Source organism: Dasypus novemcinctus, chromosome 30 (assembly GCF_030445035.2).
Source record: "Dasypus novemcinctus isolate mDasNov1 chromosome 30, mDasNov1.1.hap2, whole genome shotgun sequence".
NCBI lineage: Eukaryota > Metazoa > Chordata > Mammalia > Cingulata > Dasypodidae > Dasypus > Dasypus novemcinctus.
In genome coordinates, this window is record NC_080702.1 from 28,129,500 (window position 1) to 28,201,588 (window position 72,089).

The 72,089-nt window shown below is 44.1% G+C and overlaps 1 protein-coding gene across 1 annotated transcript; it reads right to left on the reverse strand.

The window, feature by feature from the left end:
• Positions 1 to 26,425: 26,425 nt before the first annotated feature.
• LOC101442197 (lysosomal alpha-mannosidase-like) lies at positions 26,426 to 50,133 on the reverse strand. The gene is made up of 25 exons (XM_058290309.1): positions 49,969 to 50,133; positions 49,475 to 49,577; positions 49,119 to 49,292; positions 48,581 to 48,774; positions 47,965 to 48,097; positions 47,717 to 47,862; positions 47,072 to 47,188; positions 42,408 to 42,490; positions 42,210 to 42,330; positions 42,054 to 42,132; positions 41,841 to 41,950; positions 39,998 to 40,105; positions 39,253 to 39,369; positions 38,704 to 38,889; positions 37,611 to 37,708; positions 37,432 to 37,528; positions 31,598 to 31,716; positions 31,406 to 31,507; positions 31,155 to 31,242; positions 30,901 to 30,981; positions 30,143 to 30,376; positions 28,765 to 28,920; positions 28,573 to 28,675; positions 28,057 to 28,294; positions 26,426 to 27,913 (listed from the first exon to the last, which is right to left on the reverse strand). Exons 1-25 carry the CDS (start codon positions 50,131 to 50,133, stop codon positions 27,829 to 27,831), a joined length of 3,237 nt encoding a protein of 1,078 aa, XP_058146292.1. The 3' UTR covers positions 26,426 to 27,828.
• Between the last annotated feature and the right edge of the window lie 21,956 nt (positions 50,134 to 72,089).

Genomic DNA, 72,089 nt, shown 5'->3' on the forward strand with positions numbered 1-72,089 from the left:
GTGACCCCCCGGCCAGGAGCCCAGTACCCCCCCAGCTGTTGTTTTTGTTTCCACTATGAGTATATATAGACATTACCATATACCCTGGGCATATGCCCTGTATAACTCCCTGTCAACCATATATATCCTGTCAATAACATCCCATATCAGTATTCCTCCGCTGCCATTGTTGAACCAATTTCTTTTCTTTTTAAACTTTTTTTATATTAGGTGTTGCAAGGAGTGCTTCACATTCGGTTTGTTTTCTTAACCTCCATTTCACCTTTTCTGTGTGTATTGATTTTGGCCACCAACACTATCCCCTTTCCTCAATATCTTTCTATCCTCCATCATGTATTCTTTCTCTTACATTCTACCTCTCTTTCTTTGGCCCCCAGCTTTTCAGACTTTTTATTTCTATTACTTTTGTTCTGTTTTCTGTCTTATATTCACTCTTTATATTATTGTCCTTTCTTTTCTCTTTCCCTCTCTGCTGAACACACTGACCTTTTAAGTCACACTATATTCCTCCCCATATTCAGTTTACTGTCTCATTATAGGTACTCTACTTTTCTTACTGTTATAACTCTACACAGCTTACATGAGTCTAATATCCATTCTCCTAGGTCTCACATGATTCCTCTGTTAACATTTACTATCAATACTACTATTATGGGAAGCGGACTTGTCCCAATGGATAGGGCATCTGCCTACCACATGGGCAGTCCAAGGTTCAAACCCCGGGCCTCCTTGACCTGTGTGGAACTGGCCCATGTGCAGTTCTGATGTATGCAGGAGTGCCATGTCATGCAGGGGTGTTCCCTGCATAGGGGAGCCCCACACTCAAGGAGTGCACCCTGTCAGGAGAGCCACCCAGCACAAAAGAAAGTGCAGCCTAGCCAAGAATGGCATCACACACATGGAGAGCTGACACAACAAGATGATGCAAAAAACAGAAACACAGATTCCTGGTCCTGCTGATAAGGATAGAAGTTGTCACAAACGAACACACAGTGAATGGACACAGAAAATAGACAACTCGGGGAAGGGGAGGGGGAGAGAAATAAATAAAAATAAATCTTAAAAAAATATTACTATTATACTTTTTCTTTTCTTACTCCTTTTGCTTTCTCTGGCCCTGATATTTTCCTTCAAGTCAACTTAGCCAACAACAAGGAAATAGAATAAGAAGAACAAAGTAACAAAGAAGACTTAACACACATGTGAAAACAACTAATTAAAGTCCAAGACTAGACAAAGAAGCTAAGGAACTGAGTAAATCTGTCAAGATAAAATGATGACCAGACAGCAACAAAAAACTACAAACCAAACCAATAATCAGGAAAACATGGCCCAATCCAAAGAACAAACTAAAAACCAGGAAGAAGAGTAGAACATTGAACAAGTAATTAAAGCTCTTAAAACATATATTAGGGACCAATCTGATGAAGTGAAGAAAGAGATTAAGAATATGAAGAAAACACTTGGAGAGAATACAGAAAAAATTGATATCATATACAAAAAGATAACGGATATAATGGTTAAGAAATCAAAACTACACCAGCAAATAACAGCAGATTCAAAGAGGCTAGGAAAGAATGAGTGATGTGGAAGACAGTACATCTGAACTAAAACAGATGGTAGAACTGATTGATAAAAAGATAGAAAAAATCAAGCAATGACTTAGGGACCTGAATGACACTACAAAACACACAAATATACCCATTATAGGCATCCCAGAAGGAGAAGAGAAGGGAAAGGGGACAGAAGGGGTGTTGGAGGAAATAATGGCTGAAAATCTCCCAAACCTCTTGAGGGAGATCCATGTACAGGTCCAAGAAGCACCCCACCCCCAAACAGCATAATTCCCAACAGACCTATCCCAAGACATATACTTGTCAAATTATCCAATGCTCAAGACAAAAAGAAAATTCTAAAAGCAGCAAGAGAAAAGAGAAACATCACATACAAGGGAGGCTCCGTAAGATTAAATGCTGATTTCTCATCTGAAACCATGGAGGCAAGAAGGCAGTGGTACGACATAATCAAGATACTAAAAGAAAAAAATTTCCAACCAAAAATACTCTATCCAGCTAAGCTGGACTTCAAAAATGATGGTGAGTTAAAAATATTCACAGATAAATAGAAACTAAGAGAGTATGCCAACAAGAATCCTGCCCTACAAGAAATACTAAAGGGATTTCTGCAGGAAGAAAGAAAAGAATAGGAGAGACAGAGTTGGAGGAGAGCATAAAAGCAACTAAAAAGACAAAAAGAAAAAAAAATCAAACAAAATATGACAAACACAAATCCAAAGAAAATATGGCTAATATAAGTAATTCCTTGAAAGTAATAGCACTGAATATCAATGAATTAAACTCACCTGTCAAGACACTCAGACTGGAATATTGGATAAGGAAATACGACCCATCTATGTGCTGTCTACAAGAAACATATCTTAGACCCAGGGATTCAAGGTGGTTGAAAGTGAATGGCTGGAAAACAATCTTACAAGCAAACAATAACCACAAAAGGGCAGGAGTAACTATATTAATATCAGACAAAATAGATTTTAAATGCAAAACAATTGTGAGAGAGAAAGATGGACCCAAGATATTAGTGAAAGGGATAATCTTTCAAGAATAAAGAACACTGGCGGCAGACTTGGCCCTGTGGCTACGGCATCTGTCTACCACATGGGAGATCTGCAGTTCAAACCCCGGGCCTCCCTGACCCATGTGGAGCTGGCCCATGTGCAGTGCTGATGTGTGCAAGGAGTGCCATGCCACGCAGGGGTGTCCCCTGCTTAGGGGAGCCCCACATGCAAGGAGTGCACCCCATAAGGAGAGCTGCCCAGCACGAAAGAAAGTGCAGCCTGCCCGGGAATGGTGCCACACACATGGAGAGCTGACACAAGATGATGCAACAAAAAGAAACACAGATTCCCGTGCTGCTGACAACAACAGAAGTGGACAAAGAAGACGCAGCAAATAGACACAAAGAACAGACAACCAGGGTGGGGGGGAAGGGGAGAGAAATAAATAAACAAATAAATCTTTAAAAAGAAAAAAGAACAACCATAAACATTTATGCTTCTAACAAGGGTGCCTCCAAATACAGTGGAAAAACTAAGTGAAGGAATAGATGCCTCTACAATTATAGTGGGGGACTTTAATACACCACTATCCACTTTGGACAGAACATCTCAAAGGAGAATCAATAAAGAAACAAAGACTTTGAATAATATACTAGAGGAACTGGACTGAATAGACATATTCAGAATATTACACCCTAATACAGCAGGATATACATCTTCTCAAGTGCACATGGATCATTCCCCAAGATAGACCACATGCTAGGCCACAGAAAAAGTCTCAATGAATTCAGAAAGATCAAAATCATACAAAATAATTTCTCTGACAACAGTGGAATGAAGCTGAAAATCTCCAAGGGCCAGAGACCCAGATTTGGCAACAAAATATGGAAGTTAAACAACACACCCTTAGAAAAACAGTGGGTCAAGGAGGAAATCTGAAAAGAAATCAATAACTACCTTGAAGCTAATGAAAATGATAACACAACATATCAAAACTTATGGGATGCAGCAAAAGCAGTACTGAAAGGGAAATTTATAGCCATAAATTTTTAAAAAAGGGGCTAAAATTGAAGAACTAACTACTCACTGGGAGGAATTAGTAAAAAAAAACCAAACTAACTAAAGCCAAAGGAAGAAGAAAGAGAGAAATAACAAAGATCACAGCAGAACTAAATGAAATAGAAAATAAGAAAGCACTTGAAAAAATAAACAAAACCAAGAGCTGGTTCTTTGAGAAGATCAATCAAATGGACAAACTCTTAGCTAGACTAACAAAGAAAAAAAGAGAGAAGATGCAAATACACAAAATAAGAAATGAGAAAGGAGATATCACCACTGATCCCACCAAAATAAAGAATAGCATAAGAGGATACTTTGAAAAACTATATTCCAACAAAAAGGACAATTTAGAGAAAATGGACAAATTCCTAAGAACACATAAGAAGCCTACATTGATGAAAGAAGAAATTGATGATCTCAACAAACCAATCACAAGTAAAGAGATAGAATGAGTCATTAAAAACCTCCAAACTATAAAGAGCCCTGTGCCAGATGGTTTCACAGGTGACTTCCACCAAACATTCCAGAAAGAACTAATACCAATCTTGCTTAAATTCTTCCAAAAAATCAAAACAGAAGGAACTTTGCATAGCTCATTCTATGATGCCAACATTACCCTAATACCAAAACCAAAGACACCACAAGAAAGGAAAATTACAGACCAATCTCTCTAATGAACCTAGACACAAAAATTCTCAACAAAATACTTGCTAACTGTATTCAAGAACACATTAAGTCAATTATACACCATGACCACGGAGATTCATTCCTGGTATGCAAGGATGGTTCAACATAAGAAAATCAATTAACGTAATACACCATATAAACAGATTGAAGGAAATAAATCACATGATCATATCTATAGATGCAGAAAAAGCATTTGACAAATACAGCACTCTTTCTTGATAAAAACACTGCAAAAGATAGGAATAGAAGGAAACTTTCTGAACATGACAAAGGGTATATATGAAAAACCCACAGCTATGTCTTTTACAATGGCAAAATCCTAAAATCTTTCCCTCTAAGTTCAGGAACAAGACAAGGATGCCCACTATCAACCCTTCTATATAATATTGTGTTAGAAGTACTTGCTCGAGCACTGAGGCAATAACCAGATGTAAAAGGCATCCAGATTGGAAAGGGAGAAGTCAAAATTTCACTATTTGCAGATGATATGATCCTATACATAGAAAACCATGAGAAGTCTACAACAAAGCTTCTAAAACTTATGAGTTCAGTAAAGTCACAGGTTATAAGATCAATGCGCAAAAATCAGTAGTATTTCTGTACACCAATAATGAGCAAATCGGAGGAGGAAATCAAGAAACAAACACCATTTACAACAGTAAATAAAAATATCAAATAGCTAGGAATAAATTTAACTGAAGATGTAAGAGACTTTAACGAACTAGAAAAACTAACTATAAAATTAATTTGGAAAGGAAAGAGGCCCCAAATAGCCAAAGACATATTGAAAAAGAAAAATGAAATAGGAGGAATCACAAAGCCTGACTTCAAAACATACTACAAGTTTGGATATTTTCATAATGCTTACATTTGGGACCGATGGCTGGGGGAGTGCTGAGTTCCTGGTTGGGGAGCTCTGTCACATTCTCCAGTGGAACAGTAGCAATCCTCTGAGTGCAATGGCTAAGACCAATAAGGAAGGGTGGTCCAACAATGAGCCCTCAATGCTAATGACTATGCTTGTGGGTCTGTGGGCCTGAAATAAGAACTAGGCCTAGAGCTGCAGGATGCCTAAGAGTTACCTCTTGAGAGCCTCCATGTTGCTCAAGTGTGGCCAGTCTTGAAGCCAAACTCAGCATGTAAATTCCCCCCAGCATGGGACGTGACTCCTGGGGATGAGCCTCCCCGGCACCGAGGGATTACTATCAAGTACCAGCTGATGATGTGGCCGGAGAATGACCTTGAATAAAAGGGTCAACTCAGACCAGCAGAATATCTCAGCCTACATATAATATCAGGAGTTAAAAATGCTTTTTGACCCTGAATAAAAGGGGGAAATGGAAAGGACAAATGAGTTTATATGGCTATGAGTCTCCAAAAAAGAGCAGGGAGTTCATCAGAGGGGTCACCCTTATACACACCTCAGCAGAGTCCCAGAGACAGCTAAAGTAGATACAATCGCAGGTACTGGTTCTTCTGAGGACTACAGAGACCCACAGATTCTATGGTCATGGCAGATGGACTTCAGTGACATGTCAATTGTCCCTACTTTGGAGTTTGTGGTCCTGCGTGTGATGGAGTTGGACTCAGGCGTGATCTTTGTTCACAAGCCTCTCCTACCACTTTTACCAGACCTGTGGTTGGCGCTGGGGTTTAATGTATACTTGGGAGACCTGAATCTCTGGACTATCCTTGTGATAGCCAGGCCCTGAGCCTCAACAGACTTGCAACTCCTACCCTCTGGTTAATTGGACTTACCCCAGTCAGCTAACAGGGAGGTGAAGAAGGTCAACCACCACACCAGGGAGCCAAGAGTGCCTACAACTGCAAACAGGAGAATTGCATCCATCGTCCAAGTAGAGTCGAGGCACCCTCTTGATAGAGGGGTAGAGTTGACATAGCCATCCTAGGGTCCACAGAATGTAGGAATAGAGTATGGATTAGAGTGGACTTACTGGTATTCTATTCTGGAACTAATGTGATTAGTAGTGGAAGTAAATGTAACACTGAAATGGGGAAAGTGGACAAGGTAGCTGCTGAGCGAGGGTGGGAATGGGAAGAAGAGATGAAATATGGGGGCATTTTAAGGATTTGGAGGTGTCCTGGTTGGTACTGCAGGGACAGTTACTGGACATTGTATGTCCTCCCATGTCCCACTGGGTGGACTGGGGGAGAGTGTAAACTGTAATATGGACCATTGACCATGTGGTGCAGCAGTGCTGAGAGATGTATTCACCAAGTGCAATGAATGTCCCATGATGATGGAGGAGGTTGTGGTCATGGGAGGAGTGAGGTGAGGGGAGTGGGGGTATATGGGACCTCATATTTTTTAATGTAACATTAAAAATAAATTAATTAAAAAATAAAGTGATACTATTAAAAAAACATACTACAAAACTTCAGTAGTGAAAACGGCATGGTATTAACACAACGATAGACGCACTGACCAATGGAACCGAATTGAGAGTTCTGATATAGATCCTCATATATACAGTCATATGATATTCAACAAGGTCACCAAACCCACTTAACTCGGAGAGAATGGCCTCTTCAACAAATGGTGCCTGGAGAACTAGATACCCATATGTAAAAGAATGAAAGAGGATTAACAGCTCATACAATCAACTCAAGTTGGATCAAAGACCTAAATATAAGAGCCAAGACCATAAAGACCTTGGAAAGCAATGTAAGGGAAGCATCTACAGGAACTTGTAATAGAAAATGGCCTCATGAACTTCACACCAAAAGCACAAGCAGCAAAAGAACAAATAGATAAATGGGACTTCCTCAAAGGTAAAGCCTTTGCACCTCAGAGGAGTTTGTCAAGAAAGTGAAAAGACAACCTACTCAATGGGAGAAAGTATTGGTAACCATATATCTGATAGGAGATTAATATCCTGCATATATAAAGAACTATATCTTGAAAATAAAAAGACAAACAACCCTTTTTAAAAATGGGCAAGAGATTTAAACAGACTCTTCTGCAAAGAAGAATACAAATGGCTAAAAAGTACATGAAAAAATGCTCAAAAACACTAGCTGTTAGAGAAATGCAAATCAAAACTACAATGAGACATCATCGTACACCCATGAGACTGGCAGCTATCAAAAAAAAACAGAAGACTACTAATGCTAGAGAGGATGTGGAGGAATGGGAACACTCATCCAATGTTGGTGGGAATGCAGAAGGATTTGGCCATTCTGGAGGACAGTATGGTGGTTTCTCAAAAAACTAGCTATGGATCTGCCATTAAACACAGAAATTCCACTGCTGGGTATATGCCCAGTAGAAATGAAAACAAGGACACAAACTGATATATGCACACTAATGTTCATAGCAGCACTATTCATTACTGCCAAAAGTTGGAATCATCCCAAATGCCCATCAACAGATGAATGGATATATAAAATGTGGTACATACATACAATGGAATCCTACTCAGCTATAAGACTGAATACAGTACAAAGACATGTGATAGCATGGATGAATCTCGAGGACCTTATGTTGAGTGAAGCAACCCAGGCTTTGAAGGACAAATACTACATGATCTCCCTGATATGAAATAAGTAAACCAAGCTGTCTCAGAGAGCTAGAGACTGGATGATAGGCTTAAAGGAAGTTGGGGAGTAGAGGAAAGTTGTAAGCTGACACCTACATGGGTGAAATCTATGATAAGCTGGAGGTAAGTGTTTGTACAGGGAAGGGATAAAATGGAACCATAGGGATACCTTTGGGTGGGGCTTTGTAGGCTTGAGGGGACTAGGGATGGGAGGATGGGTCAGATGGCCCAAGAAATTGGCGTGAGGGTGGGGGAACATTTGAACATGGGAGATTGTCAGGAATGTGGTTGAAACCCTGATGTTAAGAAAACTCTTTAGAAAATATAATATGGAAAGTTACTGGTTTAAGATGCTTAAGGGGGAGCGTCTGACACAGGGCAGGCTTCTAGGGAGTGTGAGTGCTCATTTTGTCATAGTGGGTTATATCATTGGGTGGAGACCCATAAAATGAGAGTGAAGGTATACCTACATCCTGGGGAGGACTCATGTTCTCAAACAGAGGGAATTGTATCTCTTGAAAGAATTGGTGGCTCCCAATGGGTTAGGGCAGTCAAGTATGTCAAACTCTCAACATTGTTGCAAGTATCTCTGAATATAGTCCTTCAAGTATTGGAAATTGATTGTCACTGTGGGCCCTGAGGGGAGGGGGAGAGAGGTATTGAATAGATGGAATCAGTATAAATGTGGGGCAATGGAAGTATTCCACAAGATCATACAATGATGGATATAGGACATGTTAAATTACACCAAAAATGTATAAAAGTCTATAGGCTAAAATGTAAACCATAATGTAAAACTTAAGATAACTAAAAATTTAGAAAATTGTATACTCTAAAATATAAACCATAATGTAAACCCAAAAGGAGCCATGTTTGAAAGCTATGTTTAATATCTGTACATCAGCTGCAGCAAATATAACAAGAACATGTAAAAAGATCATTGCTTGGGAAGGGACAAAGTGTTTTATGTTGGATATGTGGGAATACCGTATATTGTATATGTGAATTACTGTGTTCTAAAACTTTTGTGAAGACAAACAATAATTAGAAAGAAAAAAAAAGAGAAAGGATGTAGACACTGAGGAAGAAATGAAAAAAATTGCCTTGCCACTGCACGTACAGGGCAACACCTATTGCAGTGATGAAAGGCAAAACGTCAAAAACAAAGCTTTTTCATTTTTTCATTTTTTGATACCCCACTTTATTTTTATTTTGTTCAATTTTTCTAAATTAGTATGTATTCTATATCTAACCTTTAAACCCATCACTATATTCCATTTTACTATTAATGGAACTTGGCAATATACTAGGCTTCATTTTTTAAGAATTTTTGGACCACTGAGAGGTTCAACCATGGCAGGTGAGGAACACTGGTGTGGGGTGTTATTGATGGGAGGCACATGGTTGGGAGGGAGTTCTCCAGGGCATGTATACAGGGTACATAAATATATTTGGATATTTTCACAGTGGTTACAGTTAAAAACAACTGAGGGAGTGCTGAGTTTCTAGCCAGGGAAGTTCTGTCACATTCCCTAATGGAACAGCAACAACCCCCCAAGTGCAATGGCAAATACCAATAAAGAAGGATGGTCCAACAATGAGCAGTTGATACTGAAGACTATGCGTATGAGCCTGTATGCCTGAAATATGAACTAGGTCTAGAGCTGCAGGGTGCTTAAGAGTTCCCTCCTGAATCTCCCTTCATAAGACTTTCATGCTAATGTGCTGGAGGTGCAGTTAATGTTGGGGTTTAAGATATATTTAGGGGATTTGAATCTCTGGACTGACAATGTGATAGCCAGATCCTGAGCCTCAACAGACTCCAGCACCTACAATCTGATTTATTGGACTTACCACACTCAGCTAAGATGGAGGTGAAGAAGGACAACCACCACACCATGGAGCCTAGAGTGATTACAACTGAAAATGGGAGGATTGCATCCAGCATCTAGGTGGAATCTGAGCCTCCTCTTGACATAAAGGTGCAATGGACACAGCCAATCCAGTGTCCACATAGAAGAGGTGGCATTGGATTGGGAAAAGTGGACATAATGGACAAAGGGTATGGGGAAAGGCAGGAAGAGATGAGAGGTGGAGGCGTCTTCGGGACATGGAGCTGCCCTGGATGGTGCTTCAGAGGTAATCACCGGACATTGTAAATCCTCACAGGGCCTACATGATGGAATAGAGGAGAGTATGGGCCATGATGTGAACCAATGTATATGAGGTGCAGAGGTGCCCAAAGATGTACTTACCAAATCCAATGGATGTGTCATGATGATGGGAACGAGTGTTGTTGGGGGGGGGGGGGAGAGGGGGGGTGGGGGGGTGGGGTTGAATGGGACCTCACATATATATTTTTAATGTAATATTATTACAAAGTCAATAAAAAATAAAAAATAAAAAAAGAAAAAAAAAAAAAAAAAAAAAAAAAAAAAAAAAAAAAAGAGTTCCCTCCTGAGAGCCTCTATGTTGCTCAAATGTGGCCACTCTCTAAGCCAAACTCAGCATGTAAATGCATTACCTTTCCCCAAGTGTGGGACATGATTCCTGGGGATGAGCCTCCCTGTCACTGAGGGATTACTACCAAGCACCAGCTGATGATGTAACTAGAAAAAGACCTTGAATAAAAGGGCCAGCTCAGACCAGCAGAATATCTCAGCATACATGTAATATCAGGTGTTAAAAGTTGCTTTTTGACCTTGAGTAAAAGGGGGAAATGGAAAGGACAAATGAGTTTATATGGCTGAGTCTCCAAAAAAGAGTCAGGAGGTCATCAGAGGGGTTGCGCTTATGCACACCTCAGCAGGGTCCCAGAAACAGCCAAAGAAGATACAACCCCAGGTACTGGTTCTCCTGAGGACTACAGAGACTCATAGATTTATGGTCATGGCAGATGGCTCTGGAGTTCAGGGCTATGTCACTTGGCCCTACTTTGGAGTTTGTGTTCCTGAGTATGATGGAGTTGGACTCAGATGTGACCTTTCTACACATGCCTCTTCTGTCACTTTTACTGGACATGTGATTGGCACTGGGGTTGTTGTATACACAGGAGACCTGAATCTCTGGGCTGTCCATATGACAGCTGGGCCCTGAGCCTCAGCAGACTAGCAACTCCTACCCTCTAGTTTATTGGACTTACCCCAGCCAGCTAACAGGGAGTTGAAGAAGGTCAACCACCACACCAGGGAGTCAAGAGTGCCTACAACTGCAAGCAGGAGAATTGCATCCATCATCCATGAGGAATCTAAGCCCCCTGTCAATATAGAGGTGGAGTGGACATAGCCATCCCAGGGTCCACAGGATGGAGGAATAGAGTATGGATTAGAGTGGACCTGCTGATATTCTACTATGGAACTATTGTGATTAGTAATGGAAGAAATTGTAGCATTGATGTGGAGAAAGTGGCCATGGTGCTGCTGAGGGTAGGAAGAGGGAAGAAGAGATATGATGTGGGGGCATTTTCAGGACTTGGAGTTGTCCTGGGTGGTACTGCAGGGACAGATGCTGGACATTGTATATCCTGTTGTGACCCTCTGGGTCAACTGGGGAGAGTGTAAACTACAATGTAAACCATTATCCATGTGGTGCAGCAGCACTCCAAAATGTATTGACCAAAAGCAATGAATGTCCGATGATGATGAAAGAGGGGTGAGGAGGGTGGGGGGTGTATGGGGGTCTCTTATATTTTTTGAATGTAACATTTAAAAAAATAGAGAAAAAAACCTCATATTATTTATAGATTTCTCCTCTCTGTTCTGTTTCCCTAGACAACCCTGACTAATACAATTAACAAACTCATTCTATGAAGCCAATATCACCTTAATACCAATGCCAGATAAACCTACTATGAAAAAATAAAATTACAGACTTCTCTAATGAATGTAGATGAAATATTCTCAAACAAAATGCTTGTTAACTGAATGCAAATTACATTAAAAGAATTACTCACCATGGTTAAGTGAATTTTATCTTGTGTGCAGGGGTGGTTCGACACAAGAAAATCAATTAGTGTAATACACCCTATTAATAAATTGAAGAAGAAAAATCACATTATAGTTATGAATGACACAGAAGTGCATTTGACAAAATATACCATCCTTTCTTGATAAAAACACTCTGAAATGAATAGAAAGATTGGAATAGAAAGACACTTTCTTAATGTAGTAAAGTGCATATATGAAACACCCACAGTTAACATTGTACTGAATGGGAAAGACTGGAAGTTTTCCAGCTGAGACAGGGAAAAAGATAAGAATGCCCATTGTCACCACTGTTACTCAATATTGTGCTAGAAGTTCTAGCTAGAGGAATCAGGCATGGAAAAGAAATAAAAGACATCCAAATTAGAAAGAAAGAAGAAAAACTTTTGCTATTCACTGATGATATTCTCCTACTTTTAGAAAATCCAAAAAAAAAAATCCACAACAAAGCTACTAGAACAAATAGACGAATTCAGCAAAGTGGTGGGATACAAGACTAATATGCAAAACTCAGTAGTATTTTTATATACTACTAATGAGCAGTCTGAATTGGAATTACCTCAGGAAGCTAAATATAGAACTGCCATATGATCTGGCAATCCTGCTACTCTGAATATATTCAGAAGAACTGAAAGCATGGACACAAACAGACACTGCACACCAATGTTCACAGAGGCATAATTCACAATTGCTGAAAGATGGAAACAACCCAAGTATACATCCACCAATGAATGGATAAACACAATGTTGTATTTACACATGATGGAATATTATTCAGCTGTAAGAAGAAATGAAGTGCATGTGACAACATTGATGGACCTTGAGGACATTACTTTGAAATAAGTCAGGCACAAAAGGACAACTATTTTATGTTTCCATTGATATGAACTAAATATGATGGATAAACTCATGGAGTCAGCTACAGAGTATAGCTTACTAGGAGATAGATTGTGGGCTGAGAAGGGGGAGCTGATGTTGAGCACACATAGAATGTAATGTGTGGAAATGGATAGACTTAATGGTAACATTTTAGTGCATATAATTAACAATGCTGATTTATAAATGTGAATTTGCCTGAAAGGGGTAAACTAGGGAGGTTAATGTCAATTGAGAGTGAGCTAGAAGATAATCTAGGGATGAACAACCTAGTGATTTCAGTGGCAGATGATGATTATGGTTAACAGTACAAATACAAGAATTTCCACTATTACAAAGTGTTAAGAATATGGAGATGCATGAGAAAAATACAACTAATGTGATGTGTAGAGTATAGTTAACAGTAATATTGTAATACTTTTACAACAGTGAAAGAAGGTACTGTATCAATACTAAGGGTTAATAATGGAGGTAGGCGGGGATATGAATTTATCCATTTGGAGAAATGAAAACATTCTGAAATGAACTGAGCTGGAGACAGCACAACTCTGTGATGAAACTGAGAGCCACTGAGTGTACACTTCAGATGGAGTATAGGAGGCAAAGAATTGTATAATACAGTGAACCCTGTGGTGAATAATAGACTGTGGTTAACAGTACAAATATGAGCACATTCTCCATGAATGACAAGTATGCAAAACTAATACATGGTGCTAATAATAGGTTTGTGGGAAAAACACACCTAATATAAGTTATAGACTATAGATAATAGTAATATTGTGATGATGTTCTTTCATTGTAACAAATATGTCACAACAATGTAGGGTATTGGTGGTGGGATGATGTTGAGAATCCTGTATGCTTAGCATGATTGTTCTTTATAAATTTGGAAAAAAAGCATCACATTCAGTGTTAAATATTTTCTGGGAAATTTTCTTTCCTTTGTCTTTTTTTTTTCTTCAGGTACTGGGGCTGGGGCTTGTATGTGGGCAGCTGGCACTCAACCACTGAGCCACATTGGCTCTCCTGTGTTTTTTTTGTTTTGTTTTGTTGGCTTGTTGTGTTTTGTTGTTGTTGTTAGGAGGCACCAGGAACTGAACCTGGGACCTCAATTGACTCAACCATTTGACTCACATTCACTCCCCTACTTTTGAATTTTTTACTAAGATTAAGTAATTTATGATTTGATATAATTTCTTAGCAATCATTGTACATATTCAGAAATTTTAACCAAGGGAAGCAGACATGGCTCAACTGATAGAGCATCCTTCTACCATATGGAGGGTCCAGGGTCCACTCCCCAGGACCTCCTGACCCATGCGGTAAGGTGGCCTATGCACAGTGCTACTGTGCACAAGGAGTGCTGTGCCACACAGGGGCACCCCCATGTAGGGGTGCACCACATGCAAGGAGTGTGCCCCTCAAGGAGAGCCACCCCATGTGAAAAAATTACAGCCCACCCAAGAGTGGCACTGCACACACACAGAACTGATGCAGCAAGATGAGGCAACAAAAAAGAGATGCAGTTTCCCAGTGCTGCCAGATAATGCAAGTGGATGCAGAAGAACACACAGCGAATGGACACAGAGAGCAGACAACTGTGGGGAAGGGGAGAGAAATAAATAAAATAAATCTTAAAAGAAAAAGAAATTCTGATCAAATGAAGCTATCCAGCCTATTAATTGTTTTCATACACAATAAGTGGAGGTAAGTAGTTGGACAGTGGTCTTCTGATGCTGGAGTTTTAATGCTGGAGCCCTGGAAGGTAACTACACAGAGAAGCAGTTATGTGAAAAAAGAGAGATGGCTCCATTAGACATGGCAGAGAATCCAGGAAGAGAGACAAGCCATTTGCCTGATAGTTTACAGCTGGCCTTGTGGAGAGAGCAGAGCAGCTGAGCCTGGAGAGAAAAGAGGTCCAGGAGAGAGACAAGATTTATCGCATCCTACAGCTGATATTGGAAGAAGCTGGGACTATGGAGCCTTCAAAGCAAGAGGAAACGTGAACCCTTGCAGATGTTGGCAGCCATCTTGCTCTAACACATGGCAACAGACTTTGGTGAGGGAAGCTTACAGTTACACTTCATGGCATGGTAACTGTAAACTTCTACACCAAATAAATACCCTTTATAAAGGCCAACAGATTTCTGGTACTTTACATCGGCACCCCTTTGGCTGACTAATACAGAGAGCTCTGCTCCAGGGATTGGAATAAGCATCCTTAATCCATCACAGTATATTTAGAATTTGAATTTTGTTTCTAGCACTTTTTGGAAAAATCAATAGATCCTACATCATGGGTCTATTTATGGATTAAATTCCATGCATCTATTTGTCTCTTTCACCAAATCTATATTTTATTAATTACTGTAATCATGTGAAGTGAATCATATTGTGTAAGTCCTCCAAAAAAATTTTTTTAGAGTTTGCTTTGTCTACTTAAATTCCCTTTATTCCCTTATGCATTTTTGAATCCTATTGTCCATTGCAGCAGACAACCTCTTAGGAAGTTCATTGGGATTGCGTTCAATCTTTAGATAAATTTGGGGCATCTTTATATCATAATATTGAATACATGCATATATGTGTGTGTATATGTCCTTCGTTTCTCTTTGCAATGTTTGTAGTTTACATTGTACACGTTTTTCACATTGTTGGTTAAATGTATAACCAGCTACTTCATGGCTTTTTTGATGCTATTGTATATTGGACCATTTTAAATCTTATTTTCCAATTTTTTGTTCCTTATGTATAAAAATACAATTGGCTTCTGAATATTGACTTTGAGTCCACTTATATTGCTAAATTCATTTACTCTCATGTATTTTTCAGATTTTTTAGAAGTTTTCTACTTGAACAATCACATCTTCTGGAGGGAAATTTAATTTTTTTTCCTTTCTAATGTTTATGCTTTTTATTTCTTTTTCTTACCTTATTGTATTGTGTAGGTTCTTTAGTCCAATGTTGAAGAGAAGTGATTTTCCCAATCTTTAGGGGAAAGTACTTAGTATTTTACAATTTGGTATCTGTATGCTTTTTGTGAAAGTCTTTTATCAAATTGCTGAAGTTCCCTGTAGTGTTAGTTTCCTGATAGTATTTATGATGAACTTTAGTTTTTCTAATGCTTTTTCTGCATCTGTTAAGGTGGTGATAAGATTCTCTCCTGGAATTTGTTAATGCACTGAATCATGTCTATTTTTGAATGTTGATCCAATCTCACATTTTCAAGAATAACCCTACTCGGTCATTGTTAGAATGTAACATCTTGCCTCCTGAGTTCCTATGTGCTCAGACACCAGATGGCTCCATCTTTTCACACCCACACTGAGTGACAGAACATTCTCTTCCCCAACAATAAGACAGTCTTTACCCTAGAACAGCAAGCGTGGTACTTTCCCACCCCATATCTTCATGCACCTCTCCAACCCCACCCAACTCCACCAGGTCAAAAGATACTCCCCAGCTCAGCCAGATGGGCTGAAGTCTCTTTCCAGACCCCGCCATGCTGGCAACCAAAGAAAATCCTGCCTGAATCTTGGTCTGTCTCCAAGCCTTTTTAACCTGAGATCTAACAGTCATGATATATTATCCATTTTATATATTACTGGATTAAATTTCCAAATGTTAAAAAACATTGCTGTGTAATGAGGCATTATTTTTTGAAGATTATTTATTTCTCCCCACCCCCTCATTGTTTGCACTTGCTGTGTGCTGTCACTTTAGGAGGCGCCGGAAACTGAACCAGGGGACCTCCCATGTGATAGACAGGAGCTCAGTCACCTGAGCCACATCTGGTTCCCATAAAGAGGCATTATTGGTCAGTACTTTTCTTTCCATGCAGTGCCTTCACCTGGTTTCAGCAACAGCATATGGGGCCTCAGAAAATGGGTTTGCAATTGTTCCTTCTTGATCTGAAGAATATTTCTAGCTTAATTTATCAAAGAGTTTAGTGAACTCATCTGGACTTAGAGCTTTTTTGTGGAAGAACATTTATTATAAATTTAATATTTAAAGGAAATAGAGCACATCTTTAATTTTTAATTTATTTTCATTATTTCATTTCCTTTCTTGAACTAGTTTCAGGTAAAGTATATATTTTAAAGAATTTGCCCTTTTCATCAAAATTTTATAATTTATTAGTATAAAGTTGTTCATATTTCTTTCTTTTAAAATTCCAGTTGTTTATGTAATATCTCCTCCATCATTTCTAATATTAAAATCTTTTTTCTCCTTTTCTTTATAAATTGTGCTGTTTGTCAATTTTAATAACGTTTTCATGGCATCAATCATTTTCTTTACAATTTTCCCCACATTTTCCCTCTTCTACCTCTTTGATTTCTGCTTTTTATTATTTCCTTTTTTATTTTGGATTTAATTTCCTCTCCTTTACTATATTCTTATGTTGAAATTTAAATTGTTGATCCTAAAGTTTCCTTTACTATACAAACATTTTAAGTTATAAATTTCCCTCTCAGCACCACTTTAGATGCACTCTACCAATTCTGGTGTGTTTCGTTTTTTATTACTTGTTCTAAGTTATCTTCTGATTTCTCATTTGACCCCTGAGTTACCTAGAAAAATGTTTCATAAACTTCACAGCTTTTGTCTTTTGCAAATGACTGTGCAATTGTTTCAGCCTCATTTGTTGAAAGAGTGTCCTTTTTCTCATTAAATAGTTTTGTCAGGTTTGAAAATATTAATTATGATACATGTTGTGTATCTATTTCTGGTTTAGTCTGTTTCTTTGATCTTTTCTCTATATTTGTATCAGTGACAGACTTTTATTATAGCTTTATAATAAGTTTGAAATCAGTAAATTATATTCTTAAATCTTGTTTTCCAACCTTGCTAAACTCAATAGTTGTGGTAGCTTTTTTTTTTTATTACACAGGATTTCTTTTTACATAAACAATCGTGGCATCTGTGAATAATGACAGACTTACTCGTTTCTCTCTAAGGTGTGTTTTTTCTTGATTTATTAAATTGGCTAAACTTGCAGTAATATGTTGAATAGAAGTGGTGAGAGCAAATATTCCTGTTTTGTTTCTACACATAGGTGGAAAGCTTCTAATCTTTCAATATTAAATATGAAGTTAGATGTAGGTTTTTCATAAACATCTATTGTCAAGATGAAGATTTCTCTTCTATTCCTAATTTTCAGAGTTTTTTTTTTTTTAAAGCTGAAGAATGGAAGTTGGATTTTTGGTAAATGCTTTTTCTGCTTCTTTTGAGAGTTTCATATGTTTTTTAAAATTTTTTTTTATTTTAAAGAAGCTTTAGATTACATAAATACTACATTAAAAAAATAAGGGATTCCCATATGCCCCACTCTCTCCTCCTCCCACACTTTTCCATATAAACAACATCCTTCATTAGTGTGGTACATTAGTTACAATTGATGAATGCATAATGAAGCATTGTTGCTAACTATGGTCAGTAGTTAACATTATAGCTTACACTCTGTCCTGCACAATTTTGCAAGTTATGACAAAATATACAATGACCTGTATCCATCACTGTCATGTCATGCAGAACAAATCCATGTCCCAAAAATGCCTGCATATTACACCTATTCTTCACTCTCCCATCCCTCAGAACTTCTGGTGGCCACTGCCTTTACATCAATGATAAGAGTTCTTCCATTGCTAGAATAATAATGTCTACTTTGTAGACATTATGTTGAATAACATCTACTTTAGTCTATTGTTCATTCCTTAATCTTGAGGATTCTGTGATGGTGATGCCACTCTGCTTTAATTGAAGGGGACTTAGATCCCATGGGGCAGGTGGTTTGAACTATCTTGCTTGCAGTTGCAGACACTTTTTGTTTGTTGGGCACCACTTGTCCGAAACTGGCGGTGGCAAGTTCAGGGACTTGTGGGAAGAAGTGGGGGTAGGGGCAGGGGATGAGAAAGAATGGAGACAAGACAGGATTCTGATCAAGTCTTGTTTATTAGGGGTAGGGTAGGGGTATTTATAACTAGGAAGGAAGAAGGTAGTACATACTGACGACAGCGCATGTGTTGGTAAATGATTAAGTAACTAGATTTTCGGTTTTCACGCCACACGCATGCGCAGATGGTTGTTTGGCAATGTCCGCGGAAAAACTTTCGGGTGCTTTAGGGAGTGCCCAATCGGAGCCCGGGGGAGTGGCGTAAAGAGAAATAGAAACTTAACTTACTTCAGTGAGGACGGGGGAATAGAAACCTAACTGGGTTAGTATCTAAAATGGCGTTTGGTAACAAGATGGCCGATACAATACTAGTGCCAGAGGCAGCTTCCCACAGTTGGGATGGACGTTGTCCATCATTATCTCTTTGTTAGCTGTCCTGGGTGAGAGAACCTATAAATGAGTTTAACTGTTTTTTATTATTTCAAAATTTAAAAAAATTGTATTTTATTGATTAGTTTTAAAATTATTTCACTTTCTTATTATTTTCATTTGGTTATTTTGTTGGCTCCATTTTTGGATCACAGAAGGGTCAGAGCAGTGGTAGGGGAGGATCACTGATGCACGGTTCCCTTTTCCCCTCCTTACCCCCTGGCCCCTGGAAACCTTTAATCTACTATTTGTCTCTATAAAATTTGCTTCTTCCAGGTATTTCATATAAATGAGATTATACAGTATTTGTCTTCTTGTGTCTGTCTTATTTCATCCAACATGTCTTTGAGGTTCATTCATGTTGCAGCATGCATGAAAATGTAATTCCTTTTTATGGTTGAATAATATTATATGTATATCCCATGTTTTGTTTACCCATTCATTCGTTGATACACACTTGGGTTGCTTCCACTTTTGACTATTGCAGATAAAGCTGTTATAAACACGGTGTACAAATATCTGTTCAAGTCTCTTCTTCCAGTTCTTCTGGATATATATGAAGTAAGATTGCAGTGTGGCACTTTGAGAGTATTTATGAATCTCCAAAAGGGAAAGTTTATGTTTGTAAACAAATTTATTCCTCTGGGTGATTTATCCTTTTTTTAAAATTTATTTTTTGTTTATTTTTATAAGACATACATTACACAAAATGTTACATTGAAAAATATAGGAGATTCCCATATGCCTACACCCCCCACTTTTCCCACATCAACAATGTCTTTCTTTAGTGTGGCACATTCAATACATTTGATGAATATATTTTGAGCACTGTTACACAGCATTAATTATAGTTTACATTGTAGTTTACACTCTCACCCAGTCCATTCGGTGGGTTATGGCAGGATACACAGTGTCCTGCATCTGTCACTGCAATATCATTCAGGACAACTCTAAGTCCTGAAAATGCCCCCATACCACACCTTCTTTTCCCTCTTCCTGCCTTCAGCAACTCCTGTGGTCACTGTCTCCACATCAATGATATACTTTCTTCTGATGTGGGCTATGGGTGGAAGGCTCTTTGTCTCTTCAGAAATAACTAAGCTGTTTGACTTGTGTCTCTTCAGAAATAACTAAGTTGTTTGACTTGTGGGTGTGAAACGGTAAGAGGCTGCAGTCCTGCTCTTAGGGACCAGCAGGCTCCAGTCCCAGGAAATGTTTAACAAAGCAAGGGCTATAAACTTTAAGTATTTAGGGGAAATGCAAAAACCAAGGCTTATCTAAAATGTCTGGAGTCCTTGCTAAAAGCTTACCTAAGATGTGGAAGAGATATATGCTAATTGAAGCCTATTGAGAACTGAAACAAAGGGACCATTTGGCCTTTCCTCTCTGTATAAAAGACGTTTGAAAATCTTGTTCGGGGCTCGGGATTCAAACAGAAAGCTCCCGAGTCCGGCCGGCCGTCAATAAACCATTTTTCCTTCTCAAAATCATTCCTGAGTCCTGGCCTCTCTATACTAAAATAATTGAACTTCTCTTAAATTCCACAACACTTCCATTGCTAGAGTCAACAATTCTATAGTAGAATATCACTAATTCCACTCTAGTCCATACTTTATTCCCCAATTCTGAGGACCCTGGGATGGTGATGTTCACTCTACCTTTCAATTGAGAGGGGACTTTGATCCCACATGGCTGATGGATGGGACTCTCCTGTGCACAGCTGTAGACTCTCTCAGTTAGTCGGTGTGGTGGTTGTCTATCCTCACCTCCCTGTCAGCTGACCTGGGTAAGACCAACGAACTGGAGAGTAGGTGCTACAATTCCACTAAAGCTCAGGGCCCAGCTGGCACATGGACAGCCCAGAGATTCAGGATTCCTGGACATACACCAACCCCAGTGCCAATCACAGGTTCAATAAAAGGGAATGAAGAGCATTTGTAGAGAAGTCACATCTGAGTCCAACTACGTCACACTCAGGAGCACAAATTCCCAAGTAGGGCCCACTGGCAAGGCACCAAACTCTGGAGCCATCTGCCATGACCATAGGACCTGGGTGTCTCCATAGCCCTCAGGAGCACCACTACCTTGGGTAGTATCTACTTTGGCTGTCTATGAGATCCTGCTGAGGTGTGTGTAAGAGCAACCCCTCTGATGACCTCTGACTTATTTTGAAGTCTCTAAGCCATATAAACTCATTTGACTTTAACATTTCATCCTTTTATTCAAGGTCTTTTTCCAGTTGCATCACCAGTCAGTGCCTAGCAGTAATCCCTTGGTGCCAGGGAGGCTCATCCCTGGGAGCCAAGGTCCACACTGGGGGGAAGGCAATGCACCTGTTTAAGGTGAATTTGGCTCAGAGAGTGGCCACATTTCAGCAACATGGAGGCTCCCAGGAGGCAACCCTCAGGCACCCTGCAACACCAGGCCAAGTTGAAATTTCAAGCACAACAGGCTCATAAGCATCATCATCAGTATCAAGGGCCCATCATTGGACCATCCCTCCTCACTGCTCATTGCCCCCGCACCTGGGAGACTGCTGCTTTACTGGGGAATACAGCAGAGCTCCCCAGGATGGGGATCCAGCACTCCCTCAGTTGTCATGTGAATCTCTACCCACTATGTCCATACCAATGAACATTCAAACATAATTATATACCCTACATGCATGCTCAGGAGAACTTCCTCCCATCCATCCCCTATCAATGAAACCCCACACCAATACTCCTTCCCTCCACAGTTGAACCCCTCTGTGATCCAAAATTCTTCAAAAATGAAGCCTAATATATTGTCAAATTCAATTAATAGGAAAATGTAATAGTAATGATAGACTTAAACATTAGAAATACATAATTTAGAAAACTAAAAAGTAAAAAAAATCGGGGTGTTAAAAAATGAAAAATATAAATTTTTTCTAAAAGATTTATTTTATTTATTTATTCTCATCCCCTTGCTGCTTGCTTGCTACCTGCTCTGTGTCCATTCACTGTGCATTCTTCTGTGCCTGCTTGTTTCCATTTGTTGTGTAATCTTGCTGCACCAGTTCTTCTTGGGCACGGACCATCAACTCTCTGTGGGCACGGGCCAGCTTGCCTCCACAAGGAAGCCCTAGAAAGCGAACCCAGGACCTCCCATATGGTAGAAAGGAACCCAATCAGATGAGCCACATCTGGTTCCCAAAATTTTTTACTTTTATCTTCCATCATTCTACTAGGTATTCTCCTGCACGTGCAATGGCAATTTCTTCCATTTCTTCCTCAGATTCTTACCTTTTATTTTTTCGCCATGTCTTCAAAGAAGTTTTAGGTCACAGTAAAGTCATAGAGAATATAGGGGACTCCCATATATCCAACACCCTCCCCCCTTCCCTCCTTACTGCTAATGTTCTTTTCCATGTGGCTGTTACATTTGTTATTACTGATATAGAAATATTGAAACATAGCTATTAACCATGGTCAGCCATTTACATTATGGTTTATATTTTATCCTGTACATTTTAATAAATTTTGGTGAAATTTAACATGGCCCTTATACATCAGTGCATGCCCATGCAGAACACTTCCATTGCCCCCCCCCATTACCCCCCTTCCATCTATTCTATTCCTCTCTCCCTCTATCCTCAGGGTCCACAGTGACACCGAAGGACAAGATACATAGATAATTACAACGCTGAGGGCTTGACACTCTAGTCTGTTCTCCCCCATTAGGATCCACTCATGCTCTTGAGATACATACTTCTCTATGTTTGAGAACATCAGGCCTCCGCAGGATGGGGGTACAACTTCCCTCTCATTGTATGGGTCTCCACCCAATGATATAACACAATATGACAAGATGAGCACTCACACACTTCCTAGAAGCCTGCCCCTGTGCCAGATGCCCCTCCAATAGCACCTTAAACAAGTAACCCTTCCTTATTATATTTCCTTAAGTGTTTTCTCAACATTATAGTTTCAACCACATACCTGACAATCCCCCATGTTTATCTGATACCCCCAACCCTCCCCGCCAATTCCTTGGGTCATCTGACCCATCCTCCCAACCCTAGCCCCCCTGAAGCCTGCAAAGTCCCACTCAATAGTATCCCTATGCACCCATCTTACACCTTCATTTTTCAACTAGTTACCTCCACTTTATCACAGATTTCACCCGTGTAGGCATCAGCTTACAACCTTCCTCTACCCTCAACTTCCTGTAAGCCTATCATCCAGTCTCTAACTCTCTGAGACAGCTTGGTTTGCTTATTTCATATCAGAGTGGTCATGTAGTATTTGCCCTTCAGTGCCTGGCTTGCTACACTCAACATAAGGTCCTCAAGATTCATCTCTGTTATCCCATGTGTTAGTACTGTATTCCTTCTTACAGCTGAGTATATTCCATTGTATTATATACCTCATTTTGTTTGTCCATTCATCTGTTGATGGGTATTTGGGTTGATTCCAACTTTTGGCAATAGTGAATAATGCCACTATGAACATTAGTGTGCATATATAGGATTGTGTCCTTGTTTTGAGTTCTGAGTATATACGCAGGAATGAAATCACTGGGTCATATGGCAAATCTATAGCTAGTTTTTTGAGGAACCACCAAACTGTCCTTCACAATGGCTGCATACTTCTACATTCCCACCAGCAGTAGATGAGGTTTCCCATTCCTCCACATACTCTTCAACACTTGTAGTCCTTTGTTTTTTAATAACCACCAGTCTAATGGATGTAAGACAGTATCTCATTGTAGTTTTGATTTGCATTTCCCTAGTGGCTAGTGATGATGGGCATCTTTTCACGTGCTTTTAGTCATTTGTATTTTTTCTTTGGAGAAGGGTCTATTCATATCTCTTGCCCATTTTTAAAATGGGTTCTTTGTCTATTTTCAAGATATAGGATTTTTAAATATATGCTGGTTAATAAGCTCCTATCAGATATGTGGTTACCAAATACTTTTCCCATTGGGTAGGCTATCTTTTCATTTTCTTAACAAACCCCTTTGAGAGGCAAAGGGCTTTAATTTTGAGGAGGTCCCATTTATCAATTTTATTCTTCACACTTGTGCTTTGAGTTTGCAGTTCATGAAGCCATTTCCTATTACAAGGTCTTGTAGATGCTTCCCTACATTGTCTTCCAAGGTCTTGATGGTCTTGGCTCTTATATTTAGATCTTTGATCCATCTTGATTTTTGTATAAGGTGTGAGATGGTGTTCCTCTCTCATTGTTTTGTATATGGATATCCAGTTCTCCAAGCACCATTTGTTGAAGAGGCCATTCTCTCCCAGTTGAATGGGTTTGGTGGCCTTGTCAAATGTCAGATGACTGTACATGCAAGGATCTAATGTGATTTCTCCAATTTCATTTTTCTTTTTTAGTATGTCTTTGGCTATTTGGGGCCTCTTTCCCTTCCAAATAAATTTCATAGTTTTTCCAGTTCAGTTAAAAAATGCTATGTTGATTTTTATTCAATTGCATTAAATCTGTAGATTAGTTTGGGTAGGCTAGATATCTTAATGATATTTAGTCTTCCTATCCTTGAACAGGGAATATACTTCCATTTATTTAAGTCTTCTTTGATTTTCTTGAACAGTGTTGTGTAGTTTTCTGTGTATAAGTCTTTTAGATCTTTAATTAAATGTATTCCTAGCTATTTGATTTTTTTAGTTAATATTGTAAATGGTATTTTTTTCTTTATTTCCTCCTCAGATTGGTCATTATTGTACAGAAATGCTAGTGATTTTTGCACATTGATCTTATAACCTGACGTTATTGAATACATTTATAAGTTCTAGAAGCTTTGTTGTAGGTTTCTCAGGCTTTCTATGTATAGGATCATATCATCTGCAAATAGTGAAATTTTGAGTTCTTCCTTTCAAATTTGGATGATTTTATATCTTTTTCTTGCCTCAGTGTTCAAGCAAGTACTTCTAACACAATGGTAAATAGGAGCATGATAGTGGGCATCCTTGTGTTGTTTCCTATCTTAGAGGGAAAACTTTTAGGATTTTACCATTGTATATGATGTTAGCAGTGGGTTTTTCATATATACCCTTTATCATGTTCAGAAAGTTTCCTTCTATTCCTATCTTTTGCAGTGTTTTTTTTTTTCAGGAAAGGGTGCTATATTTTGTCAAATGCATCTATAGATGTGATCATGTGATTTTTTTCTATCTGTTTATGTGGTGAATTATATTGGTTGATTTTCTTATGTTGAACTATCCTTGCATTCCAGGGATGAAACCCACTTGGTGATGGTGTATAATTCATTTGATGTGTTGTTGAATACAATTAACAAATATTTTAAAATTGTGTTTATTTTTTATTATCTTCTTTAAAGATACATAGATCACATAAAATGCTACACTAAAAATACAAGACATTTTCACATACCCCCACTCCTCATCCCACCCCCCAATCTTACCACATCAACAACTATGGCACTTTCACTGCATTTGACAAATACATTTTGGAGCACTGCTACACCACATGGATTGTAGTTTACATTGTAGTTTACACTCTCTCCCAGTCCATTCAGTGGGTTATGGCAGGATATAGAATGTCCTGCTTCTGTCCCTGCAATATCATTCAGGAGTACTCTAAGTCCCAAAAAATGCTCACATATTGTACCTCCTTTTCCCTCAGGGGAACTGAACATGGGAACTCCCATATGGCAGGCAGAAGCCCAATCCCTTTAGCCACATCCAATTCCTTCTGTTTCATTTTTAAGACAATTTTTCCAGATATTCAATTCTTGGTTGTCAAGTTTTTGCTTTCTGCACTTAAATATCTCATTCCACTGCCTTCTTGCCTACATGGATTCCAATGAGAAATTGGCACTTAATCTTATTGAGGCCCTGTTGCACATGACACATTTCTTCTTTCTTGAAGCTTGCAGAATTCTTTGTCTTTGGCATTCAACAGTTTGATTATAATATGCCATGGTATGGGTCTCTTTGGCTATTTTGCTTGGCATTGATTGTCATGGATGTATATATTCGTGTCTTGCATTATATTTGGGAAGTTTTCACCATTATTTCTTTGACTATTTTCTCCACTTCTTTCTTTTTCTTCTTCTGGGATTCCTATAATACATATATTGGTATACTTGATGGTGTCTCATAGTTTCCTCAGTCTCTGTTCACTTTTCTTCATTCTTTCATCTTTCTGCTTATTAGACCAGAAGACTTCAATTATTTTCATGTTCACTGATCCTTTGTTCTACAGCTCCAATCTGCTTTGGTATCTCTTTAAGAATTTTAAATGTGTTACTGTGGTCTTTAGCTCTGTTTCCGTATCATAATTTACAACTATTTGTGTTCATTTATAATTTTTTAAATTTATTTATTTATTCCCCCTCCCCCCCCCCATTTTTTGCACTCAATGTTTACTGTGTCCATTCACTGTGTGTTCTTCTGCTTCTGCTTTTCTTTTCTACAGGCGGCACTGGGAACTGATTCTGGAACCTTCTGGAGTGGGAGAGAGGCATTGCATCAACTCAGCTCCCTGGTTGGCTGTGTCTCTTATTGTCTGTCCTCTGTGTCTCTTTTTGTTGCATCATCTTCTTATGCTAGCTCTCCATGTGGGCCAGCACTCCTGCACAGGCCAGCACTCTTGCATGTGCCAGTAACCCATGTGGGCCAACTCTCTGCTCAGGCCCTGGGAAACAAACCCTGGACCTCCTATATGGAAGATGGGAGCCCAAGCACTTGAGCCACATCTGCTTCCCTACAGTTTTCCTGATATTCCTTAGTTCTTTGCCCATGTTTGACTTTAGCTCTTTGAACATATTTAGGACCATTAAAAAAAAAAGTATTTGTGTGGTATGTCCCAGGTCTTACTTGTCTTCACTGGTGGTTTCTATTGCTTTAATTTTCTCTTTCCTAGGACACCACTTCCTGTTTTTAGGTATGTTTTGTAATTTTTTGTTGAAACCTAAACATTTTGATATTTTAGCATGTTATTGCTGGAATTTAGACTCTGAGCTGTCTGTTCCTTAAGTTTGCACAAAAGTAGTGTTAGGACAGTACTTTCCTTGAATGCCAGGGGTTAACAAAAGAAAAGAAAGAAAAAAGTAATACCATTCTCAGACTTTGCAGATTGACTTGTGTCAGTGCTCTCCTTCAGGGTTTATGCATACCAAGAGTTTATAGAATAGCTCCAGGTCAAAGTACATGAGCTGGTCCTTTGTGTGCATGCCTCATGTCAGGGCATGTGTATGTGGTCTAAGAAATTCCTCATTTACGTGGACAGGAATGTTCCTTTCCCCCTGGAAAACAGTGTTCTCATGGTCCAGGCACTGCATAGTGCATCCTACAGCCAGCAATCCTTTGCCCCAGGCAGCAGGATTTGAGTTCTGCAGGAGAGCTCTGTGAGCTACATTGTACTCAAGAGACAAGTTCAGGGATGGGCTACCAGCAGACAGATTTGTGCAGGACACATACACCTCCAACATGTGCTCCAGAGTTATGCTGCTCCCTCCTGAATCCCGACCAGGGATCTGCCCTGGGAGTCCTCACAGGCTCAGTGATGAGTGGCTGAGGGGCGAGGATGGGGTGAGCCAGGACACCACAAGAGTCTACTGCTTTTAAGTAAACTTTTTTTTGACTCAGGGCTCGTCCTCCTACTCTGTCCTTTTCTTCTGCAGTTTTGAGAAAAAAATGTTTCTGTCCTTTCTTGCTGGTTGTTCAAAGTTCCTGTTGGTATGGAACCTTGCAGCATCTCGCTTTGCCATCTCGATTGGGGAATGCCGCCACTTTGAGCAGCATTTGAGTCCTCACCCCTATTATCTGGGTGTGCTCCTCTCAGATGACGTGGGGTCAGCCCTGTGAGCCACTCTGGGCAGATTCTCAAGGCAGCTTGGGCAGGGCCTGGGTGGATGGAGGAGAGAGAAGTAGATAAGGGAACAGGGTAGGATGCTGGTGAGCAGGTGCAGAGTCTGCAGAGGTGCCGATGTCATTTCTGAGTTAGAAAATCCAGCCCAAAGAGAAACCACACGCTTAGTCACTCCTACCTGAGACGGGTGGGTGGCATTTTAATGGCTCTGGTTTGCAACAGAAGGAGGAGGAAGAGAAGGAGGAGCCAGTGTTTCTCCCTGTCCATGGCGGTTGGTGCTCCAGCCCTTAAAGTGGTTTTCTGAAAAGCCCGGGCATTCTTCCATCGGACAGAGGCCAGGAAAGTGCGGATCTCCATGGGTTGCAGTGTGATGGCTGCAGGATGCAGTGAGGGGGCCGGGGTGTGGACGGCAGAGCCTGGGGTTGCAAGGGGAGATGAGGAGTGAAGGCAGCACCCACCTTCCTCTGCCTCATCCCACGGGAATGCCTCCCTCAAGCCTGCACATCATCTCCTGCTCAAAGTCCCCCGGGGAGCCATTCCACCTCGGAACCTCAGCCCTGTTGCTGGGGCCTGGACAGGAAACCATCAAGCCTTCCCCACCCGGAACACCGCACTCAGACCATACGCCCCTGCCCTGGGTATCTCCATCGCCTCCCTCCTCCAAGCTTCTGCCGTCCCCGGGGCAGGCTCCCACCCGTGTTCGTGTTCCACTGGAGCCTGGACGCGGCCCTCCGGGGCTGGTTGGCAGCCAGCGTGGTCTCCCGCAGGTGAGTGATGGTGAAGGTGGAGAACAGGTACTGCGGCCGTGGGTGGGCCAGGTGAGAATGGGCAGAGCAGAGCCGGGTTTCCCCGCTCCCCCTCTCTGTCCCCTTCCACCTCTGCTCACCCGCAAGTCCAAGGTCACGGGCGAGCTCAGGTTGCGGCCCGAGTCCTCCCCAAGGGCGAACTGGTGCTCGAGGCGCAGCAGCAGGGTCCGCGAGTCCCAGCGGGCCAGCGTGAGCAGGTGCACGGAGGGCGGCAGCTCCCTGCGCAGCGCATAGAACTGCAGGGACCGGAGGGGCGGGGCTGAGCCTGGGGCCGGCGGGCGTGCCACACGTGGGAGGGCGTGGCTTGACCCAGAGGGCGGGGCTGAGCCTGGGGCCGGCGGGCGTGCCACACGTGGGAGGGCGTGGCTTGATCCAGAGGGCGGGGCTGAGCCTGGGCCAGTGGGCGTGCCACACGTGGGAGGGCGTGGCTTGACCCAGAGGGCGGGGCTGAGCCTGGGGCCGGCGGGCGTGCCACACGTGGGAGGGTGGGGCTTGACCCAGAGGGCGGGGCTGAGCCTGGGCCTGGCGGGCGTGCCACACGTGGGAGGGCGGGGCTTGACCCAGAGGGCGGGGCTGAGCCTGGGGCCAGTGGGCGTGCCACACGTGGGAGGGTGGGGCTTGACCCAGAGGGCGGGGCTGAGCCTGGGGCCGGTGGGCGTGCCACACGTGGGAGGGCGGGGCTTGACCCAGAGGGCGGGGTTGAGCCTGGGCCGGTGGGCGTGCCACACGTGGGAGGGCGGGGCTTGACCCAGAGGGCGGGGCTGAGCCAGGAGGGGCAGGGCTAAGGTGGAAGGGCGGGCCTGAGACAGGGATGAGCTCAGGTGGGAAGGGCGAGGCTGAGCCTGGGGCCGGGTGGGCGTGCCGCACGTGGGAGGGCGTGGCTTGACCAGAAGGGGCGGGGCTGAGCTATCCCCCCATAGGCGGGGCTCAGATAGGGTCCTCTCTGAGTGGGCGGGGCTCGGACTGAAGGCCGGGGCTTAAAGTCAGCATTGAGGGGCAGGGGCTGAGCCAAGCGCAGGAGGCGGGCCTAAGGGGCGGGGCTTACCTAGGGAAGGGGCGGGGCTCGGATGGGGAGAGCCTTGGCCGAGCGGGCGGGGCTCAAGTGTGGGCGGGGCATGGACACGAGGGCAGGGCTTAAAGGTTGTGTTGAGGGGCGGGGCTAAGCCGAATGCAGGGGGCGGGGCTGAGCAAGAGGGTTCTGAGCACTGGTCCACCTTCCCAAGAAACGTGAAGGTGCCAGCCTGGGAGCCGGTCAGCCCGCGTAGGAGGACGGGACAGAGGTGGAGCTTGACGGACAAGGAAGGGCAAGGTCCCCGTCCACCTATTTCTCGCCCTGTCCTTACCTGGGCTGGAGGTGGGGCCCCTCCCCAGCCCCCCTCCCTGTCCTCAAGCCCCTTCCCCACCTCCAACCTCCCCGCCCCCACTCTGCACCGAATCCATCACCGTTTGGCCTCGGACGTCGCTGCGGGGCTGGCTGGAAGGGGCTCCGCGGTCCGCGGCCAGCACCACCTGCGGCGCCAGCACCTCCCGCTCCGCCTGCAGCCGGTGCCCGGCGGCCGCGGCCTCGGCCTTGTCCAGCAGCACCAGGTGGCGGCCGCGCACCCACAGCCCCGGCCCCTGCCAGTCCGCGCCCGATTCCAGCAACGGCTCAAATACACCTCGCTCATCGTCTGTGATGCCCCTCCGGTGCACCTGGGGAAGATCAGGCAGGGAAGGGGTGTGAGCCGGGGAAGGCCGTGACCAGTGAGGTCATGTACGTGTGGGTGTCGTGGGTAGGGAGATTGAGGGAGGGACCTGGGGGAGACCTGGAGGTGAGGGATGGAAACAGCTGGTGGGAGAACAGGACCAAACAGGAGTCAGGTGAAGGAAAAGGGATGTGGACAGGGAGGACCCCGACTGGACAAAGGTCCTGGACAGGCCCTGGGCAAGGAAGAGACAGTGACCTAGAGAAAGGAACTGGCGTGGGCCTGCAGGTGGTCTCAGAGGGCTTGGCCAAGGGTCTTAGGCCCCCTCCACCTCTCGTGGGCTGCGTCTGGGAGGCAAGTGGGACAGAAAGAGGGTCAAGGCCTGACCAGGAGAGCAGAGTGGGAACGGGACATGGGCCCAAGGGCAGTGCCTGAGTGGGAGGAGATCACCCACCACAGGCCACCTGGGGAAGGGGACCAGGTGACAGTCTGGCAGGAGGACCCGGGCGTGGACGGGCTCTGGCCACTCACCATGAGCTCCAGGGAGCCGTCCCGCAGGCTGCTGCCCCCCTGAGAGCGGTCGGTCAGCACCGTCAGCTGCACCTTCCCGTCCTGGGGTAGGGGCCACGGTCAGGGGCGGCCCCCTGTGCCCGCCCCAGCACACAGGCAGCAAACAGGGGAGGTGGAGGTGTGGGCGTTCACTCAGCACGAGGGGCTCATCCCAGGGTGGGCAAGGGGAGGGTGGAATGCTTGGTGGAGGGCCAGGCGTGGGGTCTGCAGGGTACCGTGATGTAGATGCGGGTGTTGACCGGGTAGTAGTTTCCTGCCACACTGTGAGTCTGGTTCAGCTTCCAGGTGGGCCGGTAATTGCGCCTGGGCCGATGGGAGGCAGATGTGTCAGGTCGGGGGGCTGGAGCCCTCTGGCCCACCTCCTTCCTTCAACACTTACATGGCCCATCCGTGCCCCTGCTGTTCTCTAGGCCCGTCTCCCATAGGCCACCCCCTGCCCCCAAGGTCCCCACCCATCCATCCCCACCTCCTCTCCAGGATCTCCCGGCCATTGCTGTCTGTGTAGAAACGTCCCTTTGTCTTCAGCCTCGTGTCAAACCGACTGATGATCTCCTTCCCCCAGCCAACACTGTAAGAGATGGGAGGGCAGGAAGGTAAGCCTCCCCTAAGCCCTACCCCGCCCCTGGCCCCCTTGTCTTCCCAGCCTGTGCCCACTCACTCCATGGGTATCGGTCCCACCGTCCACTCCAACTCCAGGTGCCTCTGTCCTGGGTACAGGCGGACCACCTGGGAGCACCAGGGTGAGAAGTTCTGGTGCACCTCCTGGACCAAGGGTGTCTGTGGGCACAGGAGGTGGGGTGGGGCTGGAGTAGCCATAATCTGAACCCCACTAGGTTCCGTCTCAGATGTGGACCCCACAAAGACTCACCTTGTGATCAAGACCATTAACCAACACTCTTCCCTCTATGCCATCAAGGGGCCCCTCCCATCTCTTTCCAACCCAGGCTTTGCTCCCTTGCCCCACTTATCACAATTTCCAATTGCCTACAGGAATGAGTATGTTTATGCTTAATTAAGTCAAAATGATACACAATAAATTACAATATATAGTGTACAACATGTAAAAGCCTGAATATATGTATGTGTATATGTGCATATGTGTACATATATATCAGACCCTGAAATTACCTCCTAATTCCCAGTAATCCTGCCCCATCCTCCAGCAGCCTGTTCCTCAGCAACTCCTTATCTGCTCTGTCATTTCAGTTTTTCCATTTACTAAAATTTACATAAAGGGAATGATACATCTTATACTGTTGCTAGGCTCTCACTCAACATCACTGTTTTGAAATTCATTCATTATTTTATTTTATTTTTCTTCTTTATTTTCTTTTAAATGTTACCAACACAGCTATCATGTGATTTTTGACAAAAACACATGATTCAGTAGAAGATTCTGCCTTTTCAACAAAGAATGCCATATAATAGGGTATATATACACATACAAAAATTGAGAACTTGGGTCTATGCCTCATGCCATCTAAAAAATTAACTCAAAATATTTCACAGAGCTAGTGGATCATAGGTTTACCCTATAAGTCTAAAACTTCTCAAAGGAAATATGGGTCAAAATTATTTTGACCTTGGGTTGGTAAGGATTTTGTAGATATGAAAAAAAAAATACAGGACCCATAAAATTTTGAGAAATTCAATTTCCCTAAAATTAAGAACTTGTGCTTTTATAAGGAGACTGCTTAGAAATATTTAAAGAGTAGCCATAAATTGGGAGAAAATATTTATAATCCACATATCTGATGAAGTATTCATATCCAGAATAGGTAAAGAATTCTTAATAATTAATAATATGGAACAATGTAATTACTATTTTGCCAAAGAATATTTACCCCTGGTGAATGAAATCAATAGAAATGAAATGATGCTCAACATCATTATTTGTTAGGTAAATGTAAATTTAAAACTTAATGAGATAAATTTCACATCTATTTGGAATCATAAACTTATATAGACTGACCATATCAAAGGTTGGTAAAGATGGGGAAATGTAATCCTGTACACAGCTGTACAATGAAGAACCAGTTTGTAAAACAATTGTCAGTGCCTTAGGAACTATGTACTGCAACACACAGCCATCCAGTATGAGGTGGAATCTCCTGAGCCACTCTCTAAGCCAACTCAGCATGGAAATGCATGACCTTCTCCCCAGCGTGGGACATGACTCCCAGGGATGAGCCTCCCCAGCACTGAGGGATTTTACTACCAAGAACCAGCTGCTGATGTAACTAGAAAAAGAGCCTGAATAAAAGGGTCAACTCAGACCAGCAGAATATCTCAGCATACATGTAATATCAGGTGTTAAAAACTGCTTTTTGACATTGAATAAAAGGGGGAAATGGAAAGGACAAATGAGTTTATATGGCTATGAGTCTGGAAAAAAGAGTCAGGAGGTCATCAGAGGGGTCACGCTTATGCATGCCTTAGCAGGGTCCCAGAGACTGCCAAAGTAGATACAAGCCCAGGTACTGGTTCTCCTGAGGGCTACAGAGACCCACAGGTTCTATGGCCATGGCAGAAGGCTCTGGAGTTCAGGGGCATGTCAGTTGGCCCTACTTTGGAGTTGGTGTTCCTGAGTGTGATGGAGCTGGACTCAGATATGACCTTTCTATACATGCCTCTTCTGTCGCTTTTACTGAACCTATGGTTGGTGCTGGGGTTGGCGTACACTCAGGAGACCTGAATCTCTGGACTGTCCAAGTGACAGCCAGGCCCTGAGCCTCAGCAGACTTACTACTCCTACTCTCTGGTTTATTGGACTTACCCTGGCCAGCTAACAGGGAGGTGAAGTAGGTCAAGAACCACAACGGGGAGCCAAGAGTGCCTACAACTGCAAGTAGAATTGCATCCATCATCCATGTGGAATTTAATCCCCTCTTGATATAGCGGTGGAGTGGACATAACTTTCCCAGGGTCCACAGGATGGAGGAATAGAGTATGAATTAGAGTGGACTTACTGATATTCTACTATGGAACTATTGTGATTAGTAATGGATGAAATTGTAGCATTGATGTGGAGAAAGTGGCCATGGTAGTGCTGAGAGTAGGGAAAGGGAAGAAGAGATATGATGTGGGGGCATTTTCAGGACTTGGAGTGGTCCTGGGTGGTACTGCAGGGACAGATGCTGGACATTGTATGTCCTGCCATGGCCCACTGGTTGGACTACAGGAGAGTGTAAACTACAATGTAAAGCATTATCCATGCGGTGCAGCAGTGCTCCAAAAGGTATTCACCAAATGCAATGAATGGTACAAGATGATGAAAGAGGTTGTTGATGTGGGAGGAGTGGGGTGAGGGGGGTGTAGGGTATATGGGGACCTCATATTTTCTTAATGTACCATTTAAAAAAATATAAAGAGAAAAAAAGAAAGAAATCCTACAATTCAACAATAAAAAGACAATCAAAATGGGCTAAAGACTTGAATAGACTGTAGAATTTCATCCATATACTTAAGGTAATTACTTACAAAGCAAGATTACTACTTCCATGTTGCTAATGGGTTTTTTTTGTCTGTTTGTTTGTTTGTTTGTTTAGGAAGTACCAGTGATTGAACCCAGAACCTCGTACATGGGAAGCAGGCACCCAACCACTGAGCTTTATCTCCACTTCCTAGTGAGAGTTGGATTTTTCATTCGTTTGTTTTTGTATTTAGGAGGTACAAGGGATTCAACCTGGGACCTCATACATGGGAAGCAGGAGCTCAACCACTTGAGCTACATCTGCTGCCCTGCTAATTGGTTTTTGTATCTTATGGCTTTCTTATGCCTCCTTTCCTGAACACTGCGTAGCATTTGAGCTGGCCCCTCAGGGATCTACATCAAAAAAAATAAAAAATAAAAAAAAATAAAAAGAAAGAAAAGGAAAAAAAAAAAGACAGCAAGAGAGAGAAAGAAGAAAAGGAAAAAGGGAAAAACTTGTTTTGGTCTCCGAATAGATGCTGAAGGGAAGCTGGAAGCCACAAGCACATTGCTCAGCAATCCACCAGACCAACCTCAACTTGTGACCCCAATTTTGAGGAAGACAGAGTTTTCTCCGTCTGTTCTGACACTTGCTGCATGGGGTTGCCATTTCCACTGCCTACACCACACCTGTGGCTGCAGAATGGGAGCCGGTTGCTGGCTCATGCATGCACTCACTGCATTTGAAAGCTCAGCAGTTTCTCCCTTTGTCTGGCAATCCCATGTTGTTTCTAATGTCTGAGCACATGCTAGGGTTACAAACTGGTTAAGACCAATATATTTGTCCAGCTCTTTCATTGTTTATTTTGTAGAAAGAGTGAGTAGAACTTCTTAGTCTGCCACTAGGATTCTATCAGAGTCAATTATCTTTGAAAAAGATTTAAATAATAATGTGTCTTTTAAAATTACTCAAGTATCATTTTTGGCATCCTTCATTCTTTCTGTATATCCAGATTTCTATCTGGTATCATCTTTCTCCTGCCTGAGGGATTCCTTTGACATTCATGTGCAGCAAGTGAGCTGATTTATAAATTCTTCCAAATTCTATTTTGTCTGAACAAAGTCGTTATTTTTGTTCCTTTTAGAACAGGGGTTCTTTACCAGGGGCCCAGGGACCCCCAGGAGATCCACAGAAAGATTTCAGGGGGTCCATAAACTTTGGAATAATCCTAAAATTTAATTATAAGACGTGCCAGTGTTGAGGGTCATAAAACTATCTGCTGCTACATTCTGAGAAGGGGTCCATGGTTTTCTCCTGACTGGCGAAGGGGTCCGTGGAACAAAAAAGTTTAAGAACCCTGTTTTAGATACATGTCTTTTGGTGGTATAGGATTCACGGTTGATATTTTAATTCTTTCACTTCTTTATGGATGTTGCTTCATTCTCTTTTGGCTTGCATTGTTTCTTATGAGAAATATGCTGCCAATCTTCTTTGGTTCTCTGTAACATGTACTTAATCTCTGGTTACTTTTTATGAATTTTTCCCTTATCCATGTTTTTAAGCAATCAGATTATGATTTTTCTTGAATCTTGAGTTTGTGGTTTGTTGAGGTTTTGAATGTCTTATTTCTCATTTTCATTCAATTTGGAAATTTTGGGACATTTTTCAACGAAATGGGGTTTTTTTTTCCCTGCTTTCCTCTTTTGAAGAGTACAATTTTAGGAATATGATGCTATTTCAAGTTGTCCCAAAGCTCCCTGATGCTCTGTTCATTTTTTCAGTCATCTTTTTTTTCCCTCTGGACTTTTCATTCTGGATAGTTACTACTGCGAGGTGTTCAAGCTCACCTCATCTTTCCTATGCAGCATCTGATCTGTTTTATCTATTCAGTGTATTTTTCATCCCAGACATCGCTGATTGCATCTTTCGTAGTTTGATTTGTATCTCTTTTTTGGCGTTCTGTGTCCTTACTTAAAATGCCGACTCTTTATTCAAGGTTTCTGAATACACTGAATGCAGTTATAATACCTGTTTCTAATGCCCATGCCTACTGTACTATCATTCTGCATGACTTTTTGCTCCTCACTATGGGTTGTATGTTAGTGTTTCTCTCTATGCTTGGAAATTTTTATTGAATGCCAGACATTGAGAATTTCATGCTTTGGATACTGAATTCTTTTCATATTCTTTCAAAAGTTTTTACCTTGAGCCTGGGAGACCTTTCAGTTACTTGGAAATGGATACTTTTAGGTTTGCTTCTAAATGTTGTTAGGCAGAACCAGAGCAGCCTTTTGTCCAGGAAAATTCTCCTCAATCATGAGACAATACTCTGAGAACTCTATCTCATGCCCCATGAATTTGAGACATAACCTTCTGTCTTGTATAAGGCAACACTGTTTTGTATGGCTCTGGGGCAGTAGCTAAAACAGTACCATAATACAGTGACCCAGGCGTACACTACAGAAACACACCTTAAGGGCAAATTTCCAAACATTCATGTCAAACGTGATGCTCTAAAGCAGATGCATTGTGAGTTTTATCAACACCTGCCTCATTCCCACTACAAGAGGAAATGTCAATGCCTGGCCATGTGTTACTTTTCAGGTTCCCGACCTGTTGTGTCCTTTCAAATACAGAATCAGAATTGGAACCATGGTTTCTACTCTAGATGCAAAACTCACCAATGTCCAGTCTTGGTAAGACCCTTCCAAACTCCAATCAAGGTGCAACTATGGCACCACGGGGAGTCCTTGGTGTAAACTCCAATTCAGGCACGATCCCCCCATTCCTAGCTAGAAATGTGAGTTGTCTGCTTTCCAGTGTGAGCTTAAATCCTTATATCTACAGCATAAGTGAAAGCCCCAAAGTGTGTTACCAAAGCTAACATTCCATAACCCCAGGGTACAACCCGGAACCGACAATTCCACAGGTCTTAAACCCGCCTCAGTGTGCAATGTAGGTCCTCAGGCCACCTAGCACCAGGACACAACCAGTCCAGGGGTTCCCACAACCATGCGTGGTCTCCCTTCCAATGCCAGCATCCCCTGTGCCACCCGCCTCACCGTCCCTAGCTCCGAACCTTCACCAGGTGGGTCTTGGGTGAGAGATTCACTGGAACTGGAGTTGAATACTCAGGCTTGAAGATGTAGACTCCTGAGTAATTGCTGGCTATATACCTGAAGCATTGGTGGGCAAGAGGAGTGGGTCAGGACCAGCTCAGCTCCCAGAGCTCTCCTGGACACGGTGGCCACGTCTCACCCATAAAAGGCCTGTTGGATGGACAACTGAAGCTTCTGGTCCCGGTTCTCAATCTTTTTCAAGAGCCCATTTTGGGCGTCGAACTCAGCCCGGAGGTGCTGGAGAGAGAGGGGGGCAGATGAGGCTGAGGATGTGTGTCTCAGGGGTGGCAGCCTGTCCTTCTATGTGCTCAGGACAAATGCCTGGTGTCGCCTGTAACTATTCCCTTTTTCTCACTCTCTACACCCAATCCTTTGGTAAGTTGTTGGTTCTTCCTTCAAATTCCTTCCACACGTTTTTGATGATGGATAGTGGTGGTGGTAGCACAACATTGTGAATGTGATTAACAGCACTGAATCGTAGATCTGAATGTGGTTAAAGGGGCAATTTTAGATTGTTTAAATGTTACTAGAACATAAAAATGTTACTAGAAAGAAACTATTGGACTGTAAAACCTACACAGTGAACCCCAATGTTAGCTATGGACTCTATTTAATACTACAATTTTAATAATATTCTTTCATCTAATGTTAACAAAGTTACCACACTAACGCAAAGTGGTAATAATACTGTGGTATGTGGGAACTCTAATATCTGCATGATTTTCCTCTGTAAACCTATAACTTCTCTAATCTAAAAAGATGTTTTTAAAAAGTCCTTCCAGTGTGTGGACCTGCTTTACTATCCCTGTGGCTACCGCTAGCCGTGCCATCCCTTAGCACCAAAGCCTGACTATTGCTGTCACTTCTTCCCTGGCCAGCCGACTTACCCCTCTCACGTCCGAAAGCTTTTCTACAAAGGGTGGAGCACTTTGGCAGACCTGTCTCATGCTCTCGCTGCAGACACTCACGTCGCCCACCTCTTTCAAGTCTCTGCTTGAATGTCCCCTCCTTGGTGAGGACTTCCCTGCCCCTGGCCCATCACCGCCACCTGCCTGCCCTGACGACACACAACCCTGCCCTCATATTTCTCCAGAGCACACAATGCCATCATGACATCACTGATCCCTTACTTGCCTGGCTCCCCTCTAGGACCCTTTCTCACTCCTGGGTCGCCATGGACTTCAGAAGCGTCACGGGGGGGGGGGGGGGGAGGCTAGAAATTGGGACCCCACCTCATTTTCAATGGCCAGCTCAGGAGATTGTGACACAGGTGGGCTGGACTGAGAAGAGCTGGCCTGCGGGGTTGGCTCAGGGACTCGGGTCACAGAGTAGATGTTGATGCCCAGGGCAGGTGCTTTGGCTGGGAACAGCAGCTCAGGGGGTCGCCCCCTACCGTCGATGTTGGGAAGGTCGACAACCTGATGCCGCAGAGGGAGGGAAACTGAGGGAGAGTTCTGCTGCTCTACAGACACCCACACTCTGGGGCAAGGCCAGGCTAGGGAAGACATTGCTCCAGGTGGGGAGACTGCCATAGATGAGGCAAAGGTGGAACGATTCTAGGGTGCAAGAGGGAGATCCACTGATGGGGCAGAAACTGATAGGGGGGAGTGAGAGAAGGGGAAGGGGTGATAGCAGGAGCTGCAGGTGGGGAGACTGTCATAGAAAAAAGATTTACGATGGGACCCAGCCTGCAGGACATCTTGGGGGGCGGTGAAATCCACGGGTGGGAGATATTCACAGGCGTAGATGTTTCTGGGCGGGAGAGGCGAGGGACGGCGCACCTCGCTGGGCACAGCCTCTCCACTAGCGTCCAGCACCAAGAAACTGCCTTTGCTGACTGGCAGCCGCAGCATCCACTGCACCTGGCGGCCCAGGGGGTTGTAGACGAAGACTCGGAACTGGGGTGTTGGGGTGGATGTCAGCCAGGGCAGGCCTTGCCTCCCCCGCCTGCCCCACCACGGCCTCGCGCCAGGCTGGCAGGACTGACCCGTCCTGGGGCGTTCAGGCCCTGCCCAGGTGTGCACAGGCCCACCTGAGCACAGCGGTGAGGCTCCCTTGGCCTGAGCCCTGTCCCAGGTCATCCTCACCTGCACCCCCGTTCCAGGTTGTCAAGGTTCCTTGACCCCCGGGCCACAGCAATCTGCTTTGCCCAATTTCTGTCCACATGTGATCCTGTTCACGTGGTCTTCCTACCAGGACGCCTACCTACCTCCTACCTACCAGGACTCCTACCTGTTTCTGAAGAGACCCCGCCCCTCCTGGTCTCCCTAGCTGTAAATGACACAGTCCCCATCCCTTTCCACGCACTCTTGGGGTTACTCAGCCCAATCCCACGCGATGCTCCCTGTCACCTCGGCTCCCTGCGTTACAAACGTTCCTTCTCTCTACCTAGCCCCGCCCCTGTGGTCTAATCCACGCCCTGTCGAAGCCCCGCCCACTCCAATCCCCTCCCCTCCCGGCCTGGTTTAGGCCGCGCCCCGAACCACGCCCACTGGCGACCAGGCCCCGCCCCCCGGGCCCGCGCACGCGCTTCGCCGTCTGGCTGAGCGCGCAGGCGCTGACGTTGAGTTCGCGGCAGAACGTGAAGGTCTCCTCGGAGCCGCTGAGCCGGGCCAGCGCGTTGCTCAGGAGCACCTGCGGGGAGGGCGAGCGCGAACCCCCTCTGTGAGCCGCCCCCCTCCGCCCTCCCTCCAGGCCTCGCCCACGCAGCTGCGCCTCCCGCCCTGCCCCACCCCTTCCCGCTGCCCTAGCCCCGCGCGCGCCCCTCACAGGCCGCGGCCCCCGAAAGACGCGCCCCTCGAAGACCCGCCCCAGGTCCCGCCCCCAGGCCCCGCCCCACTCACGGCGCAGGACCCGCCCCTCCAGTTCACCGCCCACGCGCACCTCCGAGGCCCCGCCCCGCCCCCATACTCTTAGGCCCTGCCCAGGCCCCGCCCCGCGCACCTCGCAGGCCCAGCCCCGCGCACCTCCCAGGCGCCCCTGGCCCCGCCCCCCGCACACCGCAGGCCCCGCCCCACACCTCGCAGGCCCCGCCCCGCGCACCTCGCAGGCCCAGCCCCGCGCACCTCCCAGGCGCCCCTGGCCCCGCCCCCCGCACACCGCAGGCCCCGCCCCACACCTCGCAGGCCCCGCCCCGCGCACCTCGCAGGCCCAGCCCCGCGCACCTCCCAGGCGCCCCTGGCCCCGCCCCACGCACACCGCAGGCCCCGCCCCACACCTCGCAGGCCCCGCCCCACGCACCTCCCAGGCCCAGCCCCACGCACCTCGTAGGCCCCGCCCAGGCCCCGCCCCGCACCTCGCAGGCCCCGCCCCACACCTCGCAGGCCCCGCCTCGCGCACCTCGCAGGCCCCGCCCCGCGCACCTCCCAGGCCCAGCCCCACGCACCTCGCAGGCCCCGCCCAGGCCCCGCCCCCGCACCTCGTAGGCCCCGCCCCGCAGTTCCCAGGCTCCTCTCTCCCCATTCACCTCAATCAAGCTTCGGCCTCCCCAAGCCCCGCCCACCGCAGGGCCCTCCTCACGCAGGCCCCGCCACCCAGGCCCCGCCCCCGCACCTCGCAGGCCCCGCCCCCGCACCTCGCAGGCCCCGCCTCCGCCGCGCAGGCCCCGCCCCGCACCTCGCAGGCCCAGCCCCGCGCACCTCGCAGGCCCCGCGCCCGCACCCCGCAGGCCCCGCCCCGCACCTCGCAGGCCCCGCCCCGCACCCCGCAGGCCCCGCCCCCGCACCTCGCAGGCCCCGCCTCCGCCACGCAGGCCCCGCCCCGCACCTCGCAGGCCCCGCCCCGCGCACCTCGCAGGCCCCGCCCCGCGCACCTCCCAGGCCCAGCCCCACGCACCTCGCAGGCCCCGCCCAGGCCCCGCCCCCGCACCTCGTAGGCCCCGCCCCGCAGTTCCCAGGCTCCTCTCTCCCCATTCACCTCAATCAAGCTTCGGCCTCCCCAAGCCCCGCCCACCGCAGGGCCCTCCTCACGCAGGCCCCGCCACCCAGGCCCCGCCCCCGCACCTCGCAGGCCCCGCCCCCGCACCTCGCAGGCCCCGCCTCCGCCGCGCAGGCCCCGCCCCGCACCTCGCAGGCCCCGCCCCGCGCACCTCGCAGGCCCCGCGCCCGCACCCCGCAGGCCCCGCCCCACACCTCGCAGGCCCCGCCCCGCACCCCGCAGGCCCCGCCCCGCACCTCGCAGGCCCCCGCCCCCGCACCCCGCAGGCCCCGCCCCCGCACCCCGCAGGCCCCGCCCCGCACCCCGCAGGCCCCGCCCCGCACCTCGCAGGACCCGCCCCCGCACCTCGCAGGACCCGCCCCACACACCTCGCAGGCCCCGCCCCCGCCCCCCGCAGGCCCCGCCCCCGCGCCCCGCAGGCCCCGCCCCGCACCTCGCAGGGCCCCCAGCCCGCGGCGAGCTGGCGCGCGTAGTCGTCCGCCACCTGCTGCCTGGAGGTGCCGCTGACGGCGTCGTGGTGCTGCAGCACGGCCATGGCCTCCCCTGCGGGCGACCGGCAGCCTCCGGGGTCTCCGCGGGACACCCCGCCCGACCCCCGGGGCCCGCGTCGGCGGAGGGGGCCGGGGGCCCGCCTGGGGTCGCCTACCGAGGGGCGCGCTGTCTCCGCTGCCGTAGGGTCCCTCGTTGGCCGCCGGGCCCGCCAGCGCCTCCAGCTGGCTGCACACCTGGGCAGGGGGCGTGTTGGGGCGGCGGGTCTGCGCGGGACCCCCGGGGCCGCCCCCACAGCCGGGCGCCCCCGCACCTGCAGGAAGTTGTAGCTGCGGCGCTCGTAGCGTTTGAGGGCCGGCCGGCTGGAGAAGTAGCCGGTCCAGAAGGCCCGGGGGCCGTCGGCGTAGGGGAAGAAGTCGTCCTCCTTCACCGACCTGGGGGCGGGGGCGTTGAGGGCCGGCCACAGCCCGGGGACCCCCCCACCCCCCAGCCTCCCGGTGCCCCCAGGTACCAGGTGAGGTTGGCCTTGTGCAGCTGCCAGAGGTAACAGGCGGGGGTGGAGTAGAGCACGTGGACGCGGCTGCCCTTGGCCTGCTGTGGGGAAGGAGTGGGGGGTGAGCCCTCGGGAGCATCTGGGGGGGCTCACACATGCCCAGACCGCGAGCGCACCATCTCACATCCCATAAACAATTAGGAGTTTTTTATTTTGGCTGAAAGCCAATGCCCAATGTAATAATTAAAATTTGACAGAGGGACGCTATCACCATCCTTCAAAGAAATCCTGAAATACAATATATTAGAACTTATATGCAAAATTCTATAAAATATTTCTGTTTAAGGACAAAAATATAAGTCAGCAAAAATAGGAAATTAGCGCACACGATATATAAATATGAAGAGAATACATTGAATTGTTGCAGGAGTAACCTTGAGAATATGGTTCTTATTTAAGAGTATAGTTAAATATTCCACAGCCCCTAGAGCTGAAAAGATAAAAGGGGCAATAAAATCATAATGAGCTTCAAAAATATAATAGACGTTTTCCATGCTTCCTGGTGGGAAGAAACTGATACAGATAAACCTACTGAAAACTTTAGCTTCAGATCAAATCTAGAATGCTCACTTACATTGGATGGTGACTATGTAGATTTCAACAATAAATATGATTAAATGCTCTTTGCTTATTACTACCTGTCTTGGTTTGCCACAGGGCTGCTGCTGCAAAGCACCAGAAATGGGTTAGCTTTTATAATGGGAAGTTTATTGTGGGGAAAATCCTACAGTTCCAGGGTCATGAAACTTCCAAGTCAAAGCACGGTTAGAGATGCTTTCTTACTAAAGTCAGCTACAGGTGATCCCGGTATCCTGCCACATGGTGATCAGGCATATGGCAGGGCTTGTGTCTCCAGCATTGAGCTGCTCCATGGTCCAGCCCCTTGGGGGCCTTTTTCTGTGCCTCTGTGCCCTGTTGATTCCAGACTTGAAGACCTCTCTCAGCTTCTCAGGGATTCTCTGCCTTTCAGAAGCTGTAGACCAGCCTAGAGTCCTCTCTCTCTAGGTTCTCCTTTCACTCACGTGGCAGAATCAAATGGCAGCCTCCTCATTTGCTGTGTGGCTCTTCCTCTGTGTGTCCATTTATATAACACTTCCATGGGTGTGGAAATTTGAGTGACTTTTAAATATTTTTAAAAGATTTATTTATTCTCTCCTGCCCCCCACCCTGTTGTTTTTGCTGTCTGTGTTGTCTTCTTTTCTTACTTTTCTCTAGGATTCAATGCTGGGGACTCTGATGTGTAGAGAGGTTCCCTGTCAATTGTGTCATCTCAGTTCCTGGTTTGTGCCGCACTTCACCTTGACACTTGCCTTGTCTCTCTTTTGATGTGTCATCATCTTGCTGCATGTCTCACTAGCACAGGCACTGGCTCATCACACAGGCTCATCTTTTTCACCGGAAGGCCCCAGGGATCGAACCTGGGTCCTTCCATAGGGATGCCCTCCCAAATCCTCTTCCCTTAAATTTATTTTTAAAAGTATAGAAAGTCACAAATGCAAAAGAATAGCAGACACAGCATTGTAGGAGTACATACATAGTGATCTGAGGTAGCTGGTCAAGGGGTGTTATAGTTTTCTGGCCGCCAAAGCAAATGCATGCAATGGGCTTACACAAATGGGAATTCAGTGGCTCACGGTTTGAGGCGAGAAGTCCAACATCAAGGCAATATCAAGGCGATGATTTCTCCCAGAAGACAGTGGGATTCTGGGGCTGGCTGCTGGTGATCCTTGGTCCTGGGCTGTTCTGTCACATGGCAATGCACGTGGCGGCGTCTCCTGGCTTCTCCTTTCTTTCCTAGTTCTGTTGATTTCCAGCTTTTAGCAGCTCCCTGGGGCTTTCTCTCTCTTAGTGACCTTCCCCGTAAGGCCTTCAGTAACTAGATTAAAACCCATCCTGATTTCATCCGTGCCACATTTTAGCAGAAGAAACCTCATCAAAAGGTCCCATTTAATGGATTAAGTTAAAGTACATGTTTTTCTGGGGTACATTGTTCTAAGCCACCACAACGTGTGTGTTTTGTGTATTCCTGTGCAGCTGGGTACAGATTGCTATGTTTTTCTTCTCTTTCTTGTGCAGGAAGTTCCACATAAGCAAATGCAAAATCTGAGTTTTGCTCAGGTCATTCCCTAATATATTGAGTATGTCAGAACAAATCTATGTATTCAGAATGAGCATTCCAGCAAAAACTACTGCAGACAATTTTGATCAAGTGCTGGAGTCAGAGGTATAATTTTTTATTTCTTAGAAAAAATCTCCCTTAGGTTCAGGTGGCCATGATTTGCGTACATGTGCAACTTATGCAAAATACACAGGGACACAGGTGCACACTTCTATCTAGAGTCCTGCAAAGCACAGGTACCCTCATAAAATACACGGGGCATGTTTACACTGTATCTGCTTCCAAGGGGCAGCCATGTTGCCTGTTCTGTTCAGTGCATGTCACACAAGAGGCACTCAGTAAACATTTGCATAAATTAAGGTATGCAAATAGGACTACTGTAGGCTATCCATGCATGCACACACACTCTGCACTCCTGCATACACATAACATGCATCTCACCAACATCCCTCACAGGCATAGACCCATAGACACAAACATGAACGATGTCTGTCCAACCTACGTTCTCACAATTTTCCAGGAAGCTGAGGATGTAGACATATTACTAACCAGAGTCAGTCCCTGCCTTCTTGGAATTCCCACCTGAGGGGCAGAGAGAGGCATCAAACAGATCCTTATCTAATTCCTGTTGTCCTGGTTGTGACATCAGACAGCTATTCATGGGAGTAAGGGCCTTGCCTACAGGGTAGGAAGGGCTTCCAGGAAGACGGGACATTACTGCTGGGGCTTTGAAGGAGTACAAGGAGTCCAGCCAGAAATATTAATAACAAATGATAATCACAGGCACTTATTGGGCATTGTATGCCAGGCATTGTTCTCCATGCCTGGCATGTGTGAAATCATTACATTTTACAACAGCTCTGTTATATGACGGTGCTCATTTTCACTTGAGATGGATTTGGTGGGAAGGGGTGTGCTTAGTTTCCTAGGCTGCCCAAAGTAATAACATAACATGGTTTGGTTTAGGCAATGGAATTTTATTCTCTTACAGCTATAGTTGGGGAAATTGTCCAAATCGAGGCTTTGTCAAAGCAATGCTTTCTTCCTGAAGACTGACTGCCAGTGATCCTTAATTCCTCTGCCACATGGCCAGGCACATGGTGATATATCTTGGGCTCTCCTTTCTCTTTCAGGTTTTGTTGCTTTCTGCTTCTTGCTTCTGTAACTCCTTCCCTCTATGTATTCCTCCCATTTATAAAGGACTCCAGTAAGAGGATTACTTCAGGGTCACACCTTAACTGAAATACCCTCATCAAAAATTCCTGCTTACAATGTGTTTGCACTCACAGTAATGGATTAAATTTTAGAACGTTTTTCTGGGGTATATGCAGTTTCAAACCATTAGAGTGTTTTAGATTAGAGAGAGATCAGCCTTCCGTGCAGATGTGAAAGAACAACAACTTTTCCATGTAACTGCCATTATGGCATGCTTATTGGACATTTACCAATATTCTGTACATAAACACCCCCCCACACACACAAAATCCTGCATATCCAAAAATGGGCTTGATGAGAATGTGTGCAGGTACTGTGGGATTAGCACATGGAGCTGAAGAGAAAAACTTCCCACAGTTGTAGAGCAGGAATTATTTTACTATAGACGAGGCAACTAGTGGCCATCAGAACCTGTTTTAAATTATCTAACCGAGGACAATTTGCCACAGAGACATGATTTAGGAAATCAATCAGCCTCTCCAAGTCACCAAGGATTCTAGAGCTAATGTCAACACAGTCCCTTTTCTGAAAGTATGCCCTGCCCTGAACACACTCGTCCTCCAAACCCAATATAACATGGGGAGTCTGCTATGCTCCAAAAAGCTGTGCCTGATCAACCTAGCTTCTCCCTACTTAAGAAAGCAATAAATTCAGTTTTGTGCATGAGGTGGCCTCATTTTTTAAAATATTACAGTGCATTGGACACAATTTCATCAGGATCTGCCCATATATCCCCATTACAATTTCTAGTCAATGCCCTTACTTTAACACCCTCTGAGATTGAAAATTCAATTCACCTTGTAATTCAGCCATTCACAGGATGAGATACTGGGTTTGGTTTTCATTAAACTCAACTTGGAGACGACAGGAGGGAAGGATTTCTTTCAAGGCATGTATAATAAATTCTGGGTCACTTACATGTCTCTTGAGCTGGGCATTTGAAGCCCTAAGAGCTCATCCTTCTTTCTCCAATTACAAGAACAATTAAGAGGGGTAGGCAGTCTCACTCATTAGTTTGACCAAACTGTTCTAAATTCTCAAATACTTGGCCACCCCCAACTTTGCCTCTTATAAGCATTTCATTAGGGGTGCCCAGTGGTGATATTTGCCAAGCTCTGCTACAACACACTGTGGACTCTCACTGAACTCTTTACTAGTGGAAATAAAGATCTCAATGTATCTTTTTGTAAAAAAGGACAATTAAATTTAAAAAAGAAAAAAGGAAAAAATAAAATAAATCTAATCAGAGTGAAAAATCACTTCCACATAATGGGGAGGGCACACTCACCTCTGCATTGACCAACCAGATGAGCTTGTCCAGGTTACTGAACCACATTTCGGCAAGTCTGTAATGGAAATCTGAGCCCATTGTCATGATTATGTGGTTGGTGCGGTAATATTTGGCCTGAAGGGAAAATGGTGGTATCTTCTTAGACCAGAACGCCTTGGTGTCTCCTACCATCCCACTACCCAACAACAGCTGTGGCCCCAGTTTTGAGGACTGTGTTTGAAGTATGAGACTATATGGACAATAAATGTAAAGATTTGTTCCATTTCTAAGGGCCCACCAAAAGGGAGTCTCCTGAACATGGCTGGGAAGGATGCTGCCCACTTCTGATCAAGGATGCACACAGATCCAGGGGATGGGCCTGCATAATGATGCAAAGAATGAACTCGACCAGGCCAGGCTGCCTGGGCTGGCTTCCACCTACTGTGCATTTTGGGCTCATGGACATACTCACCTGTTCACCATTCGGCTTGTCAGTTTTTCATCTTGAATTGGCATGATAGTGTGATTTTCCTCCCACTGTTTTCCTAGTCATTTAGGGGACCCCTGTGCCATGGGAAGGCCCATTGAGTAATATTATCTACCTGAGATTTAGAGACTGCTGTCAGCTGTACCTGATGATGGACATGGGAGGGTCAAAGGTACCTGTTTGTAGGCCAAATCCAGGAAGTGTGTCACCACCTGCTGAGCGTTGTAGTGGGGATTGGAAATGGTCTCCACTATGATTGGGTCATCACACAGAATATCCCAGCATAGCCCCTCTGGTGGGTTGTAGAGGGAAGGGAGGACACCTGTGGATGGGCCATGGGTCATGGAGTGAGGTAAGGGTTGCTCTGGAGTCCATGACTCTCTGCACACCACCCACTTCTGCACCTAGGGCAATGGTGACTCACTGGTGAAGAGGTCAGCGGATGGGACCTGCAGACTGGCACTGCCCCGCCACACCTGCTCCATCTCAGCTGCTTCCTGTCGTACATGGAAGTCCTGGTAGTCCACGCGCCCCAAGAACAAGCCGTCGAAGCCCATCTGGGAAGAAGGGAGACTGTTCAGAGCACAGAGCAGGGAGGGGCGGAACCTAATTCCCATTTACTCCCAGCAAGTGTGAGAGGGGCCAGGTAGAGGCAGAGTGGGATGGGCCAGAGTGGAGAGTGGAAGCAGATGGGCCAGAGGCAGAGTAGAGAGCCCCTTGCACCCCGGAATTAAAGGGGAAGAGTGGGGGTAACGACCCAACATGAGGAGCAAAGCAAGTCTAAATGCAGGGCTTGGGGTGGGGGTGCAGGAGCCGGTGTTCCAAGTGGAAGTGGATTAGAATAAACCAGGTAATCGAGAACCAGGGAGGGAAGGGGGTTAGGGCCCTATCTGGTTACAACATGGCAGAACCTCAGAGGGGTGGCCCAGCTCGAATCAGGTTGAGCAGGCATGGCCTGAGCACAGGGGAGGCTGGGACAAAGGCAGAATGCAGTGAGGTGTCCTGGCGCGGGTTGGGCCAAGGGTGGGGTGGGGTGGCACCTGGGCGAAGAGCGAGGCCTGCTCCCGCGAGTGGCCAAAGGGGTCGATGTGCCAGGCCACGTGGGGGCGGCCAGCTCTGCCAAATGTGTCCTTCAGGAAGCGCAGCCCCAGCGTCATCTGGTCCACAATAGCGCCATAGTAGGTGGTGGCCTCGTCATTCATCACCCAGCCACCGTTGGCAAATTCTAGGCGCCCTGGTCAGGAGAAACAAGATGGGGGACAGGTCACAGGTTAGGGCCTAAAGGTGTCAGGTGATATTGGGGCAAGAAGACCTGCAAGAATAGCCAAGATGAGAGAGAACAGCCTGAGTCCCTTGGGGCCAGGGATGGAGAGGGTGATTAAGTTATCTTGGGGTGGCAGCCTTCCAAGGCAAGAGACTGGTGGGTGTGGGGCTTTGCAGCATGCATAGAAGTTCTCGATGCAAGTGCATGTGAAAGTTCTTATAACATGCCTGCACATGTCATGAGAACAGCAGATGTAGAGCAGAAATAGAAGCCAGACTGGGATTTCTCTTTGAATTTCCTTGGAGCAGACTCACCTTCTTGCACCAGCTTCTGCACAGCCGTCTGAATGTCCGAAGTCTGCTGGTGCCACCAACGGGAGAAGAAGGCCATCTCCACATAGATGAAGCGTCGAGAGGGCTTGGCCAAAAGGGCTTGCACCACAGAGTTCAGGATGTCCTTCACACTCTCAGAAATCAAGTTTATTGGGTCTGTGTGCATGGCAGGCAATGGCAGACAAATGGTAAAGGCACAAGAGAGACGTGGCCACATAAAGAGAGCCAATGCTGGGTGCATCCCAAACCCCATGGCCCCAGTATTTGGGCCCAGACCTTTGTAGGGGACTCACAGTGCCCCTGGGAGGCTTGAGGCCCAGAGCCCACTCTCTACTCACCGCCTTCAAAGTACTGGTCCACTGTTTTGAGCCAGCCCACGTCATTGTGTGAGTGGGCCACCAGGTGCACGTTGAGCATGTCTGGCTGCACCTCGGGACACGTCTGCACAGGGTCCCCAAACCCACACACACAGCCTTTGGCACCTTCCTACCCCAGCCACCCACCTTCTACCCCGGGGAAGATCAGAGGCTGGGAAGGAGGGTACCTTTTGCACCTTATCAAATATCAGTCAAGTGGGCCCGGATTTCAAAGGTGGGAACACTGTGCCTGGCCCATGTGCCAGTGAGGCTGGGCCCCCTCCTGTGATGACACCCAAAGGAGACACACATCACAGCCTCAGGCCGACAGACGCACAGCCGTGCAGCAGGCACACACAAAGCAAACACACCTCCACGCCCTGCACAGACAAGCTCGCTCTGCGGGGCACCTGTGCCCTCGGGCCCACCCCGGCCTGCACCCACTTGTCAGCACTTTCCCTGCAGGCACCTCACACCTGGTAGCCACCTGCAGCCCCAGACGCCTCCAGGAGCCAAAGCAGGAGAAGGAAGGGGAGAATCTGAGGCCCGGAGACAGCGGAGTTGGTCCCAGCCCCAACCTTGGGGGTCCCCTCTGTGCCCAGACCCCTGTTGTCCCTGGAATCACGACCGTGGGTGCCCATCGCTCCCAGGCTGCTACCATCACCTGCTTATCGGTTGTGGCTGTGACGAAACAAAGGCCCCACCTTCATGTCAGGCTGGCCAATCCGGGCGGGTGGGGCGGGGCAGGGGCGGGGCCTGGCGGTCACGTGGAGGAGATCAAGCCGCTGGAGAGGCTGGTGCGCAGGCGCAGTGCAGCCTGCTCGTGTGACAGTCACGTGCATGCCCGGCTACCGAAGTGTGTTCTGGGACCTGAGGCAGGTGAGCGCCCCATCATCCCAGGCCGGGTTGGGGCAGGGGAGAGAGCTGCAACTTAGGGAGCACAGAGGGGAAGGGACCCTAGGAGGTGGGTAGGTAGAAAGGATGGGGCGTCCATCGGGGTCTTGAGGCAAGTGGCGAGAATTCTCTCCGCAGTCAGCCTTCGAGATCTGCAGATGGGTGGCCCCCCGGAACTGGAGCCTCAGTTCTATCTGGGGACAGACCCGTATGTCAGCAGGAAGTGGGATCTGCCTTCAAAGGCAGCCGAAATTAATCCCTTCTACTTCCATCTCGCTGAGAGAAAAAGCCAAACTCCTTGGAGCCCTGGCCTGGTGTATTTTACCTAAATATCATTTAAAATAATAAAGATCTAAAGATGCGTTATAGTTTAGTTGTCATTGGAAAAATCTAATATAACAGTTTTAGAAAGCACATATTAATATAAGCAAGTCTGTCTAGAAGGCCTGTGAAGAATGAAATGATGAAAATGAAATGAGGATCCAGTATATATTGTCAGTAGGAAAGTAAAATGGTGCAGACACAATGGAATAGGTCTGGCAGTTCCTCAGAAAGCTGGAAATAGAATGACCATATGACCCAGCAATCATATATTTTGTATATATCCAGAAGAGCTGGAAGTAGAGACTTGAACTGGTATTCATACAATATCTGTTTACCACAGCATTATCTGCCATAGTCAAAAGATGGACACAACCCAGTGTCCGCCAACAAATGAATGCATAGACAAAATATATATATATACTGGGACATTACTCAGTCATGAATAGGAATGATTTTTTTTAATGCATGCTACGATTTGGATGAACTTGAAAACTATCATCTGTAGAAGAAGGCAATTTCATGGAGACATTTAGTAGATTACAGGTTTCCTTGAATGGGGGTGGGGATGAGGAGGGAAAGAAGGAGTCATTTCTTAATGGGTGCAGAGTTTCTATTTGAGGTGATGAAAATTTGGGGTAATAGATATTGGAGATAGTAACATGATATTGCAAATTAATTAATACATCTGAATTGTACACTTGAAAATGGGTAAAATGGGAAATAAGTCCCCATTGTAAAACGTTGGAGATTTGGACCCAAAGGGTATCGGGAATGAGAGAAAGAGAGAAGGGAAAAGGAAACAAAGAGAAAGAAAGAGCGAGAGAAAAAGAACAAGAGAGCTGGGATCAGGGGGTCTGCGAGTAATAACTCCTCAGACACCTTTATTGTTTACAAGGGGCTCTCTATATACCCCAGTGTACGTGACAAGCAACAGGCATACGTAGCCTACGTGCCAATAAGCATAAATACATAGCCTACGTGTCATCAAGCAGCAACAGGTATTAACTATCAGCATTACCCATAGTCTAAGGAATTTTAAAAAATCTTATCTCAAGGTACAAAGTCTAAGTATTCCATTCACTACAAAAGGTATGTGCTCATCTTTTCTTTCAGCCTTTAACAGCTTCATCGCATTTGCCAGGAATTCTTAATTACCACATTCCTTAGGTTGCAAGCATAGCCATGGAGACAGCACGTCTCTCCTTGTGAGGCCACTGTGCCTCAGTTTCCTACAGTAAAAGCCAACCCATTTTGGTTACTATTGCTTTCAGCATCCTAGAAGACTAAAACACCTTCTTTCACTTAGCATGTTTCCAAGGTTTTCATCCATATTTTAACTTGCGTCAGTCCTTCATTCATTTTTATTTTTGAATAATATTCCGTTTTATGGATATACCACATTTTATTTTCTATTCATCAGCTGATGCACATTTTGTTTGTTTCCACTTTTGGAACTCTTCTGAATAATGCCTCTGTGAACATTAATATACACAAGATTTTGTAGGACATGTTTTCATTTCTTTTGGGAGTGGAAGGGCTGGGTCATACAGTAACTCTAGGTGTAATCTTTTGAGGAAATGCCAGACTGTTTCCAAAAGAGTCTGAGTCACACAGTCCTATGGCATTGGCTAATAGATCATGAGGTACCTAGAAGTAAAATAGGCATTCTACTAAATTCCTACTTGATTTGTATAAGCAGAAGAGGTCTGGGTCTAGTGAACAAAACCCTAACTTGAATTACAGAAGCAGAGAGCCATGGCCCCTAAATCAATCCCCAGACTTGAGATAGTTTATAGACCCTTGAATAAGGAGAAGGCCAGGTCCGCTTGGGGAAGGGTCCTGTTACACGACTAAAAATTTATAGTGTTAATCTCCCTCCCACCTTTCCCCAAAGAGATCGATGGCATTTTATCAGGGTAACTGCTTTGGGGAAAAAGAAATAATCAGGCATTTGGGGGATTATTAGACACTGGCTCAGAAGTGACATTAATTCCAGAAGACCCAAAATGTCACTGTGGTCCACCAGTCAGAGTAGGGACTTATGGAGGTCAGGTAATAGGTGGAGTTTTTAATAGATTTTTTTTTAGAGAGGTTGTGAACTTATAAAACCATTATTCACACGTGTGGATATGACACCCCTCTACCAACACACCACATTGTTGCAGAACATTTGTTACAGATTATGAGATAGTATCATCAGACTATTATCACTAACAGTGGTCTATAGCATACATTTGGTATATTTTTTCCATTCTCCTCTATTAGTAACACAGTATATCTTCGGCATTGATGTAAGAATATTACAGCATTGCTGTTAGCTATAGTCCATAGGTTACATCAAGTGTATTTTCCCCATGCTTCTCCATGCTCTTACCACCTTGCGATAGTGATGTATATTTGTTCTAGTTGACCAATGGGGTTTTAGCTCAGGCCTACCCCACAGTGGGTCCAGTGGGTTCCTCGACCGATTCTGTGGTTATTTCCCTAGTTCCAGAAAGCAAAATTGGAATAGACCTACTCAGTAACCCACAGAATCCCCCTTGGATCCCTGACTTGTGGAGCGTGGACTGTTATGGTAGGAAAGGTCAAGTGGAAGCCACTAGAAGTGCCCTACCTAACAAAATAGTAAAGCAAAAGCAGTACTGGAGAAGCAGATGAGGCTCAAACAATTGGTCCCCATCTACCATATGGGAGGTCCGGGGTTCTATTCCCAGGTCCCTCTGGTGAAGGCAAGCTGGCTTACGTGGTGAGCTGGCCTAAGCAGAGAGCTGGCCCGAGTGGATGGGACGCTTGCACAGGAGTACTGGCCCGTGTGGCAAGCTGGGCCAAGCAGAGAGCTGGTGCAGCAAGGTGACCCAACCAAAACACACAGAGGAGAGACAATAAGAGATGCAGCAGACCAGGGAGCTGAGGTGGCACAAGAGATTGAGCACCTCTCTCCCTCCAGAAGTTCCCAGGATCAGTTCCTGGTGCCACCTGAAGAGAAGAAAAGCAGACACACAGCGAGTGGACACAGAGAGAAGACAATGCAGGGAGTGGGGGAAATAAATCTTTTTTTTAAAAAACAATACTGGATGTTATGTGAATATATCTCAATAAAACTGCTTAATAAATAAATAATTGTGCAAGAATAACTAGAAATAGCAGCTTTTTTTTTTTTTCCTAAAGATTTATTTATTTTTATTTATTTAATTCCCCTCCCCTCCCCCGGGGGTCTGTTTTCTGTGTCTTTTTGCTGCGTCTTGTTTCTTTGTCCGCTTCTGTTGTCGTCAGCGGCAACGGCAGGGAAGTGTGGGCGGCGCCATTCCTCGGCAGGCTGCTCCCTCCTTCGCGTTGGGCGGCTCTCCTTATGGGTGCACTCCTTGCGCGTGGGGCTCCCCTACGCAGGGGACACCCCTGTGTGGCATGGCACTTCTTGTGTGCATCAGCACTGCGCATGGGCCAGCTCCACACGGGTCAAGGAGGCCTGGGGCTTGAACCGCGGACCTCCCATGTGGTAGACGGACGCCCTAACCACTGGGCCAAAGTCCGTTTCCCGAAATAGCAGCTTTTTTTTTTTTTTACTTTAATTATCTATTTTTTTATTTTAATTTTTTTTAATTATTTATTTTTAAAAATTACATTCAAAAAAATATGAGGTCCCATTTAACCCCACCGCCCCCACCCCCCACTCCCCCCACAGCAACACTTGCTCCCATCATCGTGACACATCCATTGCACCTGGTAAGAACATCTCTGAGCATCACTGCACCCCATAGTCAATGATCCACATCATAGCCCACACTCTCCCACGTTCCATCCAGTGGGCCCTGGGGGGATCTACAATGTCCCGTAATTGTCCGTGAAACACCACCCAGGACAACTCGACGTCCCGAAACCGGCTCCACATCTCATCTCTTCCTCCCATTCCCCAAACCCAGCAGCCACCATGGCTACCTTTCCCACACCCATTCCACATTTTCTCTGTGGACATTGGATTGGTTGTGTCCATTGCACATCTATGTCAAGTGGGGGCTTAGATTCCACATGGATACTGGATGCACTCCTCCTGCTTTCAGTTGTAGACACTCTAGGCTCCATGGTGTGGTGGTTGACCTTCTTCAACTCGATGTTAGCTGAGTGGGGTAAGTCCAATAAATCAAAGTGTAGGAGCTGAAGTCTGTTGAGACTCTGGGCCTGGGTGTCATATTATCAGTCCAGAGATTCAAATCCCCTAAATATATCTTAAACCCCAGCACCTATTACAATTCCTATAAAGTAGCATGGAAGCCTTATGAAAAGAGGTCCCCTCTGAGTCCAATTCCATCACACAGAAACACAGGCTCCAAAGAAGGGCCATCTGCCATGGCAGTGAACCCCATCTGCCATGACCATAGAACCCGTGGGTCTCTTTATCCCTCAAAAGAACCAATACCTGGGGTTGTATCTACTTTGTCTGTCTCTCAGAGTCTGGTCAGTTGTGCATAAGGGCATTCCTTCTGACAACCTCCAGACTCTTTTTTAGAGACTCATAGCCTTATAATCTCATTTCTCCTTTCCATTTCCCCCTTACATTAGGTCAATCAGCATTTTGAAGTCATGTTATTATATGTAGACAGGAATATTCTGCTGTTCTGTATTGAACCTTTAATTCAAGGTCATTTTCTGGTTGTATCTTCAGCTGGTATGTAGTAGTGGTCCCTCGGTGCCAGGGAGGCTCATCCCCGGGTGTCATGTCCCTCGCTGGGGGGAATGCACTGCATCTACATGATGAATTTGGCTGTGAGAGTGGCCACATTTGAGTAACATGAAGGCTGTCAGGAGGAAACTCCCAGGCACAGTGCTACTCTAGGCCTTGTTCTTATTGCAGGTGTACAGGCTCAAATGCATAGCCATTAGTATCAGGAGCCCACTGTTGGGCCCTCCTTCCTTCCTGGTTCTTGCCGTTGCACCTGGGGGACTGCTGCTGCTCCTCCAGGGTCCACGACAGTGACCCCCCGGCCAGGGGCCCGGTACCCCCCCAGCTGTTGTTTTTAATTGTTTCCACTATGAGTATATCTAGACATTACTATATACCCTGGGCACATGCCCTGTATAACTCCCTGTCAACCCTATATATCCTGTCAATAACATCCTATACCAGTATTCCTCTGCTGCCATTGTTGAACCACTCTGTGATCCAAAACTTCCTGTAAAATGAATCCCAACAAATTGTCAGCTTCACAAGAGTCTTAGATCACCGAAATTCATGTATACAATATACAGAACTTCCGCAGATCCACCATAAAACCTTTTCCCTTCCGCAGTGATAATCTTTTAACTTAGTCATATCATATTTCCTGAAACTGATGTAGAGATTCTGAGACAATAGCTTTCAAACAAGGTGACAGCTGTACTTACTATGTGGTCCATACTTTAGGTTGTACAGTTTTCTAAATTTTTTAGTTATCCTATGTTTTGCCTTATGGTTTACATTATTAGTCTGTCGTCCCCTATATGTTTTTGGTGTAATATTACATGTTTTATATTCATCCTCATGTACTCTCACAAGACTCCTCTCTTACCCCCATATTTACCTTGGTTCCATCCATTCCACCTCCATTTTCCCCTTCCCTTGGGGCCCACAACACCAGCCAATCTCCATTTCCCAAGAAGCCATGTCCAGAGATACTTGCAGCAGTATTCAGGGCCTGACTTTCTCAACTGCCCTGTTGCCCTGGGAGCCATCCTTTCTCATGAGAGATAAAGTTCTCTCTATTTGACGGCATTAGTCTACTCCAGGATGTGGGTCCACCCCAACTCTCACTTCTTGGGTCTCTTCCCAATGGTACTACCCACCTTGGCATAATGAGCCTTCAGCTATTCCCCTGGAGTCCTTCCCCCATCAGACCATACCCCCTGAGCATCCTAAACAGGTAACCCTCCTATTTATACTTTGATACGAGTTTCTCAACATTTTGTTCTCAACAAACACCTGACACTCTCCCATGTTCGTATGTTGCCCCTCCCTCCCCCCATTTTTTGGATAATATTACCCCTCTGCCCATCCTCAGCCCCCCTCCAACCCACAAAGCCCCATCCGAAGGCAACCCCTTGCCCCCATTTTGTCCCTTCTTTGTGCTCATACTTACCGCCAGCTCATCACAGATTCCCCCCCTGCAGACGTTAACTCACATCCTTCCTCCACCCCCCGATTTCCTGTAAGCCTCTTTTCCACACTCTATCTCTCTGAGGCAGTTTGCTTATTTCATATCATTGAGGTCATGTAGTATTTGTCCTTCAATGCCTGGGTTGCTTCACTCAACATAAGATTCTCAAGGTTCATCCATGTTATCACGTGTGATTGTAGTGTATTTGTTCTTACAGCTGAGTAGTATTCCATTGTGTGTATATACCACATTTTATTTATCCACTCGTCTGTTGATGGACATTTGGATTGATTCCAACTTTTGGCGATAGTGAACAATGTCGAAATAGCAGCTTTCTATGTACAGAGAGAAAACAGATATTGAGAAGTAAAGAATTTTCCTCTTTGTTTTTTGTTAATTATTGAAATAATGAAAATGCTCTAATGATGATTGAAGTAATGGATGCACAACTATGAGATTATCCCAAATACCACTGATTGCACACTTTGGATGAATTGTGTACTTTATTAATATGTATCAATAAAATTGATTTGCTAAAAAAAAAATAAAGCAATACTGCATTCCTGGAGGGGTTGCAGAGATAAGTGCCACCATCAAGGATTTGAAGAATGCAGGGTGGTGATTCCCACCACATCTCCATTTAACTCTCCTATTTGGCCTGTGCAGAAAACAGATGGATCTTGGAGGATGAGAGTAGATTATCATAAACTTAACCATGTGGTGACTTCAATCGCAGCTTCTATTCCAGATGTGGTATCATTGCTGGAGCAAATCAACACCCCCTGGGAGCTGGTATGCAGCTTTTGATTTGGAAGGTGCTTTTTTCTCATTTGTTATTGGTAAGGACCACCAGAAACAGTTTGCTTTCAGCTGGCAAGGCCAGTGATATGCCTTCACTGTCCTGCCTCAAGTACATCAACTCTCCAGGTCTATGTCATAAAATTGTTCACAGGGGTTTTGATTGTCCCTCCCTTGCACAAAACATCACACTGGTCCATTATACTGATGATACCATATTAATAAGCCCTAGTGAGCAAGACGTAGCAATGACTCTAGACTTATTGGTAAGGCATTTGCATGAGAGATGATGGAAGATGAATCCAACAAAACTACAAGGGCCTTCCGTCTCAGTGTAATTTCTAGGTGTCCAGTGGTGTGGGTCATGTCAAGATATCCCTTCTAAAGTGAAGGATAAACTGTTGCATTTGGCTCCTCTCATAACCAAATAAGAGGTGCTATGCTTAGTTGGTCTTTTTGGAGTTTGGAGACAACATGTGCCTCATTTGGGTGAAATACTCTGGCCCATTTACTGCATTAAAACTGCTAGTTTTAAGTGGGCCTGAAACAAGAGGAGACTTTGTGATGGGTCCAGGCTGAAGTGCAAGCTGCACTGCCACTTGGGTCATATGATCCAGCAAATCCAATGGTGCTGGAAGTGACAGTGGGAAATAGAAATGCTGTCTGGAGACTTTGGCAGGCCCCTATAGGAAATCACAATGCAGAACCATACGATTTTGGAGCAAAGCCCTCCTTTGCTGATAATTACTCTCCTTTTGAGAAAGAGCTTTTGACCTTCTATGGGACTTCAGTAGACTGAATGCTTAAACATTGGCCACCAAATTACCATAAGATCTGAGTTGCTTCTAATGAGCTGGGTATTGTCTGATACACCAAACCCTAAAGTTGGATGTGAACTGCAGCACTCCATAATAAAGTGAAAGTGGTATATATGAGAAAGGGCTCAAGTGGGTCTTTTTTTTTTTTTTAAGATTTATTTATTTATTTATGTCTCCCTTTCCACCCGCCCTGGTTGTCTGTTCTCTGTGTCTATTTGCTGTGTCCTCATTGTCCACTTCTGTTGTTGTCAGCGGCATGGGACTCTGAGTTTCTTTTTGTTGCATCATCTTGTGTCAGCTCTCCGTGTGGGCGGCACCATTCTTAGGCAGGCTGCACTTTCTTTCACACTGGGTGGCTCTCCTTATGGGGTGCACTCCTTGCGCATGGGGCTCCCCTACGTGGGGGACACCCCTGCGTGGCAGGGCACTCCTTGCGCGCATCAGCACTGCGCATGGCCAGCTCCACACGGGTCAAGGAGGCCCGGGGTTTGAACCGCAGACCTCCCATGTGGTAGACAGATGCCCTAACCACTGGGCCAAGTCCGCTTCCCTCAAGTGGGTCTTGAAGGCACAAGTAAGTTGCATGAGGAAGTGGCCCAAATGCCAATGGTCACCACCCCTGCCATGTTACCTTCTCTTTCCCAGTCCACAGCTATGCCCTCTTGGGGAGTCCCTTACAATCAGTTGACTAAGGAAGAGAAAACTCGGACCTGGTTTACAGATGGTTCTGCACGATATGCAGGTACCACCTGACAGTGGTCAGCTGGAACACTGCAGCCCCATTCTGGGATGTCCCTGAAGGACAGTGGTGTGGGAAAATCTTCCCAGTGGGCAGAACTTCGAGCAGTGCACTTGGTTGTTCATTTTGCTTGGAAGGAGAAATGGCCAGAGGTGCATTTGTACACTGATTAATGGGCTGTTGCCAGTGGTTTGGCTGGATCGTCAGGTACTTCGAAGGAATGTGATTCAAAAATTGGTGACAAAGAGGTCTGGGGAAGAGGTATATGGGTGGGCCTTTCTGACTGGGCAAAAAAACTTGAAGATATTTGTGTCCCATGTGAATGCTCACCAGAGGGTGACTTCAGCAGAGGAAGATTTTAATAATCAAGTGGATAAGATGACCCATTCTGTGGCTATGACACAGCCTCTTTCCCCAGCCATTCCTGTCATTGCCTGATGGACTCATGAACAAAGTGGCCTTAGTGATAGGGATGGAGGTTATGCATGGGCTCAGCAATATAGACTTCTCACCAAGGCTGACCTTTCTACAGCCACTGCTGAATGCCCAACCTGCCAGCAGCAGAGACCCCCACTCAGCCCCCCATATGGCACAATTCCCTGAGGTGATTAGCCTGCTACCTAGTGGCAGGTTGAGTACATTGGACCACTTCCCTCATGGAAGTGGCAGCCATTTGTTCCAGCTGGAATAGACACATACTCTGGATATGGGTTTGCATTCCCTGCATGCAATGCTTCTTCCAAAAATACCATTCATGGAGTTACTGAATGGCTTATCCACTTGCATGGCATTCCACACAGCATTAATCCTGATCAAGGGGAACCCGCTTTGCAGAAAGTGATGGGTGGGAATGGACACATGCTTATGGAATTTACTGGTTTTATCATGTTCCCCATCATCCTCAAGAAGCTGAACTGACAGAATTGTGGAATGGTGTTTTGAAGACTCAATTATAGCACCAACTAGCGGTAGTACTTTGCAGAATTGGGGCAGTGTTCTCCAGGAGTCCATGTATGTGCTAAATCAGCATCCACTCCATGGTGCTGTTTCTCACATTGCCAGGATCCATGGGTCCAGGAATCAAGGGGTGGAAATGGGAATGGCACCACTCACTATTACCTAGTCATCTACTAGGAAAACTTTACTTCCTGTCCCTGCAACCTTAAGCTCTGCTGCTGTACAGGTCTTAGTTCCAAAAGGAGGAACACTGCTACCCGGGCACACAACAATTATTCCATTAAACTGGAAGTTAAGATTGCCACCTGGCCACTTTGGGCTCCTCTTACCTCTGGATCAACAGGCAAAGAAGGGATGGCTGGGGCGATTGAGCCTGACTATCAAGGGGAAATAGGACTGCATCTACATAATGGGGGTAGAGAGTTTGCCTGGAATACAGGAGATCCTTTAGGGGGGCTCCTAGTACTGCCATGTCCTATGATGAAAGTCAATGGAAAATCGCAAGAACCCAAACCAAGCAGGACTTACAATGGCTCAGAATCTTCAGGAATGAAAGTTTGGGTCACCCCACCAGGCAAAGAACCATGGCCAGCTAGGGTGCTTACTGAGGGTAAAGGGAACATGGAATGCATAGTGGAAGAAGGTAATGGTAAATAGGAACTTCAGCCATGTAACCAGTTACAAAAACGAGGACTATAATAGTCGTGAATCTCTCTTCCTTGTTTTGTTATGAGTATGTTCGTATATGTACATAAAATGAATACCTTTGTTTTCTTCCTTAGCCTTTCCCCTTATCATGTGGCATAAGCTGTATTAGTGTCATGTCATACTATTCAACGATGTCAAGTTTAAGAATGAATATTACCCAAGGACTTGCACCCTATTCTGGAGGGATATAGTGTGTTTCTGGTTGTATGCAGGACAATTAGGTATTGTTAGGCAGAAATATCTGTATCTTCTAGTGTTTTTATTTAGAGACTAAGTATGGTTTAAGATGATGGGTATGGCTGCCAAGTCGACAGGGGTGACCTGTGGTAACTTGGCTAGGTAATGGTGCCCAGTTGTTTGGTCAAGTAAGTACTGGGTTAATTGTAGTACAGGGGCATTTCATGGACTTTAATCATCAGTGAGTTTATTGCATAGATGGCTGGTTACATCTACAATCAACTAAGTATATTGCCATTAGCAATGAGTGATGTCTCATCCAATCAGTTGAAGGCCTTAAAAGGGGAAGTGAGTTCAGCATTCAGAGAGAGAATTCCCATCTCTACTTTGGACAGCCAGCATCTCCTGGGAACTTATCAAGGCCCTTCATCAGAGCCCCTGGTTTGCAGCTGCCCTACAGAATTTGGACTTGTGCACCCACATGATTGCATGAGACAATTTTATAAGCTCTCATACTATTTACAGCTATCTCTTGTCCGTTCTGTTTCCCTAAAAACCTAATACAAAAAGCAAGTAGTCTTTTCATTCTGCTGATGAATGTTCAATTGCTGAATGGACAATTTTAAGTGTTATTATCAGGGATACTTACTGGGGGGCTAAGAGGAGGCTCGTGTAGTTTCCACGTCCAGGCATGAGGAGTGAGGATAATACAGGATATGGAGAAGAAAGCTGAATTTGTCCCAAATGGCCTATTTTACTGTTAATTCCTTTGGAGCTAAATGAAATAGATCATAAACTGAATTTCATCGACTGCCAATGAAAAATTTGGACATCCTACCATTTTTATTCCAGACACCTAAATTCCAAATGCCAGAAAAGGATCTTGTGTGTGGGTATGGGTGTATGTCTGTTTAATTGAAAAACTTATTTTCTTTCCTTTTTTATTTTTTTGAAATCATTGTTGATTTTTCGAAAACAGACCAAGGCTTTACTTAATAAGAAAGATGTGGGTATAGTTCATTCACTGTTAAATTTGGGTTATGTAAATGTTTCATTGTGTTTGAAAACAATTAATAGCCTGGATATCCTCATTTGGTAAGAATCACTGGGCATGCACAATGATTGTTAAGAAATTATACCCAATCATAAATTAAATGACTTAATCTTGGTTTAAAAAAATTCAAAAGCAAAAGGAGAAAAAAGTTTTATAGGAAAATATCACCAAAATGTTATTACAGGAAATATCACTGAAAAAATACACTGAATATGGGTGCATTTTTTCCACATTTTTTTAAGTTTCAAAGTTTAAAAAAACAATCATGCACACCATAAAGGATTCCCATACATCACCCCATCACCAACACCTTACATTGTTCTAACACACTTGTTACAAATAATGAAAGAACATTCTCACAATATTACAGTTATCTGTAGTTCATAGCTCATATTTTGTGTTTTTCCCCCAAAACATCCTATTATTAACATCAGGTATTAGTATTATGTATTTGTTATATTTCATGAGATAAAGTTCTCATATTTGTACTGTTAACAACAGTCCATCATTCACCACATTGTTCACTGAGTTACATGGTTCCCTGTCTTGTATTAATACAATCCATCCAAAGTGTACACTCCTTGGTTCTCAATTTCATCACAGAGTTGTGCTGTCATCAGCTCAGTCCAAATGTGCAAATGTCTGTTGTTCACATCCTTACATTCAGTTCTTCTGAATATATTCCTAGTAGTAGGATTGCCAGGTCATATGGAGGCTGCACCATTTTACACTCCCACCAACAGTAAAAGAGTGTTCCTTTTTTCTGCATCCTTTCCAGCACTTGTACTTTTATGTTTTTTGTTTTTTTTTAAAATAACGTCCATTCTGTAAGGCATGAAATGATATCTCAATGTAGTTTTGATCTGCATTGCCCTAATAGCTAGTGATGTTGAGCAGCTTTTCATGTGCTTTTTGGCCATTTATATTTCTTCTTTGGAAAAATATCTGTTCAAGTCTTTCACTCCTTTTTAAAAAATATATATTTTTAGAGACGTTGTGAACTTACAAAGCAATCAAGAGCATGTGTGACATCCCCATCCAACACCCTTCTACCAACACGCTGCATTGTTGTGGAACATTTATTACCACTAAATATGATCTATTGCATACATTTGGTATCGTTTCCCCATACCTCCCTATTATTAATGCAATACATCTTTGGCATTGATGCAAGAATACTGCAGTATTGCTATAGTCCATAGGTTACATTCACCACAGTCGTCATCCATCTCTGGGTTCACTGGGTTATTCAGTCCCTGGATTATTCTCTAGCTTTCTTTCAGTTGACATGTACATCTCTAGACTACGCTTCTCAGCCACAATCCCATTTAGAGACCAGCTGCATTAGTTCTACTCACTATAATATGCTACTATCACCTCTATCCATTGACTTTTACAGTCAAGTTAATTAAAACTTCCACATACATTAAGCATCACTACACCTTCTCAGCCCTCCTCTTATCTCCTAAATAAGCTTTACTCTAGGTTTTAACTTCATGTGTTTTTTCTTCATATTAAGTTCATATCAGTGAGTTATTAGTGGTGGGAATGTAAAATGGTGCAGCCTCTGAGGAAGACAGTTTGGCAGTTCCTCAGGATGTTAATTAGAGTACTGCCATATGATCCAGCAGTTCATCTACTAGGAACATATCCAGAAGAACTGAAAAGTATGACATGAACAGACATTTGCACACTGATGTTCACAGCAGCATTGTTCACAATTGCCAAAAGATGAAAACCACCAAGTCTCCAGCAGCCAATGAATGAATAAACAAAATGTGGTATATGCATGTGAGGGAATACTATGCTGCTGTAAGAAATGAAATCGGGACACATATGATAACATGGATAAACCTTGAAGACATTATGTTAAGTGAAATAAGCCAGACACAAAGGGACAAATATTGCCCACTTTCAATTTTTTTTTTAAATGTGGGACCTTGTATCTGGGAAGCCAGGGCTCAGCCACTGAGCCACATCCACTCCCTGCTTGTCTTTTCATTATTGAGTTGCACAATCTCTCTTTTAAAAAATATATGTATATACTTAAAAAGATACTTAGATTACATAAATGTTACATAAAAATATAGGGGATTCCCATAGGCCCCACTGTCTACACCTCCCACATTTTCCCACATTAACAACATCCTTCATTAGTGTGGTACATTCCTTGTACTTGATTAAAATATTTTGGAACATTGTCACTAAACATGGATTATAGTTTACATTGTAGTTTACACTCTGTCCCACACAATTTTGTAGGTTATGGCAAGATATGTAATGTCCTGTATCTGCCATTGTAATGTCATTCAGAACAATTCCAAGGTCCCCAAAATGTCCCTGTATTACACCTGTTTTTCCCTCTCCCTGCCCTCAGAACCTCCACATCAGTGATATAATTTCTTCCATTGGTAGTCTCACAATTAACCTATAGTAGAATACCAGTATTTCTACTTTACTCCATAGTTCATTCCCCAACCCTGAGGATTCTGGGATGGTGATGTCCACTCCACCTCTAATTGAGAAGGGGCTTCAATTGTGTGGGGCAGATTGATGGGACTCTCTTGCTTGCAGTTGTAGACTTTCTTGGTTTCTTGGGATGGTCATCGTTCATCATCATCTCCTTTTTGGTTGTCCCATGTGAGTCCAGTGAACTGGAAAGTAGGTGGTGCAGCTCCATTGAAATTCAGGGCCCAACTGGCACATGAACAGCCCAAAGATTTTAGTTTCTTGGATATATACCTATCAACCCTAGTACTAATTATAGGTTCAAGTAGAAGGGTGAGAAGAGGGAAACCATAACTGAGTCCATCTCTGTCACACAGGGGGCATAAATTCTAAAGTAGGCCCTCTGACAAGGCATCAAACTCCTGAGCTATTTGCCCTGATTATAGTGTCTGGATGTCTCCAGAACCTTCACGAGTCCCACTGTTTGAGGTAGTATTTACTTTGTCAGTCAATGAGAGCCTGCTGAGACATGCATAATTTTAATCTCTGGAATGACGTCATGACTCACTTTGAAGTCTTTTTAATTTCTAAAAATTTGTTTTTTAATTGTCTTTTTTAAAAAGATACATAGATCACAAAAAAAATGTTATATTGAAAAATATAAGAGGGTCACATATATCCCACACTCTACCCTCCCACTCCTCCCATATCAACCACCTCTTTCATCATTTTGGCACATTCATTACATTTGGTGAATATATTTTGGACACTGCTGCACCTCATGGAATATAGTTTACATTGTAGTTTACACTCTCCCCCAGTCCATTCAATGGGCTATGGCAGAATATATAATGTCCAGCATCTGCACTTGCAGTGTCATTTAGGACAATTCCAAGTCCCAAAAATGCCCCCACATCTCATCTCTTCTTCCCTCTCCCTGCCCTCAGCAACTACTGTGGCCACTTTCTCCAGATCAATGCTACAGTTTCTTCCATTACTGATCACAATAGTTCTTTAGTAGAATACCAGTAAGTCCACTCTAATCCATAGATTATTCCTCCATTCTTTTAAATTTAGGATGGTGGCTTAACCATATAAACTCATTTGTCTTTACATTTTCCTTCTTTTGGTCAAGGTCTTCTTCCAGTTGCATTGCTGGTTGGCATTTGGTAGTAATCTCTTCATGCCAAGGAGACTCATTCCTGGGAGTCATGTCCCATGCCGGTGGGAAGGTAATGCATTTATATGCTGAGATTGACTTAGAGAGAGGCCACATTTGAGCAACAAGGAGGCTCTCAGGAGATAACTCTTGGGCACCCTATAATACTAGGCTAAGTTTCAATTTCAAGCATAAAGTTTCATAAGTACAGTCTTCAATATTAATGGCCCATCAATGGATGATCCTCCCTCACTAATCATTGCCCCTGTACTCAGAGTATTTTTGCTCTTCCATTAGAGAAAGTGGCAGAGCTCCCCAGGATGGAAATTTGATATTCTTTCAGTTATTTTGTAGATCTTCACCCACCGTGACAATGCCCCATGAACATTTCAACATATTTATATACTTTATGTGTATGTCTAGATGAACCTCCTCCCATGTATCATGATCTCTTTATATAGCATGGAGATCAAACTTACTGGCGATGCACTTTCAGAAAAGTTTCTCACATTGAGAAGGCTTTCTTTTCACTTGCTTAACAAAGTGATTTGAGAAACAAAAGTGTTTAATTTTGAGGTGGTCCCAGTTATCTGTTTTTTCTTGCATTGCTTGTTCTTTGGGCCTAAGGTTATAGAAACCACGACCTACCACAAAACCTTGAATATGTTTTCCTACAATTTCTTCTAGCAGTTAAATGGCTCTACCTTTTTTTAAACAAATCAGTTTTATTGATGTGTATTAGTAAAGCATAAATCCAACCAAATGTACAATCACATAGCTGTGTGTTCATCACTTCAACCATTATTAGAACATTTTCATTATTCCAATAATGATGAGAATAAACAAACTGCAAACAAACACAAAAAACAAACACAAACCTCTCAATCTGTTTCCCCTGCTACACATAGCTGCTATTCTACTTCCACCTGTTTAGTTTATTTATATTTATACTTTGTGAAAAACACTCCTAGATATGCAATATTACCCATATTCATATTTCTTTATTTTTTTCAAATTAAAAAAATTATTTTAAATTTTAATTTCTCTCTTAATCATCTTTTTTTAAAGTTAATATATCTCACAAACTGTTACATTAAAAAAGGTAAGATATTCCCATATACCCCACTCCCCACCCCATCACCATTATTTTTAATTGTATTTTTTGAAGATACATAGATCACAAAAATGTTACATTAAAAATATAAGAGGTTCCCATATACCCCACACCCCCCACACCCCTCTCCTCCCGCATCAACAACCTCTTTCATCATCATGGCACAGTCATTGCATTTGGTGAATGCATTTTGGAGCACTGCTGCACTGCATGGATAATAGTTTACATTGTAGTTTACATTCTCCCCCAGTACATTCAGTGGGCTATGGCAAGATACATAATGTCCAGCATCTGCCTCTGCATTATCATTTAAGACAACTCCAAGTCCCCAAAATGCCCCCATATCACATCTCTTCTTCCATCTCCCTGTCCTCAGCATCTACTGTGGCCACTTTCTCCACATCAGTCCTACAATTTCTTCCATTACTAGTCACCTATATTCATATTTCACATGAGGTTCCACTATGTTACACAGTCCCATGTCACATTTTTTAGCTTTCCTTCTAGTAATATGCATGTTCTTAGACTTTCCCTTTCAACCATTGTCATACCCATATAATAACTCTGCTAGTTGCAAACACTATGGTGTTTTTTCGCCATTTCTACCCATTTCCAAAGATTTCCTGTCTTTTTTTTTTTTTTTAACCACTTGTGCATAGATTAACCATCAGTTTTCCATTCTCTACCCTGCTTCTATTTTCTGGTGACCTATATTCTAATATTAACTCCATGAATTTATACAATATACTTAACTTCATAATAGAGCAATCATACACAGTATTTTCCTTTTGCATCTGGCTTGCTCTACTCAACATAATGTCCTCCATGTTCATCCATATTGTGGCTTGCTTCATAACTTCATTTCTTCTTATAGTTGCATAATATTCCATTGTGTGTTTATACCACAGTTTGTTTATCCATTCATCAGTTGATGGATACCTAGGTTGTTTCCATCTTTTGGCCATTGTGAATAACGTTCACTATGATTGTCAGCGTGTGGGTGTCTGTTCATGTCACTGCTCTCAGTTCTTCTGGGTATATACCTAGCAGTGGCTTTGCTGAGTCACATGGCAAGTCTATATTCAGCTTCCTTAGGAACTGCCAAACAGTCCTCCACAGTGGCTGTTCCACTTCACATTCCCACCAACAGTGAATAAACATTCCTATCTCTCCACATCCTCTCCAATACTTACAGCTTTCTGACTTTTTAATAGTGGCCATCCTAATAGGTGTGAATGATATCTCATAGTTTTGATGTGCATCCCCCTAATCACTAGTGATGTTGAACATTTTTTCATGTATTTTTAAAAAAGATTTATTTATTTCTTCCTCCCCCTCATTATTTTGTTCTCACTGTCTGCTCTCTGTGTCTGTTCATTGTGTGCTTGTCTTTTTAGGAGGCACCAGGAACCAAACCTGGGACCTCCTATGTGGGAGGGAGGTATCCAGTGGCTTGAGTCACTTCCACTCCCTCTTGTGTTTTATGTTGTTAGGGTTTTTTGTTTTTTGGTTTTTTTTTGCCTTTTGTATTTCTTCTTTGAACAAAAGTCTACTCAGGTCTTTTGCCCACTTTTCAATCAGGTCATTTGTCATTTTATTGTTAAGTTGTATATCATGGATATTAAACCCTTATAGGATATGTGATTGCCAAATATTTTCTCCCATTGAGTTGGCTGCCTTTTCTCCCTTTTGACCAAGTATCTGAGGGTCTAAAGTGTTTACTTTTGAGGAGGTTCCATTTATCTAGTTTTTTTCTTTTGTTTGTGCTTTGGGTGTAAATTTTAGGAAACTACCACCTACCAGAAGATCTTAAGGATGTTTTCCTACATTTTCTTCTAGTAGTATTGTGGTCATTGCATTTATATTTAGGTACTTGATCTTTTACTTATTTTATTTTATTTTTTATTTCATTTTTAGGTACTGGTGCTAGGGAATGAATCCAGGACCTCTTATGTGGGAAGCAAGTGCTTCCCTCCATTTTATTTTTGTATAAGGTGTGAGATAGGGTTCTCTTTCTTTCAGCTATGGATATCCAGTTCTCCATTTGTTGACTAGGTCTTGTTCAGACCCAGCTGGGTGGTGTTGACAGCATTGTAAAAAATTACTTGACCATAGACATGAAGGTCTATTTCTGAATTCTTAGTTCAGTTCCATTAGTCCATATGTCTATTTTCATGCCATTTCCATGCTGTTTTTTTAAACACTGTAGCTAAGTAATATGCCTTAAAGCAAAAAATTGAGATTTCTTCAACTTCATTTCTCTTTTTAAAGACAGTTTTGACTATTTTGGACCCCTTACCCTTCCAAATAAATTTAATAATTGTCTTTTTCATTTCTGTAAAGCAAGAAAAAGAAAGAAAGATGTTGGAGTTTTTATTGGAATTGTGTTGAATAGTAAATCAGTTTGGGTAGAATTATTGTCATCTGATGACACTTAGTCTTCCAGTACGTGAACACAGAATGCTCTATTTATTTAGGTCATCTTTGGTTTCATTTGGCAAAGTTTTGTAGCTTTCTGGATACAGATCCTTTATGTTCTTGGTTAAGTTTATTCCTAAATATTTGATTCTTTTATTTGCTATTGTAAATGGGATTTTTTCTGACTCCCTCCTCAGATGGCTCATTAATAGTGTATAGAAACAGTATAGATTTTTGCATATGTCTTGTATTCCACCACTTTGCTAAACTTGTCTCTTAGTTCTAGGGTTTTTCTTGTGGATTTTTCAGGATTTTCTAGATATAGGATTATATTATCAGTGAGCAGCAAAAATTTTACTTCTTCCTTTCCTATTTGTGTGCCTCTAATTTCTTTTTCTTGCCTAATTGCTCTTGCTAGAACTTGTAGCACAATTCAAATAACTGTAGAGACAGTGGGCATCCTTGTCTTGTTCCAATCTCAACTGGAAAGCTTTCAGTCTTCTACTGTTGAGTATAATGTTAATTGTAGGTTTTTCATATATGCACTTTACCATGTCAAGAAAGTTTCCTTTTATTCTTATCTTCTGGAGTGTGTGTGCATTTGTGCATGTGTGTATTTTATCAGGAAAGGATGCTCTCTTTTGTTAAATGCCTTTTTCTGAATCAAATGACATGATCATGTGATATTTCTTCAGTTGATTAGTGTGGTTCATAAATATTATGATTGCTATTTCTTCTTGTGAATTGTCCCTTTTAATAATACCTAGTGACTTTCTTCATGGCTTATAACAGTTTTGCATCTAAAATCTATTTTTTCTGATATTAGTATTGCTACTCCAGATCTTTTTTGGTTCCTATTTGTGTGGAATGTCCTTTTTCCAAACTTTCAGTTTCAGTGTGATTTTGTCCTTGCATTTAAGGTTAGTACCTTGTAGATAATATATAGATGGCTCATACATTTGTTCCCATTCTGTCAGTCTATGTCTTTTGATTGGGGAGTTCAATCCCTTAATGTTCAGTATTATTACTGTAAAGGCATTTCTTACTTTGTCCATTTTATCCTTTGGCTTTCCATTGTCGTATCTGTCTTTTTTATCCTTTTAGTTACCCTTACTAATAATCTTCATTTCTACACTCTTCTCTGAGTCTCTCACCCTTGTCTTTTCCTTTCAGCCTGCTGCACTCCCTTTAGTATCATTTGCCAATCCAGTCTTTTGGTAACAAACTCTCTCAGTTTTTTTCTGTGAAGATTTTAAGCTCATGCTCATTTTTGAAGGACAGTTTTGTCAGATAAAGAATTATTGACTGGCAGTTTTTTCTCTTTCAGTACCTAAAATCTATCCTACCACTTCCTTCTTGCCTCCATGGTTTCTGATGAGAGATTGGCATTTAGTCTTATTGAGCTTCCCTTGTATGTGATGCATTGCTTTTCTCTTGCTACTTTCAGAATACTTTTTTTATCTCTGGCATTTGATATTCTGAGTAGTAGGTGTCTCGGAATAAGTCTATTTGGATGTATTCTCCTTGGGGTGTATTGTCCTTCTTGGATATTGATATTTATGTCTTTCATTAGAGTTGGGAAATTTTGGGTCATTATTTTTAAAAATGTTCTTTCTGCCCCTTTTCTGTTCTCTTCTCCTTTTGGGACACCTATAATGTGTATGTTTGTGTATTTTGCATTGTCATTCAATTCCCTGAGACATTGTTCAATTTTTTCCCATTCTTTCCTTTTTCCAATCTCCTGTCTTTTCAAGTCATATACTCTGTCTTCTTTTTTAAAAAGATTTACTTATTTTTTTATTTCTCTCACCTCCCCCCCAGTTGTCTGTTCTCTGTGTGTATTTGCTGCGTATTCTTCTTTGTCTGCTTCTGTTGTTGTCAGCAGCATGGGAATCTGTTTCTTTTTGTTGCATCATCTTGTTGTGTCAGCTCTCTGTGTGTGCAGTGCCATTCTTGATCAGGCTGCACTTTCTTTCACACTGGGCAGCTCTCCTTACGGGGTGCACTCCTTGCATGTGGGGCTCCCCTACACAGAGACACCCCTGTGTGGCACAGTACTCTTTTTGCGCATCAGCACTGTGCATGGGCCAGCTCCACACAGGTCAAGGAGGCCTGGGATTTGAACCGCAGACCTCCCATGTGGTGGACGGACGCCCTAACCACTGGGCCAAGTCCGCTTCCCTACTCTGTCTTCTAATTCACTAATTCTGTCCTCAACCAATTCAAACCTGTTGTTATATGCCTTAATATATTTTTATTCTCATCCATTGTGTTTCATTCCCATAAGCTCTGTTATTTTTCTTTGCAGACTTTCAAATTGTTCTTTTAAATTAATTTATCAAAGTATATCACTCATACATAAACATATATGAACAATAACTGTATAATAGTAGTTGTGAACTTACAAAACAAACATATATAGTATCATACAGGACTCTCATAACTCACCCTACCACCAATGTCTTGCATAGTTGTTAAACCTTTTTAACTAATGATTCAAGAGCATTGTTAAGATATGACTATTAACAAAGTATTTTCCCCCAATCAACCGTATTATTATCTTTATATCATTTATATATGAACATACATTAAAAATTAAGTGTATAGTAAAAGTTGTGAGCTTACAAAGCAAACATGCCTAACATCATACAGGGGTGCCATACATCAGCTCTCCACCAGCACCTTGCATTGTTATGAGATGTTTGTTACAGATTATGAAAGAACATTGTCAAAATCTTACTACTAATCATAGTCCTTATCCTACATTTGATGTGTCTTTCACCCAACCAGCCTATTAGTATTTTTAAAATATATTTTATATGTCAGAAATTGTAAACTTATAAAACAATCATGCACACGGG

Excerpts from the sequence above, each read along its gene's own strand:
- LOC101442197 (XM_058290309.1), bottom strand. The coding sequence starts at position 50,133 with ATGGGCACCCACGGTCGTGATTCCAGGGACAACAGGGGTCTGGGCACA. Across the intron at positions 42,133-42,209 it reads GCAGCTACAACTTCCTGCAG|GTGTGCAGCCAGCTGGAGGC; the intron begins GTGCGGGGGCGC and ends CCCCCTGCCCAG. Across the intron at positions 37,709-38,703 it reads AGCTGGCCATTGAAAATGAG|CACCTCCGGGCTGAGTTCGA; the intron begins GTGGGGTCCCAA and ends CTCTCTCTCCAG.